Raw genomic sequence first — 72,089 nt, 5'->3', positions numbered from 1 at the left:
TGCATGATACAGTGCCCAGAGCTAAGAGTAGTCGGGGCCGGCCAGGAAATAAATAAATAAAATGAATCCACAGAGCAGGGCCAAGTGTACCTGCGGAGAGTACATTTTTCCAGTGACTGTGTAAGTAACTAGGAACATACAAGTAAAGGGCCAATCCTGGCTCCGGGGAGCCCTTGGGTCAAGCAGAGGAGACAGACCAGCACACTATGTCCAGTCCTGCCATGTGGCAAGTCTTATGGTCACAAACAAGAATGAGAAGTGGATCATTAAATACAATGCAGGGAGAAGTCCAGGAAGGTACAGAGAGGAGAGAATGTTCGATTTGAGTCCCTGGGTTGAAGAGAGGAGGAAAAAGCAGTCTAGACAAAGGGACAGGGCTGTGGACTTCCCTAGACAAAGGGACAGGGCTGTGGATGTCATGTTTTGGGGACAGGAAGACTTTCAGTACAGCTGGGGGTCCTGAGTGGTTCAAGATAAAGTTAGACACATTTATTGGGCTCCAAACATGATAAGAGTAGATGCTTTGTTTAGAAGTGTTCAATTTTAGTTACCAGGCCATGAGGTTCACCGGAAGTGGCCTCAGCTCTGGAAAGCAGGGATTTGCTTGTCAGCGTGAGTAGCCCTTGAGTGTTCTCCAGATCACGGTGGGCTCACCCCAAAGAGAAATGTTCTCAGTTGTCATGAGGGCCAGGGAGGGACACCCGTGCCCCAAAAGCCCTAACGTGGTCCACACGTTCTAAGATGACAAGGCAGCTTTCCTGATGGAGATGGTCCCTTGCAAGGCAGTTTGTAACTGCAGGGTGATGGCCAGAGCTGTAGGCCTCTGCCCTGGAGGAGGCATTTCGTACAGCTTCTGGCACCCCCAGACCCTAGGGAAGGAAGGTATACCAGGGAACCCTCTGGTGTGGCCAGGTAGGGAAAAGACTTTTCTGCAAAGCCAGTGAACATGATTTCAGGGTAAATTTCCTCCTATGATTATATTTTATTTCAGAGCCATTAGGATAATATTGCTATTCTTTCCATGTCAGTGCCATCTCTGCCTCATTTGCATTGTTCTGTGAGCGCCTCCATTTTTGTGCTGAGAAATTGCTCTGTCAGTAAAGGGCATTTTGAAAAGAATCAGCACAAAGCCATTTGCCAAAGTCAGATGTGGAACTGCCTGGCACTTTCCCATTCATCAGAGCCCTCCCTACAGGCAGGAGGCTCTTTGGGAAGCAGACCCGCCAAGTTGCTCATCCCCACTAACTTCAGATTGGTGTATTATGTACGGTCAATTTCAAATAAAAAAAAAAAAAACCACACACACACACAATTTTCTCTGTCAGGCAAAGAGATACAAAGAGGCCAGTGGCTGGTGGCAGGTGGGGGTTCGGGGGTAGTGTGCTGTACTGGCCTAGAAGAAAAGGCTCAGGTTTAGTGTCAGGTGTCAAAAATTAAAAAAATAAAAAATAAAAGAATTCAAATCTCACTAGAGGCATGAAACTCTCTAATTTTCACTTTCTTCACCTAGAGTATGGATGCTAATTTCTGTCCCCTTTGTATTGCAGAATTGTTGTAAGGATCAGTTGAGACAATGTAGAGCAGAGTAAACTGCAAATTCTGAAATACTAATTATCAAGTGATGGAATAGTGCGATGGTTTCGAGCGTAACCTTTGGAGGTAAACTGTCTGGGTTTGAATCCTGGGCCTACCACTGATTAGTTGTACAATCTTGAATGAGTTGCTAACTGCTCTGTGCCTTGGTTTTCTAACTTTTAAAATGCAGGTAAATAGTACTAGTATAAAAGACTTATAAGGAAAAATGCGTAGTATGTGTAATGACCGACTCATACTAAGTGATATGTACTTATGTGCTGTCACCCTTATTGTCTATTGTTTTTATCATCACAGCCCAGAATAGAGCAATTCCCAACAGTTTGTAGTCCCAAAGCCACCGTGGATATCGGATCCTGCCACTTTCCTTCCTAGTATGTTAGTGGCATCCCAAGATGATGGAATTAGAAGGGATAGTAGCTAGCACATATCTCTGCCAGGCTCTGTACTAGGTCTTATATATGATCGTTAATTCCCATAGCAACCCTTTGAGTTCAGGTATTATCAACTTGATTTTATAAATTATGAAACTGTGGCCAGAAGATTAAAGTGACTTTCCCAAACTGCTAGTTGGTGACAGATTTGTCTCTGTAATCATCCAGGGACCAGCGATGTGAACAACAGCACCAACAACATAAACACATATGAGTTATTTTGCCAAAGAAAAATGAGAAATTGTCTAAACAAATGATGGCTGCCTTAAAAATGAAAAATAAAGGGAAGAAGGGAGGGGGCTAGGAAGGAGAGAAAGGAGGAGAGAAGGAAGAAAGGAAAGAAAGAAGGGAGTAAGAAAAGGAGGAAAGAAAAAGGAAATGACGTGGTACAGAGGAATTGCAGAAAGCAGCTTCTATCTCTAGGTCTGGGAGTACAAAGAGAAGTTGGGGTAATTAGAAGTTTCCATCAGAACCACACCAGGCCTTAAAATAGCGTGCATTGTTTGCAATACTCTAGTGACACAGTTCAGATGTTAATTTCCCCAAAAAGCTCCCTGGTCCCAATGGACAGTACAGGACACGTGTTTAGATGGAAGGCATCACAATCTTCTCATGCTGAGTTTATTGAGCCCTTGTTTCAGATGATGTGAGCTCCTCAAGCTCAGGGTTATATCTTAAACTTAACAGATGTTAAAGTGATATTGGTTCACTTAAATAAGTTTGAAATGAAGAATCATGGGAATTAATTACTGAAAGACTCTACACATTAATCAAAGATCCTGGAAGGATTCAGCGGTCCCACAAGAAGACCTAAGGCAGCATGAAGACTGGGTGGTGAAGACAGAAGCTTCCAACACATCAAGCACTATGTTACGACTCCTGTTGGGAGGAAGGGAGACCCAGCAGACACACCAGCCAAGAGTCAATCTGCTACTATCCTAAAAGACTCTGAAATGCAGGAGAAGCTACTGATAAAGAGAGAGGTCTTCAGGATGCTAATAGGTTATTAGAGGACCCCTGTTGGAAAGCAGAAGTTGCCAGACGGTGCCACCATTAGGATAAACAACTGGTAGCTTCCTTTAACTGGTTCCTTCATGAGGTAGGTGAAATGACGGAAAGACTGTATTTACTCCCAGCCCTGCCCCCCCCTCAAGCCTACAGAAACGCTAAGGACCTTTTTCATTGAGGGCTCTGGGCAACCAAGATGAATTTTTCCTGTTTGTTTGAAGTGGAAGCCAGGGGTAGATGACTTCATAAGTGCTCTGGTTTGATTTCCACCCTTAGCAAAGTTGCAATCCTAGCACCTTCCAACAGCCAGATACTGTAGTTAAAGGCTGCTTCCTTCTATTCTTCCTGGCATAGTTAGTCTCACTGTACATACTAGTCCTGATCTTGGCCATGAATGATACCCTTTGACAATTTAAATATCTGTCCAAATTACACTTCTATAATCTAGCCTCTGCTATGTAGGACTGAAGCATCTTTTCAAATATGGTCGTCACCCTATCTTTTGGGAATGATCCTATGTCTCCTTTCCTGAGTCTCTGAATAGAGCCCTTGTCATACCTCACGCAATGAGTTCATTGTTGAATGGAGGGTCTGGGTCCAAAAAGCTATTCATTATCAACAGCGTAGCAGAAAAAGGTGGTCTACTACTGAATCCCAATGTGTGGAGAGACAGGGAACCAAAGAATGCTGTCACTCTCTAGACTGGGACCCTTTATTATGACATTCTCACCATTCCTCCTCCTTGCTCCATTACCCCCTGCAGTGCAACACCAAAAATGCACCCATACATTCTCAAAAAACCCCAGCAGAACCAAGAACCTGTGAAAAGCATCTGGAGATGAAAAGATGTGGGGAAGGATTCTTGAGGACTTGCATTAAAGATACTATGCTTGGATTTCTACAAGAAACAAGTGCAAAGAAACAGTCATCAAGTTCTGTGTACTCCAATTGCATAATAAGGGTTGAATACAGAGAGTATGTTTTGCAAAGTCTAAGGAACTGTTGCTACTGATAGGATATTTGCCACTTTAGCAGTGCACCCCAGCTTCCAAAGGGTCACTTTAGCTTAGCAGCACAGAAAATATCACTGCCATATATATATATATATATATATATATATATATATATATATATCAGAAAACTCAGGTAAAAATAATCATTACGATCATTATCAAAGTTTAGGTCAGAGTTTCATATCAGTCTAGGTCCTAGACTGCAGGCAAAATGGACACTGAACACTTACAATGAGAGCTATATACCAAAAGAAGCCAATCTTTGGCTTAAAAAAGATATATACATGCTTCATGCCAGAGACAATCCTTTGAGACGAGCATGCCGATATATATTGGTAAGAGTATCAATGAATTTCTATAACCTTTCCAAGAAACAATTAGTCATGTACATCAAAAACCATGAAGGTATTTCTATTTTGGCCCACAATTATCATATTCTTACCTTCAAGAATTATTAGAGATGCTCTTTATGATATATTTAAGTGAGATTTCATAGAAACAGCCTCAAGAAAAGGCTAAAGAGAAGTGGTTACATAAATTACACTGAAGCCACAAACCATTTAAAATGATGGTTTCTACAAATGTTTAATGATACAGGAAAAATCACTGTATAGCATTAAGTCAAAACAACAGCATTCTAACCGATAAAGCAGAGTGCTCATAACTTCCGAAGTATATACTATGTATGAAGAAAAGGCTTCATGCATACGCACCTGGATGTTAGGCATAGGTCTTTCTCAGTTGTGAGATTATATGGGGTTTATTTCCTTCATTATCCTTTCCATAATTATCAAAGCTTCTAAAGTATGCTTGCATTACTTGGAAGGAAACTTACCATAAGGCATTTCTGTGAAGGATGAAAAACTCCTGGCCCTAAGTTACGGCTTCATCCTGTTTGGAACACTTGTGATACTCACATGGTTGGCTTTGGTAGAAAGAAGTCAGGCTTCTGCATTAACTCATTCTGAACATTTTAGAAGCTTCTGACCAGTTTTGGATCTCTGTAAGTCTTCAGGTAGAGAAATCTGTCTCTGACTCCTCAACCCCACCCCATCCTAGTTCCATTCCTATGGCTTCCTCTTCCCCACACGGACTGCACTAGAGGAGTGGCTCTTTCTTTCTCTTATTCTGTCTCATTTGCTTTGTTTTATTGATCAGGCTTTCATATCCTGAGGGAAATGAAGAAAAAATTAGTTCTAGTTCAAATTATCTAGGTAACTTTTGACAAAAAAATTTTTTTTCTGGATTAATCATATATCGTCTTTCTACCACCAGTTTGCTCTTCCCTTATAAGTCTGTTTATATAAACACACCTTATATAAACCACTTGCTTACCATAGGATATACATGCAGAAATTGTAAATAATAACAAAAATTGCAAACAATATAAAATACTAAACTATACTAACTGCAAATACATTTATACAAAAAAATATATGCATGGCCACTTAAATGTTCAAACATATATTCATATCCATAAGCAAATACATTTACAAGTGTGGATATACATATTCATTTACATACCCAATTCCTCTGCTATACATCCATAATAACTTTGGCACTAAGATGTTTGGAGCAAAAGTTTTCATTTACATTGCAAGTCAGTATAGAATAGTGGCAGGGGCGCCTGGGTGGCTCAGTCGTTGAGCGTCTGCCTTCAGGTCAGGGCGTGATCCCAGGGTCCTGGGATCGAGCCCTGCATCGGGCTCCTCCGCTGGGAGCCTGCTTCTTCCTCTCCCACTCCCCCTGCTTGTGTTCCCTCTCTTGCTGGCTGTCTCTCGCTGTCGAATAAATAAATAAAATCTTTAAAAAAAAAGAATAGTGGCAAACAGTTTTAGTCTCTAGAATCAGACTATAAGGATTCAAATTTTGACTCTGTCATTTGTTACCTTGGAAATAGTATTTAAACTCCGGACTTTCAACAAAAGGCCCATTATACTATTACACTAGAGGCTTTTTATGAGGTAGAATTGAATTAATATATATATAAATCGTGTAGAATAATCTGGCACATAGTAATCACTTAATAAATGTTTTCCATATACAGTAGTCATACAAATTGAGTTTAACATGTGGCACAAGATGACATACTTATGGCTCTATTAATGGATCAGCTTGCTCTCAATTTATACACAAGGCCATACCATGATATAAAGTGAAGGTCACAGATATCCAAAGGTCTGCTCTAAACACTGGGGAAGAGATTTTGTTATTGATATTTGGCCAGTGCCCCAACTGAACTATCCTTCTCATGAAGCACTATTTCTAGGGGGTAAAATAAACACCCTAGGTTACCGGACAATGGAAGAGTGATCTCTTCTTTCCCTAAAGACCAACTAACTCAGTCACTTTCAGTTTGGGGAAGAAGAAAAGCCTTGCTTAATAGAAGGTCCTTAATGTTGGGACTCAGAAACTCAACAAGAAGCCAAGATATTCTGGAAACACTCCTATTAAGTAGACCAGAACAGATCAGAATGTCACAAAAATTTTATACTAGAAACTGATTTTATTCTAACTTATTCTAAGGAGAAGACCTAAAACCTCAGCTTACCAATTCACCTTCATTTAAGGGACATGAATCCATAGCCACAGTCATGAAGCTTGGGGAAGACATTTTGTCATCTGAGCACAATCTCTTAAACACATTGTTTAATTCTGTCTTTAAATATTCTTCTAGGGGAGGAGTTAAGATGGCGGAGGAGTAGGGGACCCCTTTTTCAGCCGGTCCCCTGAGTCGAGCTGGATAGGTACCAGACCAGCCTAAATAACCACAGAATCAGCCTGAGACGCAGGAAGATACATCTGGATCTCTACAAATGAACATCTCCAGCGCTGAGTATTGAGGTACAGCTGTAAACCGTGCACGGATATCGGAAGATAAACGGAAGGGGGAGGGAGCCGCCGCGTTTGGGCGCCGGGAAGCGGCAGCCACCTGCACGGGGGAGCGGGCGGACACACAGAGGGCACCCGCGAGAGAGCGGACTGAGACCGGTGAGCCGTGAACGTGCGCCACCAGGCATCTCCCGGAACACCGGAATCCCGGTGCGCTCACGGGATCCAGACTGAGACCGGGAACTCCCGGAGCGCGCGCGGGGCGGCTGGCGGCTGGCGGGCCACCTGCACGGGGGAGCGGGCGGACTCGCGGTCGGCACCCGCGAGAGAACAGACTGAGACCCTGAACCGGGTGCGCGCGCCACCAGGCTTCTCACGGAACTCCGGAATCGAGGTGTGCTCACCGGGCGTAGACTGAGACCGGGAGACCCGGGAGCGTGCGGGGCGGCCGGTGGCTGGCGGCATTAGAAACACAAAGGACAGAGACGCGCGGGCCGGTGGCTGGCGGCATTAGAAACACAAAGGACAGAGACGCGCTGGCCCTGGAAGTGAGGGCAGGGACGCCGGGTGTGGGGCGCACATCCCGGGACGCTGCAGGGTTGAGCAGCATCAACAGTAACGGAGTTAAAGTGGCCAGAACATCAGTGGAGAACGGGCCGCAATCCCTCTGTTCTGCGACAATGCAGCCTCTGCTGCTCTGACTCTCAGAAGAGGCATAGCCGGCCGCCAGGGAAAGCCGCCAGAGAACAAAAGCCTGGAAATACCGGCTCAGGGAGTGCCCATCCCCATCCCCCCTCGCAGGGGACACGGAGACTCTAACCAAACAGGGTGGCCTGAGTATCGGCGCGGCAGGCCCCTCCCCCAGAAGGCAGGCTGAAAAATCAAGAAGCCCACAACCCAGGCGCCTGGGTGGCACAGTCATTGAGTGCCTGTCTCCGGCTTAGGGCGTGATCCCAGCGTTCCGGAAAGGAGTCCCTCATCGGGCTCCTCCGCTGGGAGCCTGCTTCTTCCTCTTTCACTCCCCTGCTTCTGTTCCATTCTTGCTGACTGTCTGTCTCCCTCTCTCAGATAAGTAAATAAATAAAATCTTTAAAGAAGAAGCCCACATCTCTAAGATCCCTATAAAACAAGGGGCACGGCCTGGGACCCAGTCAATAATTTGGGCTCTGGACAACCCCGCAACCTCTCCTCATTAGAATGACAAGAAGGAGAAGCCCCCCCCAGCAAAGAAAAGACAGTGAGTCTGTGGCCTCTGCCACAGAAATAACGGATATGGATGTAACCAAATTATCAGAAATGGAATTCAGAGTAACAATGGTCAAGATAATGAGTAGACTTGAAAAAAGTATTAAGGAAAATGTTACCGAGAATATAGAATCCCTAAGGGCGGAAATGAGAGCGAATTTGACAGAAATTAAAAATTCTATGAGCCAAATGCAGACAAAACTAGAGGCTCTGACGGCCAGGGTCACCGAAGCAGAGGAAAGGGTTAGTGAATTGGAGGATGGGTTAATAGAGGAAAAAATAAAAATAGAAGATGGTCTTAAAAAAATCCACGCCCACGAATGTTGGCTACGGGAGATTACTGACTCAACGAAACGATCCAATGTTAGAATCATCGGCATCCCTGAGGGGGTGGAGAAAAACAGAGGTCTAGAAGAGATATTTGAACAAATTGTAGCTGAAAACTTCCCTAATCTAGCAAGGGAAACAAAAATTCGTGTCCAAGAGGCAGAGAGGACCCCTCCCAAGCTCAACCATGACAGACCTATACCACGTCACGTAATAGTGCAATTCGCAAATATTAGATCCAAGGATACAGTATTGAAAGCGGCCAGGGCAAAGAAATTTCTCACGTACCAAGGCAAAGGCATCAGAATTACGTCAGACCTGTCTACACAGACCTGGAATGAGAGAAAGGGTTGGGGGAGCATTTTTAAAGCTCTTTCAGAGAAAAACATGCAGCCAAGGATCCTTTATCCAGCAAGGCTGTCATTCAGAATTGATGGAGAAATAAAGACATTTCAGAATCGACAGTCACTAGCCAATTTCGTAACCACGAAACCAGCCCTACAGGAGGTATTACGGGGGGTTCTATAAAAGTAAAAAGGCCCCAAGAGTGATACAAAACAGAAAGTTACAGCCAATACAAACAAAGACTTTACTGACAACACGGCAGAATTAAAAGCATATCTCTCAGTACTCAGTCTGAATATTAATGGTTTAAATTCTTGCTTTAAATGCCACAGGGTTGCAGATTGGATAAAAAGAAATGACCCAACCATTTGCTGTCTACAAGAGACTCATTTCGAACCCAAAGATGCATTCAGACTGAGAGTAAGGGGATGGAGTACCATCTTTCACGCAAATGGACCTCAAAAGAAAGCTGGGGTAGCAATTCTCATATCAGATAAATTGGATTTTAAACTACAGACTATAGTTAGAGACGCAGAAGGGCACTATATTATTCTTAAAGGAAGTATTCAACAAGTGGATATGACAATTATAAATATATATGTCCCCAACAGGGGAGCAGCAAGATACACAAGCCAACTCTTAACCAGAATAAAGAGACATATAAATAAAAATACATTAATAGTAGGGGACCTCAACACTCCACTATCAGAAATAGATAGAACACCCTGGCAAAAACTAAGCAAAGAATCAAAGGCTTTGAATGCCATACTCGACGAGTTGGACCTCTTAGATATATATAGAACACTACACCCCAGAACCAAAGAATACTCATTCTATTCTAATGCCTATGGAACATTTTCAAGAATAGACCATGTTCTGGGACACAAAACAGGTCTCAGCTGATACCAAAAGATTGAAATTATCCCCTGCATATTCTCAGACCACAACGCTCTGAAATTGGAACTCAACCACAAGGAAAAGTTTGGAAGAAACTCAAACACTTGGAGACTAAAAACCATCCTGCTCAGGAATGACTCGATAAACCAGGAAATCAAAAATCAAATTAAACAATTTATGGAGACCAATGAGAATGAAAATACAACAGTCCAAAACCTATGGGATATTGCAAAGGCGGTCCTAAGGGGGAAATACATAGCCATCCAAGCCTCACTCAAAAGAATAAAAAAATCTAAAATGCAGTTTTTATATTCTCACCTCAAGAAGCTGGAACAGCAACAGAGGGACAGGCCTAATCCATGCACGAGGAAGCAGCTGACCAAAATTAGAGCTGAAATCAATCAAGCAGAAACCAGAAGTACAGTAGAGCAGATCAACAGGACTAGAAGCTTGTTCTTGGAGAGAATCAATAAAATTGACAGACCACTGGTAAGACTTATCCAAAAGAAAAGAGAAAGGACCCAGATTATTAAAATTATGAATGAAAAAGGAGAGGTCACGACGAACACCATTGAAATTGGAAGGATTATTAGAAATTTTTATCAACAGCTATATGCCAATAAACTAAGCAATCTGGAAGATATGGAATCCTTCCTGGAAACCTATAAACTACCAAGATTGAAACAGGAAGAAATTGATTTCTTAAATAGGCCAATTAATTATGAAGAAATTGAGTCAGTGATAAACAACCTTCCAAATAACAAAACTCCAGGCCCGGACGGTTTTCCTGGGGAATTCTACCAAACATTCAAAGAAGAAATAATACCTATTCTCCTAAAGCTATTTCAAAAAATAGAAACAGAAGGAAAGCTACCAAACTCATTCTATGCTAATAGAATCCAACAGTTCATTAAAAGGATTATCCACCACGATCAAGTGGGATTCATACCTGGGATGCAAGCGTGGTTCAATATTCGCAAATCAATCAGCGTGATACATCATATCAACAAGAAAAGACTCAGGAACCATATGATCCTCTCAATCGATGCCGAAAAAGCATTTGACAAAATACAGCATCCTTTCCTGATTAAAACCCTTCAGAGTGTAGGAATAGAAGGTACATTTCTCAATCTCATAAAAGCCATCTATGAAAAGCCAACTGCAAATATTATTCTCAATGGGGAAAAGCTGGAAGCCTTTCCCTTAAGATCAGGAACACGACAAGGATGCCCACTCTCGCCACTATTATTCAACATAGTACTAGAAGTCCTTGCAACAGCAATCAGACAACAAAAAGGGATCAAAGGTATTCAAATCGGCAAAGAAGAAGTCAAAATGTCTCTCTTCGCAGATGACATGATACTCTATATGGAAAACCCAAAAGAAGCCACTCCCAAACTATTAGAAGTTATAGAGCAATTCAGTAATGTGGCAGGATACAAAATCAATGCTCAGAAATCAGTTGCATTTCTGTACACGAATAACGAGAATGAAGAAAGAGAAATTAGGGAATCCATCCCATTTACAATAGCACCAAAAACCATACGTTACCTTGGAATTAACTTAACCAGAGACGTAAAGGACCTTTATTCTAGAAACTATAAATCACTCTTAAAAGACATTGAGGAAGACATAAAAAGATGGAAAGATATTCCATGCTCATGGATCGGAAGAATTAACATAGTTAAAATGTCCATGCTACCCAGAGCAATCTACACTTTCAATGCTATCCCGATCAAAATACCGAGAACGTTTTTCAAAGAACTGGAACAAATAGTCCTTAAATTTGTATGGAACCAGAAAAGACCCCGAATCTCCAAGGAACTGTTGAAAAGGAAAAACAAAGCTGGGGGCATCACAATGCCGGATTTCGAGCTGTACTACAAAGCTGTGATCACAAAGACAGCATGGTACTGGCACAAAAACAGACACATAGACCAATGGAACAGAATAGAGAGCCCAGAAATGGACCCTCATCTCTTTGGGCAACTAATATTTGATAAAGCAGGAAAAAACATCCGGTGGGAAAAAGACAGTCTCTTCAATAAATGGTGCTGGGAAAATTGGACAGCTACATGCAAAAGAATGAAACTTGACCACTATCTCACACCATACACAAAAATAAACTCCAAATGGATGAAAGACCTCGATGTGAGACAGGAATCCATCAAAATTCTAGAGGAGAACATAGGCAGCAACCTCTACGACATCGGCCAAAGCAACCTTTTTCATGATAAATCCCCAAAGGCAAGAGAAACAAAAGATAAAATGAATTTATGGGACTTCATCAAGATTAAAAGTTTCTGCACAGCCAAGGAAACAGTCAGAAAAACTAAGAGGCAGCCCACGGAATGGGAGAAGATATTTGCAAATGACACTACAGACAAAGGACTGGTATCCAAGATCTACAAAGAACTTCTCAAACTCAATACACGAGAAACAAATAAACAAATCAAAAAATGGGCAGAAGATATGAACAGACACTTTTCCAATGAAGACATACAAATGGCTAACAGAAACATGAAAAAATGTTCAAAATCATTAGCCATCAAGGAAATTCAAATCAAAACCACACTGAGATACCACCTTCCGCCAGTTAGAATGGCAAAAATAGACAAGGCAAGAAACAACAATTGCTGGAGAGGATGTGGAGAAAGGGGATCCCTCCTACATTGTTGGTGGGAATGCAAGTTGGTACAGCCACTCTGGAAAACAGTGTGGAGGTCCCTTAAAAAGTTAAAAATTGAGCTACCCTATGACCCAGCCATTGCAATACTGGGTGTTTACCCCAAAGATACAGACGTAGTAAAGAGAAGGGCCATATGCACCCCAATGTTCATAGCAGCAATGTCCACAATAGCTAAATCGTGGAAGGAGCCGAGATGCCCTGCAACAGATGACTGGATTAAGAAGTTGTGGTCCATATATACAATGGAATATTACTCAGCAATCAGAAAGAATGAGTTCTCAACATTTGCTACAACATGGACGGCACTGGAGGAGATAATGCTAAGTGAAATAAGTCAAGCAGAGAAAGACAACTATCATATGATTTCTCTCATCTATGGAACATAAGAACTAGAATGATCAGTAGGGGAAGAAAGGGATAAAGAAATGGGGGGGTAATCAGAAGGGGGAATGAAACATGAGAGACTATGGACTATGAGAAACAAACTGAGGGCTACAGAGGGGAGGGGGGTGGGGGAATGGGATAGGCCGGTGATGGGTAGTAAGGAGGGCACATATTGCATGGTGCACTGGGTGTTATACACAACTAATGAATCATCGAGCCTTACATCAAAAACCGGGGATGTACTGTATGGTGACTAACATAATATAATAAAAAATCATTATAAAAAAAAAAAAAAGAATGTCATATATGTCAACTGAAAAAAAATAAAATAAAAAAAAAATAAATATTCTTCTACACGTTCAACAAATGAGCACCCTTGAAATTCCCCAATAGATTTAGAGAATTCTGCACCTTGGGTGCCTTGTTCTATTAATAAAAAAGAAAAGTAAACAACTATCATTCAGGGCCTCTTTATGAATCTGTTAGCAATGAGCTCAAAAGACAATTAACATGTGGAGTTAACTATACTATTTATATGATTTGGAGGATTTTTCATTAGGTCAAGAGCAATCTAAAATTTTGAAGACTTAGTCCTATTTCTCATATTCATAAACAGAGGACTAAGCTAGTTACCCTCTAAAGAGCATTAAGGAAGTCTGGGGTATAATGGCAAAATCTGCTTCCACCTTTTGCTAGGTGCCTCCTACTGAGATTTAAACTTTTTCTGTGAGTCCTGAGTGAAAGAAAGGATAAATCTATATTTGACATTCTAAGTATAATTGCAACCATTTGTAGTAAGAATATATTACTGAGCATAATACTCTCTAAGAATGCCCATGTTGTCACAAATGGCAAGATTTCAATTTATTTTTTATGGCTGAGTAATATTCCGCTGTATATACATACCAAATCTTCATTATCCATTTATCTACCAATGGACACCTGGACTGCTTTAAATCTTGACTATTGTAAATCATGCTGCAATAAACATAGAGGTGCATTTATCTTTTCAAATTAGTGTCTTCATTTTCTTTGGGTAAATACCCAGTAGTGAAGTGATTAAGACAGAGAAAGACAAATATCATATGATTTTACCTCTATGTGGAATGTAAAAAAACAAAACAAACAAACTTAAATTCAGAGAACAAACTTGTGGTTGCCAGAGGGGAGGTAAGTGGGGAGATGGATGAAATAAAGAGGAATAAGAGGTACAAATTTCCAGTTATAAAATAAGTAAATCATGGAGATGAAAGCTACAGCATAAGAAATATAGTCAATAATATTGTAGTAATGTTGTATGGTAACAGATGGTAACTGCACTTATCATGGTGAGCACTGAGTAATATATAGAATTGTTAAATCACTGTGTTGTACACTTGAAACTAAGATAACATGGTATGCCAATTATTCTTCATATACCAGATATGAATATACCACTGGGTTTCATATAACACATTCCAAAAAAGAATATACCACTGGGTTTTCATATAACATATTTCAAAATATACCAGATATACTTTCAAAGTATATATGGTGCTACATGGTAAATAGATCAAAGACCTTAGAATCAGATAGATATGAATTAAAATTTTGCCTCTGGATCCCACTTCTAGACACAATGGAGTAAGATGGATTGGATTTATCCTCCTTCTTTAAAAAACTAACACAGCGGATGCAATACATAAAAGAATGACTTAAGGTATTGGAAAATAGTCAGCGTTAAACAGAGATATTGAGACAAAGAGAACCAACGGTAAGCCCTACAATTAATTCAGAATTCAGAAGAAAATTGCCACAAACGTGGGTCCAATTAGCCCTAGACCACAAGCAGTTATCATCTCACCTAACAAAGCTTAAAGGCAAGCACTGAAATGATCAAAAGTTTCCAAGTAACTTAATCATGTTCCAGAAAAAGCTCAAATATATTTAAAGAAATATAATTACACAGCACACAATAATATAAAATTCACAAAATCCAGCATTCAGTGAAGGAATACCAGCACATAAGAAAAAGGAAAATATTTTGACCAATAATGAGGAGAAAATTAGATCAATATAAAGAGACAGAAAAATCAAATATATAGGGACGCAGTATTAAAATAGTACATTAAAACAATTATAATAAATGTGCTCCATATGTTTACAAGGTAGAGTAAAGCAAAGTGATAAGGGGAGATACAGAGGGAAGATTCAAAAACACAACAGCAACACAAAAAGAACTACATATAGCACAAGATATCCACCAGATGTGATTAACAGTGTATTAATACAACAAAAGAAAAAAAAATCAGTGAACTTGAAGACAAAGCAATTGACACTGACCAAAACAAAATACAGAAAAGAAAGAATATTGAAATAAATAAACATGAGTTTGAAGATAATATCAAGTGGCCCGATACATATGCATAATTAGAGTCCAAAAGGAGAGCTATGAGATGGAGTAGGAGGAAGAGCAGGAAAAAATTTAAAGAAATAATGCTGAAATGTTTTCCAAATTCGTTGAAAACTTGTTCACAGATCCAAAAAATTCAATGAATTTAAACACACATACACACACCCCCAGACACACATGCAAAAAAACCTCCATCCAGAAAGTAGGTAAAGCAGGGATAAGGAAATAAATCTTAAAAGCAGCCATGGGGGGGAATAAAAAAGACAAATTGAATACAAAGAATCAAGATAGGAAATACATAAGACATCGTCCGAAGCAATGCAAGCCAGAAGACAGTGGGATGACATTTTCAAAGTACTGAAAGAAAAAAAAATCCATCAACTGAGGATTCCACACCCTTGAAAAACATTTTTCAAAAATGAAGGTAAAGACTTTTCCAGGCATACAGAAACTGAAAGATTTCATTACCAGGAGACTTCAGTGCAATAAATATTAAAAGAAGTTCTGTCAGAGGGAAAATGATGGCAGATGGAAATGTAGACCAACACAAGGGACTAAAGATTAAAGATTGATGTGGTTAAAATAAAACGTTTCTTATGTCTCACTTTAAAGGAAAGAGAGTTAAGATAGAAGTATATAGTCATCAAGTTCTAATGTTGTTACTGAGCTGATATAATAGTAACCGAGGATGAACTGTGATATGTTAAAAATGTATACTATGAAACCTAAAGGAACCAATAAGTTAAAAAAGTATAACTAGCTAGGGGTTCAGTAGGAAGGAAGGAGGGATGAATAGGTAGAGCCAAGGGGACTTTTAGGACAGTGAAACTAATCTGTATGATACTATAATGGTGGATACATTATACATTTGCCAAAACCCATAGAATGTATAACAAAATGAATCTTTACATAAACTATGGACTTTTGTTAGTAATAATGAGTCAATATTGGTGCATCACTTATAAAAAATATACTGCACTAATGCAAGATGTTGATTATAAGGGAAACTGCTGAGGTGGAGATGGTGGGGGGTAAATGGGAGTTCTTTGTACTTTCCACTTGATTTTTCTGCAAACCTAAAACTGCTCTAAAAATAAAATCTATTAATTAAAAAAAAAGTCTTGCACTTTGCCACCATTTAAATGGGTGTGCTCAATAAAGAACCATTTCCCCTTATCATCCAGCCCAATGAGTTATTGATTGCTAATTTGAAACTATTGTCAGGGTTAATGATCCCTCAAGTTTTTCTCAGGGGATCTCTAGACTAATATATTTTGGGCTCCTTATGGTTTTGATTTGATTCTGCTTTTATAGGATCTATTCTAACCAAGCTCTTTTTTTATTATTATTATTATTCATTACTTAATTAGTCAGTGGATAAGGAGAGCAGGTGTTCCATGTTGAAATGCCTAAAGCTGCTCTATTTCACTTAGTTGTGAACTTCCCACAGATGTGCATCCTTATGGAGCCTTGCTAGACTCAGTTGTAACTGGGAAATTTAGAGACCTACTTGACATTCAGTCACAGCAATGATGTGCTCATCAGTTGATGTTGTTAGTAAGAATCTCCCCCACCTTTATTTCTCATTCTGTTGCATCAAGCATATTGTAATTGGTTTGTTTAGTTTTTATTTTCATAAGATTCTGCTAATCATTTGGGTAGTCAATGGGACATAAACATTAAATATACCAATTAAATATCATTAGTAATTCATACAATGGCCTAGGTTCGGTTTCTCCACATGTGGCACTTGATGTATAGGTACAAAAATATAGAAGATATTAAGGAGGGCACATATTGCATGGAGCACTGGGTGTTACACGCAAATAATGAATCATGGAACACTACATCCAAAACTAAGGATGTACTGTATGGTGGCTAACATAACAATAAAAAATTATAAAAAAATAGGAATGGCCTTAATTGGATGACTTAATCCTAGAAAATATTTGTTGTTTTTTTAATCGAAGTTGCATGAAATATCAGAACTTCATTAAATCTTTTAACATGCAAAATATATATATATAGAGAGAGAAGATCATACAAGTTTCGTCTTTTGCTTTTCTTAGAACTCTGTTTGATGGCATCAGATAAGACACTGATTTGCAGAGATTGCCGAGACCCTTTGTGAAGCAAGGATAATGCACTTTGTAAACAGACACAAGAACTTTAAATGGATTCATGAAAACAATTTTGTATCATGTTAAACAGAAAGAATCCCAGAGTAGAAAAAAAAAATCTGAAAAGTAAATTAGGGGTAGGCTGCTAGCAGAGATCACTGGAAAAAACTGACAGAGTCAGAATATCCCCCCACCACACCAGTCCATTCCCCTCTCTTGCATGGGTGAGCTTCTCCAGTTTGATGGGATTCTCTGCCAGAGATCAGTACTGATTATGGCTATTTTCAGAACTGAAGGCAAATAAAAGGCATGGAATCAGTACAGATCACGCTGAAATCTAATATCAGCCAAGCAGTAAAGTAAAGAAAAATTGAGAACAAAGGAGCTCTCATTATGTTGTGGTTACAAAGCTGAAAATAATGGATTCAAGTAAAACCTCAATTATCAAGGAAAAAAAAGAAAGAAGAATTTGCTAGGATTGGAAATAACCATTCCTGGGGTAATCTTGTTTCATCTTTTTCTCGTGAGGTTTATTTATTTTATTTTATTTTTTTTCATTTCTTCCTATTGAGGTGAAGGCTGTTCTCCTCTTTGAACTTCTTCAGTTGCCATTTTCCCCTCAAATTCCTGGACATTTTAGTCCACTGTCCACGGTCAGTGCTAAAAACTTCCATAGCCCAGAGCAAGTCCCAAATATATGATTATCTTGGAAAATACAGGAAATGAGCCTTGGCACTTAGCTTTGCACATTCTTTTTTTCTGTTCCAACTAGAAAATTAGACATATATTCATTACTGAGAACAAAATTTCTATATGGTCATCAACATCATTTAAAATTTCCTTGTTATGGGTTTACATGTAGAGCTGGACCAGAAAAAGAAATGCTCTGGGAACAGAATCAAGATTTGAACTATGAATGAAGATTCATCAACATGAGAAAAAGTTGGGGTTGGGCATATTCTGCATGAGTGATGCCTCTGATTATTTCAGGTCCTTGGTAATAGTAGAATAGATGACCCTACCCAATTACATCCCACAGCCAAGAAGCTATTCAATATATCTCCTTCGCTATATGTCAAGGTACCTAAAATACATTCATTAGGCACTTTTTGCCTTTTATGGTTTCAAAATATTCTTACTCAAAGGCAAATATCCTTAAGAAAGGGTCACTTTAAAGATCGTGTTGCTAAAATTTAGACATACAGGTAATAATGATGGACTATAGAACACAACTGTGACAACCAGCCATGAGCAAGTTACTTTGGGAAGTTCAGGAGAAAGTTCGGGAGAAAAGAACATGAGCGGGAGCTCCACAGTAATTAATAAGGGATAAGAAACTAGAGACCAGTGTGGGGTGTCCCAAAGGACAAATGTCACTCTTTCACCATTTTGTTAAAGACTTACAAAGTTATTTCTCCTTCATTCATCCATCCAGCCCATGGTATGTTTACTATGTCTTTTGTGAAATAGTCTCAGGAAGAAAGACTGAATTCGAGTCTCAGAAAAGGAGGGGTAGGATCAGGAGGGACACATACAAGAAAGGAAGAGGTGTAATAGAAGAGTTATTAGCAAGGAGAGTGACAGAGCATTAAGTATCCACTATGTGAGCCTCTCCTATGACTAATGAAAAATGAGCAAAAGAATTGAAGAGACATTTCACAAAACACGATACAGGAATAGATAATATGGTTCTAAAAGAAACTCAACATTATTATTAATCAGGAAAGCGTGAATTAAAACTACAGTGAGATTGCACTTCATGCACTCAATAGAACGGCTTAACCTAAAAGACTGGCAATATCAAGTGTTGGTATGAATTTGGAGTTATTGGGTTTCTCATTCATTGATAGTGGAATGTAAAATGGTGCAACAACTTGAGAAAATAGTTTGGCAGAGTTTTATAAAATTCAACATACAATTACCATATTACTCAACCATTCCACTCCTGGGTATTTATCCAAAAGAAATGAAAACTTGTGCTAACCCAAAGAGCTGTACATGGATGGTTTTAGATACTGTATTAGTTTCCTTTGGCTGCAATAACAAATTATATAACTTTGGCATCTTAAAAAAAATACAAATTTATTTTCTTATAATTTTTGAGGAATGAAATCTAAAATCAGTTACACTGGATTAAAGTCAAAGTGTCAGCAGGACTGGTTCCTTCTGGGGGTTTTAAGGGGAGAATCTATTTTATTGCCTTTTTCAACTTCTAGTTGCCTCCTGTATTCCTTGGCTTGTGGCCCCTTCCTTCATAGTCAAATCACATCAATCCAATCTCTGCCCCATCATTACATTATCTTTCCTTCTCTGACTTTGATTCCTCCTGCTTCCCTCTTATGAGGACCATTGTGATGCCCCACCTGGAAAATCTAGGATCATCTCTCCACTTCAAGATCCTTAAGTTGATTACATTTACAATACCCCTTTTGTCATATAGGGTAGCATTCACAGATTCCAGAGATTAAGAAATGGACTTCCTTGGGTGGAACGGTGGCATTATTCAGTCTACCACATAGGCTTTATTCATAATGTCTCAAATGTCCATCAACAATGAACAGATAAACGAAATGTGTATTCTTACAATGGAATGATACTCATCAACAAAAAGAATTAGTATCTGATACATACAAAATATACATGAATCTCACTAACATTATAGTAGGTGACAGAAACCAAATACGAAAGAATTCATACCCTGTGATTTCATTTATGTGAAATTATAATAGCCCAAACTAATATGTAGTGAGAGAAATCATATAATTGATTATATAGAGTAGAAGGTGTTGGGTGTTTTTCCACACAGGGCATGGAAGAGAAATTTCTGTGAGAAAGGAATTTAATTTTTAACTGGATGAGTTTGTATACATTTGTCAAAAAATAACTGAACACACATATAGTATAAATTATACGTAAGTTATAGTTCAATTGCATTGATTAAAAAATAAAAGTAATTGGCTTGTCCAATTCTTCCCCATGCATTTTGTGCCTCTCACTAGTGGACTGATCAGAGGAAGCAAAGTCTTCTAGCTGAGTGAATGAAATTCAGTGAGTCAAAAATGTCTCTGTCCCTTGGAGGGCTACCTTATTCTGAATTCTTGGGTACACCCACAAGCAGTTCTAATTATCTGGTTCTGATCAAGGGCTACTTCTTCCTGAGAATATCTGAGGATGGTTCAAGCCATCAGGGGACGTGGTAGAATATTGTTTGGTAAACAGGCCAAACTTAAGCTCACACACCAGAATGAAGTGCCACAAAACCCTTCTTTATCTTATCAAATGTTTTGTTTTTCTTTCTTTTAATTGTAGGAGATGAACCACAAAGGATACTGAACAGACTTGGAGCATCTCTCAGAAGGTGAATGTTCTCAGCTTTGGAGCAGACTGAGAAGGGCGATGAATAAAAGAAAAAGATTCTTTTTATTCTGTCTGGTTTCTTCCGACATTCTGATGTTCAGACTGCTGTTCTTCCTTAGTTAGAAAACGGTGTTAAGACTGGATAACTTGAAGGCATTCCCTACTCACCACTTTGGTGATGGTCACTGCTTTCTGGATTGTTTGGTGAACTCACCGGTCTAGTCCCATTAATATACAATTTGGGGAACAATCGTTTTTACTCTACTGCTCAAGACAGTCAAGTGTTCATCATGGTGAGATAACCTAAGATTTTAATGGCTTTTTCTGGATGGAGTGAGAAAGAGGCTTGTGAATTCTAGTGATTGGAGAAGTTGGGAAATATGATTCATGGCTACATACCCTGAGAACCATTAGTCAGCCGGAGAAGGTGATTTACTCTAGTTACAGCCAAGGTTATTTTGAACTCAACGTTTTGTCTTTCTAATTTTGCTCCTCACAGCCATTCCACATTCACCTAATCATAAACTTTGCAACTAAAAATTATCACAACCAGCTTTAAGAGACCAGCTGAGTTGTCCTTCCCAGTCCAGGAAAATGTTTTCTTATTCTGAGCACTTATGGATAGGAGATCACTATCCTGAGGGTTTCAGATTTTCAAAGAGAAGAAGATAGAATGGATATATCTGGGGGATGATGCAGCTATAAGGATTCAAAAATGGAAACCTGTAAGAAGGTTCTAAAAATATTTTATCCATTCAGAGATCCTCTTTACAGTTTGGGAGATGAGAAGAAGAAAGGAGTAAAACAGTTGTTTCTCCATTTACAGAATTTTCTACTCCTTGTCCATGCATAAAGTTCCCCACGGCAGATCTATGTGGCCAGGGTGGGAGGAAGGATCCCTGGTCATTCATTACAACTTGGCAGCCAACATCACTGCAGGTCAGCTTCCATGGACTCTGCACTCCTTCCCTTTCTTCTCTGTGTCCTGTCCATGACTTTGTCTTCTACTTCTTCTCCTTAAGCAACTTGAACTGGTGCATCTATAGTTCCTTTAATACATATGGGACAGCATAAGGATGAGATTCACTGAACTTTAGCCAATTCCAAGTTTTTCTGCCTCTGCCAAAAGAGGCACATCCAGTGCTGGGATTTTGGAAGCTAAACTGAGTCACTATGGGGATCTCCAGCTCCTAGAAGCTTCCATCAACTGTGTATCCCATTCCCAAGCACTTGGGGATGTGGGGAAAGGGCAGCATCAAAGAGGGTTGTAATACTATGTCAAAGAAGCACATGACAGATTATTTTCTATTATTAAAGATTTTGATAAATGAAGTAATAAAAATATATAAAAACAATCCTCCATGGGAACACCACTATAGAACATACAACGATAAATATAATAAGGGAAGATAACAAACAACTCTAGACACATATATTGAAAAATTACACGAAACAGAACAGCTCCTCCCAAAGCACAACCTTACCTAATATAAAAAAATAATATGAAGAAAACCTGTAATTGCTTATGAAATGCGATTCATAATTTAATACTCCCCCAAAAGAAATCTCCAGGCCCAAATTAATTCAGTGATGAATTCTACCAAACATTTAAAGAAGAACGATACTTTTATATAATCTCTTCCATAAAATAGAAAAGGAGGAACTTTGTGATTCATTGTATAAGACCAACATTACCCAGATACCAAAATCAGATAAAAGATAGTACAAAAATACTTTAGCAAGGCGAAAGAATAAAAAAATCACATAATCCTAGCAAGCGCTCGTCAAAATTCAGCACTAATTCAATTCATGAAAAAAACTTCTCGGGAAGCTAAGAATAGAGAGGAACTTCCTCAACTTAATAAAGATCATCTACAAAATAGTCACAGAGAACATTACACTTAATGATGAAAGGCTGTGCTTTCTCCGTATCATCAGGAACAAGGCAAGGACGTCTATTCGCATCTCTGTTATTCAACATAGTGCTGGAACTTCTAGTCATCGCAATAAGTTAAGGAAAGGAAATAGAGTCGTATGGATCAGAAAGGAAGAAATAAAACTCTGCTTTTGTGAAAACAAAAATTTATAACATAATACCATTTACAATCACCAAAAACCATGAAATACTCAGATGTAAATCTAACAGAACATGTACAGGAATTGTGTGCTAAACATGACAAAATGCTGATGAAAGAAATAAAAAAAAAATCTAATTCCTGGATTGTAAGACTCCACATAGTAAAGGTGTCATTTCTCCCCAAATTCATCTACAGGTTTAACACTATTTTTATCAAAATCTCGGTGATTTGTGTGTGGGTATAGACAAGATTAATCTAAAATTTACATGGAAATTCAAAGATACTAGAATAGCTAAAATACTTTGGAAACATAAAAAGAAACTGGGAGGAATCATTCTATCTGATATTAAGGCCTACTATATCCCTACAGTAATCAAAACATTGTTATATGGCAGAGGGATAGACACTCAGATCAACGAAACACAACAAAGATCCCGGAAATAGAACCACACAAATGCGGCCAACTTATTTTTAGTAAAGTTGCAAAATCAGTGCAATGGAGGAGGGGTAGTCTTTTCAACAAACAATTCTTGAACAATTGAACATCATTAGGCAAAAGCTGCACCTCAATCTAAAGCTCACACATTAACTGAAAATGGATATTAGATCTACTTGTAAAATAGAAAACTATGAAAAATTTAGGAGGACACAAGGAAAATTTTTAGGGCCTAGGGTTGGGTAAAAAATTCTTAAATATGGCACCAAAATTACTATTGATGAAAGAAAAATGACAAATTGGGCTTCCACAACATTTAAAACATTTGCTCTGAAAAAAAAATGTATCAAGAAAAATAAACTATAGACTAGGATAAAACATTCGTAAGCCGGGTAATTGAACTAGTGGACAAAAAAAATATGAAGAGGAACTTTTACCAAAGAACTACAGAGGGAACCTAGGCACATTAAGAGATGTTCGTCATAACTAGCCATCAGAAAAATACAAATTAAGACCAGGATGAGAGCACTACATACTCATATCAGAAGAGTTAAAATAAAAGATAGTGATGATACCAAATGCTGGCGAGGAGAGAAGAAATCAAATCTCTCATAAATTTCTGATGGGAATGTAACATGATGCAGTCATTCTGGAAGACAGTTTGGGAATTTATCTTAAAAACTAACATATACTTACAATGTAGCATAGCAATTGCTTTCCTGGGCATTTACTCCAGAGAACTCTGTACATAATTGTTACTATTTCATTTATTTGTAATGACCAAACACTAAAGACAACCAAACTACCCTGCAATAAGTGAATAGTTTGACAAACTGTGATGGTCCCTACCATGAAATCCTACTAAGGAATAAAAAGGAACAAATTATTGATATACACAATTATTTGGATGGCTCTCAATGGCACTAGTCTGAGTGAATAAAAGCTAATCTCAAAAGGCTCCACACTGTTGGACTCCATTTAGATAACACTCTTGAAATGACAAAAATACAGACCTAGAAGACAAATTAATGGTTGACAAGGATTAGAGATGGAGGGGCGGGGCTGGATGGGACTGTAAAGGGATAACAGAAGAGAGGTATTTGTAATAATGAAACAGTTCTGCATCTTGATTACAGTGGTGATTACACAAATCTACACATGTGCTAAATTGATAGAGAACCATACACACATTGCAACTCTAATTTCCTGGCTTAGATATTGTGTATCATTGTATAAAATGTAACCTTTTGGGAAACTGAGTACATGCAACCTCTCTGTGCTATCTTTGCTATTTCCTGTGAATCTATAATTATTTCGATTTTTAAACAATGTTAAAGAGAATCCTGTATGAATTATATTATTCCATGAGTCCACTGGATACTAACAATGGCACAAAAATTGGTTCTAGTGTTTAACATACCTTGGTATCCTCAATACCTTAACAAAGGCTCATAGAAGGGCATATTAAGCCAGTATAAGTAATAGATTCCCAGGCACTGATGCCATTAAAGCATCCTTTAGTGAGGAACAATATATTCTAGACACAAGATAAGTAAGTATAATACACATTGGTCATGGACCTTGAGAGGAATGTAATACAGCACAACTGCCAAACATGGAAGGAGCCATGTCATGTAACAAGCAGGCTGGAGTTTGTGGAGTTGGGAGCTGCCCTGTATCCTTATGCTTGGCGTGATCTAAAGGTCTTATTTGTAAGGTACTTTATAACCCAGTGCCATACAGAAATGGACACTTTGTTCAAATTGAAAATACGAATGAGCACCAGGGTCTGAGAAAATCTTTTCATCAGAAGGAAAGGATTTTCTTTGGTCTGTGGGAGCTAAGAAGGAGGGGAAACATGAGAAGGAAAGATAGTTTCCCCTAGACCTGGATTTCACAGTGTATTTATAGATTGCTAATAAATTCATTAAGTTTCATGAGTATACTGATAATGAATTTTTCAATCTCACATATGCTGTAATTGATTTTATTTGCTTCGATGAAATGTTTGGGAGCGCGCAAATCACTTGCGCTTGCTACCTGCTTCACCTCCTACATATCCCCCATCACGTCCACCTCCTCTCTTATCCTTTTCTTTCTCATCCTTACGTCTTCTCTCTCTCTACCTCGTTCCTTCCCTCGTGCTGCATTCTCTTTCTTCTCTCTCTCTCTCTTTCTCTCTTGTTCCTCCTCTCTTCTTCCTTCTCTTTCTTTATCCTCATTTTCTGGCTTGTCCCTACTCTTGTGCTCATACTTTTTTCGCCTTCTTCTCCCTGATCATGTGGTAAAGATGGCCTTGCTGTTCATGTATCTCTCTCATATTACAGCTCTGTACTTGAAGCCAATGAGAACTGGGAAACTTTAAAATGCTTCAAGGGTGTGAGAAGGTTAGGGGAAATAAAATAAAATAAAATGAGAGGTTGCTTCTATCAAGACCTGAGATACTCCAGCCTGGCAGATTCATTACTGTAAGAAATGATAACTGATTGGTATCTGAAGTGGCAAAGAAAGGACATTTAGATCATGTCCGTTACCTGTCAGCAGACACTATCTCAGGCAGCTTCGGGAATGTGGCAATGCAACTGGTGCCACTAGTGCTTTCCAGTTTGCCACTTCGGTGTATATCCTCATTTAGGAAACCAAAAAGTGTTTATGGGCTAACTTCTAATTTTCCTGTTTTTTTCATGACTGCTGCTGCTGTTTGACTATCTGTGCCCATGAACCTTGCTCAGATCCACGGAACTCCCACAGATAAAGCCCAGCTTCCTTCATATCTGCAACTTCTCCTTTAGGGGTCTGCAGCCCTATACCCTGAGACAATGGTGGATCAGCTCTTGGATTGCCCTGAAATTAGTACAACCCACTCTCATGAAAATCGTGAAGAAGAGTTCCCTCAGTCTGTCACTTCAAGGCTCTGCGGCCTACTTGCAGAATCCACATCCTCTAGTTTTTGGACTCAAAAGACTCACAACCAGCATTAACTATGCTCTCTTCTCTCCTACTCGCTGCTCAACAGTCCAAGTGTTCACAAACACCCAGGAGCAATTTTAGATGGTCGCTCCAGACTCTGAAATTAGATTTGGATAGATCTTATAATTAAAATTTTAATCTATGAAGTTCCTAGACTAACAAAGTTAACCAATGAGGCACCACAAGGGGTTCTTGTATACATAATTGGTGCCTTGTATACATAAGAATGTTCCAGAACTTGCAATGTTTTTTATTACTATGAAATTCAGAACCATACAAATAGTGCATTTTGATTCTCATATGCAAGGAAGAGTCATATAGGTCCAGAGAGGCACAAATATTTACCCAAAGATAGGTGAAGTAGTGGCTCCTTTAGGCTCAAATCTCCTAAAATTTGGTCAAAGCTTCTTTCTACCATGCTGTGGTAGGCACTTTTCTCTTTAAAAGTGATGGTGCATATTCATTCACTTAAGAAATAGAAAACCAGTGAAAAAATCAAAGTTATAATTTGTGGGAGGTGATATAAAGAACAAAATCTGAGAGCTGTAGGAGAGAACAAATAGACTTGGGTGGCTAGGGATGGCAGCTTGACGAGGTCACCTGTCATATGAGTTCTGAAAAAGGAGAATGAAAAGCAAGAGGAAGAGAGAAATAAAAGGCGTATATGTCAAAAGGAATGGTATGTTTCAAGGCCCTAAGTCAGGATAGGACTGTCTCTTAAAGAAAGCAAGAGAAGGTCACTGTGGCTGGAGGACAGGTAGAAGAAAAGAGAAGGACACATGATGGGGTGGCTGAGGCAGAAGGTGACAATACCATGTGAAGACACTAAGTTGGGTCAGGAATCTGGGAATTTACATGAAGTGCAGCAGGAAACTACTGACAAGTCTTAAGGAGAAAAGTAAATGCATCTCCCTGATGATTAGTAACATTGAGCATCTTCTCATGTGTCTTCTGACCATTTTTATTTCTTCTTTGAAAAAATGTCTATTCAGGTTCTCTGCCCATTTTTAAAAAGAAAGATTCATTTATTTATTTTAGAGAGAGCAAGAGCACGAGCGGGAAAGGTGGCGGGAAAAGGAGAGAGAATCTCAAGCAGATTCTGTGAGCTGAGCACAGAGCCTGTTGCAGGGCTCGATCTCACAACCCTGAGATCACAACCCTGAGATTATGACCTGAGCCAAAATAAGAGTCAGACACTTAGCCATCTGTGCCACCTAAGGGTCCCTCTCCACCCATTTTTAACTGGATTATTTGTTCTTTTGGAATTGAGTTGTATAAGTTCTCTATATATTTTGGATATTAACCCCTTATGGATGGTATAATGCTAAGTGAGATAAGTCAGACGGAGAAAAACAAATACCATATGATTTCACTCGTATGTGGAATTTAAGAAACAAAACAAATGAACAGAGGGAAAAAGAGACAAATGAAAGAACAGGTTCTTTTTTTAAATTTTTTTATTTAAGTAATCTCTCAACCCAACATGGGGCTTGAACTTATGACTCTGAGATCAAGACTTGTACACTCCTCCCACTGAGACAGCCAGATGCCCTAAGAACAGGTTCTTAAACACAGAGAACAAATTGGTGGTTACCGGACAGGAGGTTGGTGGGGGTATAGGTGAAAGAGATAAAGGAGATTTAGAGTATACTTATCATGAGTGTTGAGTAATGTACAGAATTGTTGAATCATTATATTGTACACCTGAAACCAATATCACTGTATGCTTACTTCAGTAAAATGAAACAAAATAAAATATATTTATTATAAATGAAAAAAACCAAAATGGCATCTAATATATATTTGTAAAGGTCTCTTTGAATTTTATGTCAAGAGTGAATTAGAGGGAGGCAAGAGTGAAATCAAGCAGAGTAAGAGGCTATTGTAATATGCAGGTGAGCAATGAGTGTGATTCTCACAGTGGCTGTGAAGGAGGTATGGAGAGATTAGAGATATATTTTGGAGTTAGAAATGGTAGGAATTACTTACAGATTGGAAGCGAGAAATAAGGAAAAGGTAGTGTCAAAATGTTATATTTATGGCTTAGCAATTTCTTTTTTTGTTATGGTTTAGCAATTTCTGGCTTGAGATCTTACATTTCTGGCTTGGTATTATTTTCTGAGATAATAAAAACTGAAGTAAGAACAGAGTGGTAAGAAAAGGAAGACACAGATCAAGGTTTATATTTGCGTAATTTAAGTTTGGGACACTATTCCAGGGAAGCTGCAGGTCAGAATAGAAGTCTGGGTTGAAGCAGTCGATCTGGGCACCACTGGCACATGGCTGGTCTAGAAGACACAATAGGGGTGAGCTCACCTAGGGAGAGATGCGGTGTGGGTCATAGCTACTGCGTCGTTCTATCTTCCTGAAAATGCTCTGCAGAGCCCAAGCTGTTCCTTTGTCCAGCCGATTTCCCCTCTGACCCTCAAAACAATTATTTATGGGTTAGTATTTGTCTCAGGTCTCCTTATAAAGTAGGAGCCTGCTGACCTGTCTTAACCTTTCAAGAGAATAAAGAGTCAGGAAACAGGGAAGGAGATGATTACTTAGTAATGCTAATGACCTACACCTGGCTGCAACAATCATTTTCTTGGGGAAAAAAAAAGAAAACTCACTTTTCAGAGCTGCTTGGTGCATGGATGCTTTAATCACATTTGCATATGGTGCTCTATTTCAGATGACTTGAATGTGATAACTCAGAGCAATCCATATTTATGATTTGAAAATTGCTGACTGAATAATTACACATTAAGTAACTTCTGTTTCCTTGTATATTATTGTTTCTAATTAGCAATGAGGGAAAATAAAGTCATCATTATTTATGGATACAGTTTAGGCTTGGCGTTTATACTGTGCTTGCTATCTTCACATGAGTTCACTGTCACTGCTCAGTTGCTCCCTGTGGCCTCAGCAGGTTGGTCAGCCCTGGGGACAGGAAGGTCCCATCCTCCTACCTTTTCTAGCACTCCTCTGCTTTCTTCCCCACCTGTTTCTTCAGACTTTCCCTCAAGTCTCTACCGCACAGACTCCCCACCAAACACTGCCTTTATATCCTTTATGTAGTCTCATCACTATAAAGGGGGAAAAGTCTTAATTCTGAAATCAATATGCTGAAATTTTGTTACATGAAATTCATACTTTCCATAATAGATAATTCAATGTTTGGACTTTTTTCCCCAATGTTTGGACTTTTCTCTGTTTTTTTTTTTTTTTTTTTTTTTTTATGAACAAACATTACTGGGGACATTTCTTTAAATAGATCTAGTACACAATGAGCATCTATTAACATACAGAACGGATTTATTTAATTGCAAAAAAAAAAAGGGGGGGGGGGAATCAGCCCCATAGATATTGCCCAAACATAACTGAACAAATCTTGTGCTAAAACAATTCTTCTTGTTACTTCCACTTTTTTTTCTATAATTGCCTCTGGTGATAGGTCCTCTCCTACAGGCTAAACAAACTCTGTGGTATCTGAATAAAAGATTATATTAACATGAGAGACTATGGACTCTGAGAAACAAACTGAGGGCTTCAGAGGGGAGGGGGGTGGGGGAATGGGATAGACCAGTGATGGGTAGTAAGAAGGGTGCGTATTGCATGGTGCACTGGGTGTTATACGCAACTAATGCATCATGGAACTTTACATCAAAAACGAGGGATGTACTGTATGGTGACTAACATAATATAATAAAAAATATTATTATAAAAAATATTATATTAATAAAATTAAAAACCTTTGTTTCTCTCAAAAGCCAATATATTTACAACATAACAACTTATGTAATATACCAAAATTCACGGGATGCACCAAAAGCAGTTCTAAGAGGGAGTTCACCGTGATAAACGCCTACTTCAAGAAACAAGAAAACTCTTAAAAGGACAACCTAACTTTACATCTCAAGGAACTAGACAAAGAGGAAATGAATACCAGAGCTAGTAAAAGGAAGGGAAAACAAAGACTAGAAAAGAAAAAAGTGAAACAGAGACTAAAAAGATAATAGAAAAGGTCAATGAAACTAAGAGCTGACTTTTGAAAAGATAAGCAGAATTCACATACCTTTAGCTGGACATACCAAGAAGACTCAATTGTATAAAATCAGAAATGAAAGAGGAGATGTTGCAACTGATACCACAGAAATACAAAGGCTCATGAGACCATTCCAAATAATTATATGCCAATAAGTTTGATGAGCTAGAAGAAATGGATAAATTCCTAGAAACATAAAAACCTACTGCGTTTAAATCACAATGAAATAGAAAATCTAAATAGACCAGTTAGCAGGGAGATCAGCAGGAGAAGGAAGGGAAGAATGAAGGGGGAGGTAAACAGAAGGGGGAATGAACCACGAGAGACTATGGACTCTGGGAAACAAACCTAGGGCTGCAGAGGGGAGGGGGGTGGAGCAATTGGGATAGGCCAGTGATGGGTATTAAGGAGGGCACGTATTGCATGGAGCACTGGGTATTATACGCAAACAATGAATCATGGAACACTACATCAAAAACTAAGGATGTACTGTATGGTGACTAACATAACACAATAATAAATTTTAAAAAATAAAATAAAAAATAAAATAAATAGACCAATTACTAGAAAGGTAATTAGTCAGTAATCAAAAACCTCCCAACAAAAGAAGTCCAGAACCAGGCAGGTTCACTGATGAATTCTATCAAACATTCAAAGAAGACTTAATACCAATCATTTTTAAACGCTTCCAAGAAAGAAAGAAAGAAAGAAAGAAAGAAAGAAAGAAAGAAAGAAAGAAAAGAAAGGACTTTTTCCAAGCTCATTTTGTTAAGCCAGCATTACCCTGATACCCAAACAAGACAAGGATGTTCCAAGAAAAGAAAATTATAGACCAATATCCATGATGAACATAGAGGCAAAAATTCGTGGTAGAGTATTAGCAAACAAAATTCAACAACGCATTAAAAGGATCATACAATGTATTCAAGTGGGATTCATTCCAAGGTTCAACATCCACAGATCAGTCAGTGTGATACCCCACACTAACAAAATGAAGGATAAAAATCATATGTCATCTCATAGATGCAGAAAAATCATAGATGCAGAAAAAGCATTTAATTAAATTAAAAATTCATTTATTATAAAAACTTCCAACAAAGCAGGTATAGAGGGAACATACCTCTACATAATATAGGCCATCTTGATAGGTTCAAAGCTAACATCATGCTCAATGGTGAAAAGCTGAAGGTTTTTTCTCTAAGATCAGGAACAAAAGAGTTATTCCCACTTTTATTCAATATACAATTGAAAAGAAGAAGTAAAACTGTCAGTATTTGCAGATGATATGATATTATCAAGTTGCCACTTGAGCAACATAGGAGTTAGAGCCATCAACCCCTTGTACAGTCAAAAATCCACATATAACTTTTGACTCCCCCAAAACTTAACTATTAATGACCTACTGCTGCCAGGAAGCCTTACTTAGCATTACACAGTTAACATGTATTTTGTATGTTATCTATATGATATTCTGTATTTTTAAAATACAGTAAGCTAGAGAAAGGTAATAAAAAATCACAAGGAAAATACATTTTATAATACTGTACTATATTGATTTTTTTTTAATCTGTGTATAAGTGGACCCACACAGTTCAAACCTATGTTGTCCAAGGGTCAACTATTACATAGAAAACTCTAAAGGCTCCACTAAAAAATTGTTAGTACTAATAAATGAATTTGGTTAAGTTTCAGGATACAAAATCAACACACAAAAATATTTGCATTTCTCTACACTGATAACAAACTATCACAAAGAGAAATTAAGAAAATGATCCCATTTACAATAGCATCAAAGAGAATTAAATACTGAGGAATAAATTTAACCAGGAGGTGAAAGACCTGTATGTTGAAAACTGCAGGATATTAAGGAAAGAAAATGAAGACACAAATAAATGGAAAGAGATTCCATGCTCATGGATTGGAAGGATAGATATTGTTAAAATGTCCATATTATCCAAAGCAATCTATAGATTCAATGCAATCCCTATCAAAATCCCAATTGCATTTCTCACAAAAATAGAACAAGCAATCATAAAACTTGTAAGGAACCACAAAAGACCCTGAATAGCCAAAAAATTCTTGAGAAAGGAGAACAAATTCAGAAGTGTCACAGTCTCTGATTTCAAACCCTATATCAAAGCAATAGCAATTAAAACAGTATGGTATTGGCATAAAGACAGATATATAGATCAATGGAACATAAGAGAGCCCAATATAAAGTCACACATATATGGCCAATTAATTTACAACAAAGAAGCCAAGAATCAATAGTGGGAACAGGACAGGCTCTTCAATAAATGGTGTTGGGAAAACTGGACATCCACATGCAAAAAAAAAAAAAAAATGAAACTGAACCACTATCACATATTATACACAAAAATTAACCCAAAATGAATTAAACACTTGAACATGAAACCTGGAACCATAAAAGTTCAGAAGAAAACATAGGCAGTAAGCATCTTGACAAAGGTCTTGGCAATGTTTTTTGGAGCCTGACACCAAAGGAAAAGCAACAGAAGCCAAAACAAACAAGTGAGACTCCAGCTACTGAAAAGCTTCTACTCACCAAAGAAAACCATCAAGGAAATGAATAGGCACCCTGAGGAATGGGAGAAGATATGTGCAAATCAAATACAAGCAAAAGTGCCTGCAAAAGTTATGTTTACACTCTACTGGAGTCTATTAAGTGCTCAATAGCATTATGCCTAAAAAACAATGTACACACTTTATTAAAAATACTTGATTGTTAACAAATGCTAACCGTATCTGAGCTCTCAGCAAGTTGTGATCACTGATTACAGATCCCATAACAAACATAATAACAGAGAAAAAGGTTGAAATATTGTGAGAATTACCAAACGTGACACAGAGACATGAAGTGAGCAAATGCTCTGGGAAAATGGTGCCAATAGACTTGCTTGACACAAGGTTGCCACAAACCCTCAATTTGTAAAAAAGCCTACAATATTTGCAAACCATAATAGAGGGAAGTGCAATAAAACAAGGTCTGTCTGTATCTGATAAGGCGCTAATAATCAACATATATAAAGAACTCATGCAACTCAATAGAAAAAAAACCAGACAATAAGATTAAAAAATAGGTAGACATAACATAATAAAAAAATATTATTAAAAAAAAAAGGCAGATGATCTGAGTGGGCATTTTTCCAAAGACATGCAGATGGCCAACAGGTACCCAATAAGATGCTCAACATAACTAAATATCAGGGAAATGTGAGTCAAAACCACAATGAGATCCCCTCACACCAGTCGGAATTGTTCAAATCAAAAAGACAAGAAATAAGAAGGGTTGGCAAGAATGGGGAAAAGGGGAACACTGGTGCACTACTGGTGGAATTAAAAATTGGTGCAGTCACTATGGAAAAAACTATAAGGATTCCTCAAAAAATTAAAAATAGAACTGTTATTTGACCCAGTAATTCCACTTCTTGGTATTTATCTGAAGAAAAGTGAAGCACTAACTTGGAAAGATATCTGTACCCCCATGTCAACACAGCATTATTCATAATAGCCACGACATGGAAACAACCAAAGTGTCCATCACCAGGTGAATATATATATATATACACACACACATATATATATCTCGTATATATGATATATTATAATAAATGTAATAAATAATATATAAATATATAATAATATATAATATTAAATATTTTATATATGTACGATGGCATATTATTCTTTCAGAAAAAAGAATGAAATTTTGCTTTCTGCAACAACATGGATGGATCTCGAGGGAATTATGCTAAATAAGTCAGACAGAGAAACACAAATACCATATCATCTCTCCTATATGTGGAATCTAAATTAAAAACGGAAAAAAACCCAAGCTCATAGATACAGAGAATAGATTGGTGGTCATCAGTGGTGGTGGGTGTGGCATGGGAGAAATGGGTAAACTGTTTCTATTTTTAGCTTAAAAAAATATATAAAACTGCCTCTCTCACAAATAACCAATGTTATTAGATTAAAATGTTATTGTGTAATACATTTTATGCAATGCATTTTACTCCTCTAAATCTCAGATTTTACTTAAATAAAGATTTTGGCCTAAATTAATGGGTCGTAACCTGGGAGTTGCACCACATTCACCTATCAAAATTTTGAGGAACATAAGTGTATGGCCCCACTACCAGAAATTGAGATTTCTTTTCTTTTTTTTTTAAGATTTTATTTATTTATTTGACAGAGAGACAGCCAGCGAGAGAGGGAACACAAGCAGGGGGGAGTGGGAGAGGAAGAAGCAGGCTCATAGCGGAGGAGCCTGATGTGGGGCTTGATCCCATAACGCCGGGATCACGCCCTGAGCCGAAGGCAGACGCTTAACCGCTGTGCCACCCAGGCGCCCCAGAAATTGAGATTTCTTGTACCTGAAGTGAGTCCTGGACAGCAGAATAGCTAAAAAAAATTTATGGGTGATTCTGGTGCCCACTAGCTTTGAGAAATAAATGTTGGTAGTCTAGAAGATTAAAAAAAGTCAACAGGGGCCAGGCTCTGCCTCAGACAAGTTAAACAGAACTTCTGAATATAGAATCAGGCATTACGGGTTTGTTTCGTTTTTGTTTTTTGAAGCTTCCCTGGTGGTTCTATGTGCAGCCAATGTTTAGAGCTACTGATCCACTCTGAAAGACGTCCGAAATCAGAGACAATTCACCTCTTATTCTGGGAGTACAATCAAGACTGATTTAAAATAAGGGGGGGGGGGGTCTCAAATCACAAGTACACAAAGGGTGAATCTGTTTGGTGGCAAGATCAGAGATTCTGGTGTTGACTTAAGAAACAGAAGGCTATGCAGTTTGGCTCTAGTCCCAGTTCACCAGCCTTGATAAAAAGAATCCCTTATGAATCCATCCTGCGCTTTTGAATTGGGGCTTGCAAACAAAATTGTAATAATAAAATGTCACTTTAATTTCTCTTGCCACTGTTAGCCTGTGGATGTATTTCCTTTAAAGAACTCGTACAGAGGAGCGGTGGGTAAAACAAGAAGGGATTTGTATATTCCCACATCCCCTGCCCAAAATACCATCATATAATATCAATAGAGAAAAAAAATCAGTAGAAAAGATATGTAAGGCTGAAGGGCTTCCTACTGGTTGCTGAATCCAATCCCATAGTCCCATGTAGGGGCTTGTCCCTGAACTTACACATCTCCTGATGGAGACAGGGAGAAACAGATCCAGAGCCACCCAGTTAGAAGCCCTAAGATAACCCGATGAATCAGCAGGACAGAACCTCCAAGATGTAGCTACTAGGCATATACACAGGACTTACAAGGGAAGAAAATAAATACATAATATTCAGACAAACAGGCTGTGCTTTTCCTATTCTATTCAGAAGATAATAATTCTCCTCTAAAACGTGCCCAGACAATAGGAGGGATATTAATGTCATGAAGAAAAGAGGCAGCTGTAAATTGTGTGGGGTGATAATCAAATGACCAAGCTGGACACCAGGGAGGGCAGCAAGGTAATGGAGGGCCTGGATTTCCTCCTGGGAGCATGAGGAGATGCAAGTAGGACAAGGACAGATGGGCTGACAGCCAGTGCCCTCCATCCATCACCTGGGTCTGTCAAGTTCAGCATTTGGAGGGGCTGACAGTCCCTCCAACCCTGTCCCTCTGGAAGTGGCTACAGTCTTCAAGGGACAGAGATATGTGATGGGTTATCCTGTAGACGTCAGGTGCCCTTTACACTAGCCTGTGTCGTCTGTCAGCTCCCTGGGCACATGGAACAGTCAGAGGAGAAAAGGGACCAGCAATGCCTGAACCTGAGCCTCCAGAGGCATAGGTGGTATGAAGAAACAAGGATTTATGCTCAGGGATTGGTTCCCCTACCCAGCCAGAGAGCTGTTATGACCCAGAATATGGCTTCTCCCCTGCCAATGATACATTTCTCAAAAGCAAGCCACCGTTAGTACTTACTTAAATAAAACCCAACAAGGACAATACGTTTCTGAAAAGAATGTACATCACTAACACACAGTTATAGTAATTTTTTTTCATTGAAAATATCCTGTTTTATCTTTTACACCAGGAGAAAATGTACAAGAGACCTAAACGTTGCATATAAGCTGGAGCAAACTCCGGTCCTCAGAAGGATACCCACAGCTGAAATCAGGGCGAAAGTGTGAATTACTGGTATTCCTGTTATTTAAGTAGCGATCTGGAATCCTGTCAGCCTTGGTTAGGATTTTTTCCCCTTTGTTCTCAGGTTAAGTTAATTTATCACACCACCTTCACGTTAGATTTCCTTATTGAAAACTCAACGGCAATCTCTGATGACTGGGTGGGTGTTCGACAGCAGCACAGTCAGATCAGCCTTGGAAAGAAGGACCTCTTGGGCTTGGCAGAGCCCTCCTGGACCATTGCACAAACACCTGCTGAAAACAGAGGCCAAGGGACATCTACGGGATAATCCTCAACATGGGTGGTCAGGCGGCTCACTTATAGTGGAGGCTCCACCGGATAGGAAACTTGCACGCTCTACCCATTCCCATAAGTCCAGGCGCATGCCACCTCCCCAAACCTCTTCATCTCCCACATTCAATGAGTTATTGTGTTACTTAATTATTGAAATATTTTTCTACTAAAATAATCATTCATTCTGATGAACTGGCTGCAAGCAGCCCATCAGGGTAATGGCCCATGAAAGATTTGAGGGAGGGCTGAAGGGAGAGCCAGAATGCACCAGCCCTGCCTCCTCTGAGATACAGAGAGGGGCTCCCATCTGTTGCAGCTGCAGGTCTCATCTGGCAGGAAAGGTAATTGACTTGTGCTCTGGAAAATGAATTAACTTGTCCCCCCGGAAAGACTGATGGCAAAGAGACAACTTTAGGCCAGATTTGTAATGTTTTATTCTGTGTCGACTCTACCCTGAATTGAAACTCAGAAACACCGTGATGAGCAGAGGGTAATTTCAGGGAGTGATGAGCCAATTACAGCTATTGTTATTAGCAGTTGGGAAGGCGAGAACTGGATTCTGTAAGTCAAGGATTCTGAAAAACCCAGCTTTCCATGTTTATGGCAGAAATAAAACAACTTCAGGGGTAATAAAACTTGTCAGTACAGGGAGTCCACCCAGCACAGGACGGATAAGAGACTCAGAGGCTAAGAACCTGACACACCAGGCTGCACACCTTCTCCTTTAGAATCTGGGTATGCAACCTCCCATCCTTGCCCCCACTCCCTGCAGTTTACAGCCCCAATTCAGCCAGACCTCGCACAGGGTCCAGATGATCTTGCTACTCAGGAAGCATCCATAGCACGGAACTGAATTGGCTGAAAGGAAAAGATCCAGAGCTCATTTCCTGTGCAATCGGTTACATATATGCAGATTAAAATATACTTCTCTAAGATGGAATGTGAAATAGATGCCAGGCCATGAGTAGAACTTCCCACCAGAAAGGATTGGACACCTGCCCAGGTTGCCCTGAGGCCAGTCCTCAAACTATACCCCACCCCTGTCACTTGCACACACACAAGAAATATAGTAACTTGCATGAGAATAAAATCCAATTTTATACCAGGAAGAAGCCTTAGAGACGTCCAATCCAACCTCCTCATTTGATGAATGAGTAAAGTTATAACCCAGAGAAGGTAAACGACTACACCCTAACCCCCACTAGGGGTGGAAGTGACCTTAAGAATCATTCAGTCCAAGCTCCTCCTTTTGTGTATGAGCAGAGTGTTCAGGGCTGTCTTGGCTACAAACATCTGAGAAGAATAAAAAGAGAAGGAGCACAGTAAGATAGTAGAAATAAAGAAGACCAGGAAGGAAAAGGTACCAAAAGAAAAGGAGGAAAAAGAGATGACACGTGTGGGGTTGGAAAATGTGCTGTACAAAGTGTGTATGAAGGGAAGGGGGCCTTGTCTCTGCTGGCAGCTGGAGAGGTGAGGTTGAGGGATTTCAGGGATCCGAGTAGGAAGATCTCTCTGAGTTCAGAGACAGGACCTCCCCAGACACGCTAGAGCAAGCAGCCAGAAAACAGTTTCACAACTGCTGATGAAAGTTACTTGCAGGGAACAAAATGTCAAGTTACTTATACACACCTCAAATTTCACAGACAGTGGCTTAGCTCTCCACATCTTGCTGCAAAGACCATTTCTCAGCAGCATGAGATGTTGACACGGGAGAATGTGGGTGATCTCCTTGCACCCACACTTCCATTACAAAAGAACCCTGCCCTTGGGGCACCTGGGTGGCTCAGTCAGTTAAGTGTCTAACTTTTGATTTCAGCTCAGGTCATGATCTCAGGGTTGTGAGACTGAGCCCCATGTGAGCTCTGTGCTCAGGGAAGAGTCTGTTTGAGATTCTCTCCTCCTCCTTCTGCCCCTCCCCTTGCTCTCATTTGAGTTCTCTCTCAAATAAATAAATAAATAAATAAAATCTTAAAAATGAAAGAGGGGCGCCTGGGTGGCTCAGTCATTTAAGCCTGGGACTTTTGACTTCGGCTCAGGTCGTGATCTCATGGGTTGTGAGATCGAACCCCAAGTTGGTGGGGAGTCGCTTGAGACTCTTTCTCTCGCTCTTCCTTTGTCACCCCCCCACTCTCTCTCCCTCTCTCTCTCTCTCAATAAATAAATCTTAAAAAAAAAAAAAAAAGAAAAAGGAAAGAAAAAAGCCCCACCTATCTGAGCATATCTCAGCAGCCCCCAGTCCCTGAAGGGGGTGGCATTTCCAGGCATTAGCCATGGAGACGCTAGCTGGTGATGCAGGAAACATCTATGCCCTTGGTTTTGGTTCTCTTGCACCTGTATCTTTGAGAGCTTGGACTTGCTGAGGTCTTACCCAGGGTTCAGCAAGTTCTTACCTCACCGGGAAGTACCTCAGGGGGAATATAAGGGAATCCTATTCGTGAGACAGATCCCTCCATGGTTTTGACTCCCTGTTCATTTCCGTTTTAATTTCCCTTCGTCTTTTGCAAGTTTTTTTAAAAACGTCCCAATGGATTCTTACTGGTCAGAGTTAATCAATGGAGGACAACATTCCCTGAGGCCAGAATGGGGCAACAGCAACAATTACTGGGAAATCTTTAAAAGAAAATGAATGAAGAGGAGAGAAAAACGTCTTCCACGGCCTACCTTGGAAGATTTATGTTCGGTCTTATTAAGGTATGTTCCGGCATCTCCCAAAGCATATTGCAGGGAACAAGAGTTTCAGGACCTCTGGAGCCAAATGAATTGGGGATATAAGGTGAAATAGGTTTTTTTCACTGCAGGGCTCCCCCAAATCCTTATTATATAGGGCTTGACAAATTTATTTGATTGCAACATAAGCCTTTTATCCCTAGGGCATCGCGAGAAAAGTTCACAAGCAAGATTTTCTCTGGGGTGGGGAGGATTATGGGTGATTTATATTTCCTTCTGTGCGCTTATCTGTATCTCATTCATTTTCTACAAGGAGTATATATTGCTTGTGTACTGAAAGGTTAAAAAAATAACAAAATTCAGGGGCACCTGGGTGGCGCAGTCGTTAAGCGTCTGCCTTCGGCTCAGGGCGTGATCCCAGCGTTCTGGGATCAAGCCCCACGTCAGGTTCATCCGCTGGGAGCCTGCTTCTTCCTTTCCCACTCCCCCTGCTTGTGTTCCCTTTCTCGCTGGCTGTCTCTATCTCTATCGAATAAATAAATAAAATCTTTAAAAAAAAAAAATTCAAACTCCTCTCCCTTAGGTCAGACTTGAACAGGATATGAAAGGTGGGAAGTATGGATGTGAAGGAGAGGACCACAGTCACCATGTGAATGCTGGGAAAGTGAGAGCATGCAGAGGCTTGAATTGGCAGGGCCTGATGCCTGACCTCAAGTGTTTGGGGCTCTCGACTCAGAAAATAAAGTTATAGTAAGGCTGTTTGGCCTCAGCTCCTCAACCCAGACTATTCTGATATCTTTCCAGCTGTGAGCAGTGATGACTGAGGAACAATGCAGTGACTCTGTCACTCACCACCCCTTCTCACCAAGAGTCTTTCTTGAGCTTAGGAACCAGGCTTCTCAGAACAGCCAGGGAGTTGACAATGACATTAATAATTTAAACCCATCTTGGTAATGGGCTATTTCCTTGGTTTCCTCAACCTGGTCCCCTTTGACATGATATTTACATCCCATAGCCTTGTCATTCTCAACCAAATATTTTGTGGTTTTAAAGATTCTCTTAAAATGTGGCAGCCACCTGAAATTGTAAATATGAGGGGAAAAAAAAACCAAACATTTTCTTTTAATTTCTTTAAAGCACATATGACTGCTAATAGCTAAATTGAAAACATTGTACCGTATAGTTTATAAGTATTTAGATACAAAACATTAGACTACTACAGCAGAATAAGAAAGCGTCCCTCTCATGATACTTTACAACACTTGGCCCAGGAGAACCAGCTAGGAATTGTTTCCCCAAAAAACCAGTGTTGAATAATTCTGAAAAATAATACAGAAATAAAACAACACAGAAATAAATGACATACGATGATGCTTTTAAAAAATCATGAAACAATTTGACTTAAGAAATCACAGCGGCCCAGGATCCATCAGGGTGAATTAAAACCATGCCATCTAAGTCACGGTGAAGTCCCTGTGAGTTGCTGGCATGAGTGCCTGGTAATGGCCCATAGATAAAATTGTTACCCTAAGAGTATTAGTAAGAAATAAAATCTAAGGTCAATTCAAAATTAGCTTTCATGATTTATCTAGTCAGAATGTACCTCTCAAATATTCATAATGTGAAGATTCCACATTAAAAATACAATAGTAATTTTTATCAGGTATCATTAAAACATGTTCTCATCTGATAGTACTTTTTCAGAAGACTGAGGCAATTTGCTCATGTCACCTGTGAAGATTGGCATAGACCAAAACTTGATGTAGGAGTCAGAAAATACAGAAACCTGGTCCAACAGTTCCCCACTGTGCTATCTTCAGAAAAAAACAGCTGTTGCAACAGGAGTAACTGGCAGCATTGCTCCTTGTTATCGCCTTTGTTATCAATGGTATTGTTATTAATTATTATACACTGCAACCAAGCGCTGTGTTAGGTGTATGGGAAAGGCTCAGTGCCAAATCACAGAAGGTTTGCCACAGTGAATAGTAAAAGCAGGCAGGTGCAGTTCGGAGGTGCAGGAATTTGACAACTCCCAGGGCAACCGTCCAGGGAGAGGAGAGGCAGCCAGTGGATAAATGTGCCTGTCTCCTATCGTTCCGATAAAAAATGCTTCTCAGAGGTCCCTGCAAAGATAATCCCTATCATCTATGGCAGCCATCATCGTTACATGCCCTGTATTGGCTTTTTTAAACCTGCTTTATTGAGTAACAAATTAAAATAAATATACCCATTTTAAATGTATAATTTGATGCACTTTGATGTATCTACGTGCCTGTGTAATAAGCATCACCGGGTATGTAACCACACTAAATGTCTCCCCATCCCCCCTTGTCCTTTGCAGTCCATGTCTCAACACCCGCTACCCTCAATCCAGGTAACCACAGATTTGTTTTCTTCTCATTATAGATTGATTTTTCAAATTCTAGAATTTCACAAAAATAAATCACATAGTTTGAACTACTTAGCCCAATATGGTTTTGAAATTCATCTATGTTGTTTTGCACATTGATTTGTTCTTTTTTATTGCCAGATAGTATTTTATTGTACGAATATATCATTTTTAGTCTATTTACCTGGTAATGTGTATTTGAGTTATTTTTGAGTTTGGCTATTATGACTAAAGCTGCTGTGAATATTTACATGCTTATGTGGTCACATGTTTTCTTTTCTCTCGATGAAATACCTAAATGTGGAGTCTTTTCCTGCCTTACTTTCTCTGTCCCCTCACTTCTGTTTCCTAGAGTTACCTCCCAAACAACTGTCCGAAACCAAGCCTTCACCTCAGGTTCTGATTTTGGAAACATCCAAATTAAAATGCTACAGCCTCACTATATGCTGCTCGCTCTATTTTCACTGATGCTGGGCAAGCTCTCCAGAAATCTTCCTTACCTTGCCCTTTACGCCAGGAACCAACTGCCTATCACCACGAGACCCCAGTGCTTCTAATTCCGTCCCTTCAAGATGTCCTGGAACTGTTTCTCACATGTGGGTCTCCTCGATCTGATTATAAACTTTCAGTGGACAAAAATTTTCAGCCTTGTTATGTTATATTCGCTCACAGCAAGTAGAACATTCCTGAGACCTTAATTATCTTACTGTGACCTTGATTAAATTTGTTGACCTCTCCGAACTTCAGATTTTTCATTGACTAAAAATAATAATAATAATACAATAAGTAGAGTAAATATATTTCAGGGTCACTGTAAAGATTAAATAAAATTGTCTACTCCACATATCCAGATTCTGGGCTACAAATGTATTTTTCCCACTAAAAGAATCTAGAAACACTTCAAGAGTGTCTGATTCCAGGTATGGGGCAGAAAGGAGCTGTTGAAGATAAGTCTGAAAACTTTCATTGTGCCACAAAGGAGTGCCATAAATAAAAAAAAATATTGCAGAGTCCTGTCCAAAAGTCACAGGCACATGCTGGACATTTTTCAAAATAAAATGAGAACAAAAGACACACCTGTTTGCTGAAGAAACTATTGCACACTGAAGATGTAACAATTTGGATAAAACAAATAATGTTTGGAACAGAATGAAACACACCAAGTTATCAAATATATGTAAATCTATCGATTCTAATGGTTTAAAAATGTTCAATAGAACAGGTTGTTATGACATCAACACATAATATAGAATTTGAAAGCTAAATGGAAACAACCAAACTTTATTATGCCTTATCTCTACAAGTTGATATTTCATGGTAGCCAGAATTCATAAGGAAAATTCCCCATTCTGAAGAATACCAGCTTATGAATACAGAAGGAAAGGTAGCATTAGAAAAACCAACATTTTGAAACTTCAAATGAAATTATGGATCTAGACAGTGGTCTTTGATGGATGTGAAAAATGTTCGTGGGGAAAAACTGGTGGGGGATTTTATTATGAAGGAATCAGACAGACCCCAAGTGAGCACAGTAATAAAGCTTGTTTTTCTTTTTCTTATATTTAAAGGATCAAGCCTTGGGTCACTCACTGAATGTGAGGACAGCAGACATTGTATGGTTCGTGGTGTGATGAGATAGGAAGTTTCCAACACCACCATGGTGGCAGACTTCCCTCAGAAGTAGGAACTGAGTCAAATCAACTAGCTCTAATTGTCCATTTGAAAAGGACGACAGGGGCTGGAGCAATGAGTGGAAAGCCTGCACAAAAAAGGAAATCCAGAATGTTTGATTTTTTATAGAGAAAATGACTGAGTTTTTCCCAGAAAACAATGGCATAGAAAAAAAAATAGAGAAGGGGGTAGGGGACCCTTACAGAGGAAGAGAGACGTAAGAGGCATAACTATAAAATGGCATCTGCAGGCTTTACATCTGACTCTAATTAACCTACTTCAGAAAGACATTTCTGAGACAGTCAGGGAAATCTGAATATGGACCAGGCGTTAGGTGTTGTATCTAAATAGTTAGTAAATTTTTAAGTGTTGTAGTGATATGGAATTTATGGGAAATATCTTTATGAGTTAGAGATAAATTATGACATATTTACCAAAAAAATTACGTGACATTGGGGGATTTCCTTTCAGATATTTCAGAAAAAGAGCAGTGGAGTTTTTAATTACGCAGGATTGGCAAATATATTGATAACTGCTGGAGTTAGGTAATAGATACAGAGGAATTCATTATTCTGTTCTCTCCCTTTGTGTTTATTTTTGAAATATTGTATAATGCAGAGTTTAAGATACGGTAAATTCCTGGAATGAATGCAGCTAACAGAGCATGGGACAGCGTTTATGTGATTAGATAGGAGAATGGGGACCTTCTGCCTTTGACAATTGCCCTTTAGAGAGCCAGATGAGTGGGCCTCATTCTAGAGGAATTTCATCAGTACTTCTTCCACATCCTGCCAGAGCCCTCCGTAAATGCATGGCTCTGGGCTGGGACTGAGGAACTCTGAAGGGCAAACTTGCTCCTATGTACCTGCCCAAACAGGAGCACCTGTGAGAACCTGATATGCAACATGAATGGAGGTGAGGGGTGGGCTCTGCTGGAGTGTCTCCAGAGATGAGAACTCTGGATTGGTCTGCAGTAGACTCTGTCTATCTGAAGGAAGGGCAGAGCACCTGACTGGCTCCATCAGTACAGCATGTGGCTCTTGATCTTGGGGTTGTCCGTTTGAGCCCCATGTTGGGTGTGGAACCTCCTTTAAACAAATAAATAAAATATTTAAAAAATAAAATAAAGGAAGGACAGCTGTGGCCCTTCTGCTCTGAAATGGAATCTGCCTCTCCTAGAGCCTAGATTCCTGGTGATGTGCTGGGTACCTGGGGTCCCTTGTGCGCCCTGCTAATGGCTTCTGTATCCCTCTCACCTCCTCAAACCCACAAGTCCCTGTGTGCTGCGGAGGACAGAGTGGGGAAGCTAGCACACAATATAAAGTCTTACTGCCTTAATGTTTTATTATGGAAAATTCTACACATATACACAAGTAGAGAGAATAGTATAATAAACTCCAATGTTCCATAGACCCTGCTTCAATAATTATCAGTTCATGGCTCATCTTGTTTCAGCTACATACTCACACTTTCCTAGATCATTTTGAAACAAATCACGTAATTTATTTAATCATATTTTATTATGTATCTGTACAAGATATGAATACTTACTCTCAATTATTATTAAAAAATTAAAACATTCACATACATATAATTATTTTTTTGAACCGTATGAAAGTAAGTTACACACATGAGGACAATTCACACCTACATATTTGAACGTCTTATTACCTAAAACAAAAGCGTTTTCCCTATATAACCATACTTCAGTGGTCCCATTTAAGATACTTGACACAGATATAAACATACTATCCATATCCAGTTTTCCCCCATTCTTCCAAAAATGTCAACAAGGACTCATGTTATGAACATAATTACAATACCATCACCACACCTAAAATTGTTAACAATAGTTCCTTACAATCATCAAATATCTAGTCAGTTTTATATTTTCCATAACCTTCTATCTCTTCTCAAACCCTCTTAATATTTCTCTCTCTCTCTCTCATAGAAGAAACCAGGAAATTTGTCTGGTAGAGTTTCCCAAAGTATAGATTTCGTTGACTGTATTCCTGGGGCCTGTTTTAAAAGTGTATCTCTCCGTATCTGAATTTTGAATATATTGCTACATATCCCTAGAGGCTTGATAGAAATCATCTGTGATTTTTCAGTAATGCTACTTCTCAGGCAATGTTAAGTACCTCAGTCAGGTGGCATTTAATGTCTGATTGTGCAACGGGGGTTTTACCAGTTGTTACCTAGACCCATTTATTTATTACGAGTTTCAAAACAGTAGTATTCTACATACATCATTTCTTTTAAATCTATTACCTGTAAAATGGTTAGACAGTTTGTAGAACTCATTATCTATCAAGTTATACTTTGGTATAACTATCATGTACTATGTATAACTATCATATATCATAGTTTATGAAGGAAAGGTAGAATAAATGCTTGATTCTTTCCAGTGTTCAGAATAATGGTTTTGTTCATGAGTGTCCTCCATCAGTGACCAATTAGTTTTCTTAATATTTTTAACATTTCATCATGAAATTATAGATTTAGTTATCATAGATTTAAATATATTTGATTTAAATGTATTTTATTTAGTATCTTATTAAACTCATTGAGGCTCAAATTGTCCCATCTTCAGTTAGTGGGACCTCTTAATGTAGCCAGCTGAGAATTTTTGACATTATCTTACTATTCTGTGATTACTTCCTTGCTTTCTAGTAGAACAAAATGTTCCAGGCTCAAATTGTTCATGTCCAGCCACAGACCTATAATCAGCTATTTTTCTAAGGAGCCTCGGCTCCTTTCAGAAAGAAATGATATTTAATAACAACAATCTGGGTGCTATAGGTTTTCATTGCTACTGAATTTTCCATTGTTTCTAAGACTTTCAATAGATAGAGGTAGATAATTTGTATTTATAAATCACAGGGTTTTTATGTAATCCCATCAATCTTACATCTGTCTCTTCTTTATCTGATGCTGAAAATTCTGGTTCTCACTGATATCACTTCAAGTATTTTTTTTTATCGTACTCTGAACAGTCACATACAAATCTAAATCAACATTACTAGCATTAGGAAAAAATATGATTACTGACTATGAATGAGAATTTGTTTGCAGTTCTTTTCTTCCTGTGTTATATCCTATTAGAGTTACATAGTAAAAATGCTAGATCCGAAGACCATGTGGAATAATCCCTCTTTCATTTATGCTGCTATTTCATTATATACATGCATGCTTACCTTCCCACCAGCAAACGCTAGGTTGGTTAAGGGAACTGCATAGAGGAGAGCATCTATATATGTTTCCCATTGAAAATTACAATAGGAAAAGTGACCGTCTGTTTCCTGGGACAGCAACAATGCTGAGCTCATGGGACCAAGAGTTGCTGGTTGGCTTTAAACCATCAGAGATCCCAGTTCTAGATGGGTGGCAGGCTCACACTGGTCCGAGAACCTGACCTTCAGTGGCTTTGTCTCTGAGCTTCACTGAACACAGTGAACACACTAAAATGGGTACAGTAGGTGTTCCATACATTTCTTAGTTAATATAATTGGAGATTTTTTTTCAGAAAAGTAACATGAGAAATAGGAACACTACTTTGGAAGAGGCTCATGGTAGATGCAGGAGGTAAAAAATGGGGATATTTGCTTTTTTCCAAGGGGTGAGGACCAGATTCATATCTTTGGCCAAGTTGAATTAGATTTAATGACCCCTTCTGAAACCTTAGGTTTATGGTCTGCATATCATGTTCTTTGGACCTTCTGGTAAAAGGCATTTTTCCCTTTTAGTCCCTGAAAGCTGAAGATCCAAGGGGAGGAGCACAGGAAAAGCCTTCGACCACAGGGATTATCCAGAGAACAGAGAGGGTGGCAGAAGAAATGACCAGAGACAAACATGAAGGAACTGTGCACAGGATGACCTGGGCAATTTCCTGGCATGGTGAGGAGGAGTGGAGTAGGAAAGAAAAAAGGGGAGAGTGTATGATTCATGTTCTGACCTGGTGGAGCTAGGAAAGAAGACCTACAAGCAACCTTCTTGCAGCCTGGAAACTTTTGATGGCTAAAGTTAGACTTGAGAACTTTTCAAAAGTTGACGGAAGGGAAGAGCTGGTAGGATGTAGGGGAGCTGGGTGAACTACCAGAACAAGAATGTGGTAGGGTGAGGTGCGGGAGGAAGACATGACTTGCAAGGGGTTCTGAAAGACCCACTTCCAAAGAGAATTCCTGCATGATATGGGATTCCCCCAACATCAAGGTGAAGTCAGCTATCTCTATCTCAGGAAAAGATGCCCTTTTCCTCATGGCTATCACAGATCCCTAGCACTGAGTTGAGGCAGAGCTTAATTTCTCCTCATTTGTTATTGGAAAGTGCCAGGATGAAAACTTTAAGCAAGCCCTGCCTCAAAGAGCCTGTTTCAATCCTGAGGAATCCAAGCTTGCTAGCAATGATCCTAGGGGTTAATTAAGAAGCTGGCTTGCCCTGCCACAGGCTCCCTGTCAAGAAACATGGGCTCACCTCTTCCTCTAAGTTCAAAGGTCAGAGCCTCCAGCCTAAGGAGGCTGCCCTGCCTCCAAGCAGGACTAACTCAGACATATAAGCAAGGGAAAGTGTGGTGGTGGGGTCAGAGTGTTCCCTCTTTCTCAAACTCTGCCTCAGCCACTTAGTTTTGCAGTTGTCATCCCCATAAATAGACTGAAAACGATAACAGTAATGCAAACCACTAGTTTGAAGTCTGAAGACCAGATCCAAGTCCTGGCTTTTCCTTTCTGTAGTCTGACCTGTTGTTCAAATCCTGGCTCTGCCACTCTTACAGCTATGGTCTTGAGCAATGAGTTAATCTCTCTAGGCCTGATTACCTACATATCTAAAATGGGTACAAATATAATACCTACCTCAGTAGGTCATTTTAGGGTTAAATGTCAATAGCTATAAAGTGCTTAGTCAACATCCTATGCACAATAAAAGCACAAGGACTTGTAGCTCTTGTTATAATCACTGGGTCCTGGATACCAGACATGAGAAGGTTAGCAATCAACACTGTCCCTCCCCCTAGGAGCCTTCAGCTTATTGCTTTGTAAAAGGCGTGAGATGGTGCTCAGATTAGGCCTTTAACAAATGTGATCCTTAATTACAGCTTCAGTATAATAGACCAGGACCGGGGTACAGGTCCTCAAACACCCCCATGAGACAGCAGAGACAGACACCGGCTGTGAGAACTGGATTCTGGGTTTCTAAAAATCTTTCCAGGAGGAAATATTTCCCTGCACAGTAAACCTCACAATGGAGTTCAAATTCCATTTCAGCTATAAGGGATAGAATCCTTAAAGAAAGCACACTCACTCTCTTCTACTCTGAGATTAATTTTGAGCCGGGAAAGTTCTAATCCCTTGGAAATGGAAAATTCACTTTCAAACAATCAATAAAAAGATTATAAAGTTCTATTCTATTTAGAGAATTCACTGGAGTTGCTTAGAAGAAGTTAAAATGAATGTTCAAGAGATTTTCTTAGACTTGCAAGAATATTAAGACAGTGTAAACATCAATGGGAAAATTAGTAAGTGAGAGAACATGTTGAATACATTTGCATTTTGTGAATGGAAAATGTGTCCCGAAATTACCATATGACTTGAAATACTAAGCAAAATAAACATGTAGTCAAACCGAAGTTGTGTGAAGGCAGAGACAGGGAAGCAGTGGGAGAAAGAAGGGCTGTAACTGTCCTTAGCACATATTTGTACCCTCTTATCTAATAGTGTCAGAAGTCAGATGTGGGTGGGTCTGGACAAGGCCGGCCTAAGTTGGCAATATGTGAGAAAGTGAGCTAATAAGATAGAAATAAAGAACTCTCCCTTGTTCCCTGAGACTTGATTTTATCACATGGCTGTGGGGAAAAAGAGAAGCGATGTGTTTCTGAAGTTCCCTCTTTTGTTCCATACCTGTAATTGTCTAAAGCCCATGTCAACTGCCATTCTTCTCTCTCATCTTGTAAAGACCCTCATCTTCAAACTCCTGCCCTCCAACCACCCAGGGGACCATGCCTTCTCTCTCTTCTGTTTTGTCACCCACTGCCATTCCCACGCCTTCTGCTGTTTTATCAAAGACTTTGGAACCTGCCTACTGTCTCCTCTCCACCCCAAATCCCGTCATCGTTCCCTGGACTCCACCTTTCACACGATGCATCAGCTCCCTGATCCTCATGACTTAACCTCCCATCTACAGGGATCTTTTCTTCCATTCCACAGGGTCCATCCACTCCTAGTGTCATAGCCGAGATATTTGATCCCAAAATGAAGTCATATAGCCTACTTGAACCACTCGGACCACAACCACTCTGGCTCACTTCCTCATGTATCCTGATTGTAGTAATTCTTCACCCTCGTCAAAATTTCCAATCCATTGAGCCCACAACTTTTTTCTATGGAGCCTAATCCTCTAGTATTTATTTTTTTCCGTTATCTTCCTTTAATCTGTTATCAGCATTACAATTGCCTCCTTATAATTATAATCAACTATCAATGCTAATTATAATCAACTTTCTCATTGCAGTAACTTTGCTAAACCACAAATCCCGGAAGAGGCCATGATAGAGAGCCAGCCATCTACCTTCCTCATGACTACATTGTTATAACTGAGAGCTGTCAGACAAATAAAACCTGGGGAAACAACCTCAAAGCACAGTAAACTCCTGGTCTCCTATCTCAAAATGGCCTAGGAATCCTACTACGTGTCTCACCAAAGCTCATCCTGCCATGACTCTTCATAACTAAACCATTCATTCTCCATTTCTTTCCAATTTCTCATCTTTTCACCAGTCCTCCTCTCCCAGTATTAGCTGACATTGTTGGGCCAAAATTCTTGAGAAAATACAACTCCATTAGGAATTCCCTTAGTGTCTAAAAGGGGGAAATATCTATAAACCATTAAATGTGTTTTAATCCTAATAAAAGATGTACAATTCCTTCTATTAAAGGTGGCTAGTGTTTCTTGTGACTCTACTGTATGCCAGGCTTGATCTCAGTGCTTGATTTATTTAGCTCATGAATTCACCACAATAAGTAGATACTTTATTTTTATTATTTATTTATTTATTTATTTATTTATTTATTTACCCTGCCAGGAAACTATGGCAGAGTGTTTCAATAGTTTTCCCAAACCAAAAACACTTTAAAATTGAATTAAAAGATGTACATTTAAAATTGGTTGTGTATCTACTTTACCCCAGGTTTGGTAAATAAACAGTTCTTTTTTAAAAACAAACAAACAAAAATAGTTTTCCCAAACCAAACATTAGCAGTGCTCTTGGCTGAAAGAACAAAGAAGTAACATGACACTACCCTAATTTCAGGATCTCTTATTCATGTCCTGAACCAGAGGAAGGGGATGTATACATATCTTCTATTCATTACTTCCAGATAATAAATTTTACTCCAGGAAGTTGCTTCATTTTGTCATAAAGTAGACTATGGAACAAGATGGGAATGATGCAGCTCAAACCCATCCCCACTGCAATAAGCAATTCTCAAAGAGCATGTCCTACTCAGGGGCAAGGCTCCCTTTGAGCACGTGAGCTCTCGTTGACCCCGGGGAGTGGATATGGAGAAAATAAGAAGCATATATTTTGTTACACCATATTTATGCAGAGAAAAAAAATTTTTAAAATTCTTATTCTAATATGATTTCTGAGGATCTCAGAAAACTCTCAAAGCCTAAAATAATCCAGAGTTCCAGAATAGGAATTGTCTCCCATGGAGAGAGGGGTGAGAATTTTTAACATTCACTGAAAAACACAGGACTGATTGCAAACCTTAGGTACCTCCTTTTACTCACTAAGCTTAGGACCGGAGCTTCTCACAGAGCCCCAAATGGGAGAAATTGTACCCTCATTTCTTGTGCCCAAAACACTCTGATCTTGATAATGATTTTTTAAAAAAAATAAGTAAACTAAAGGAGGATAGGAGACCTTGAAAATTAGAAGCTGGGAAGATTGGCAAAATAGAATCATGGCCTGGTAGACTAGAGGTCATTCAGTTTACCCTCATCATTTTATCAGCAAGGAAACTGGCATCCAGACAGAACATGCCTGTCCAAGGTTCCAGGACACCAGGTTCATTAGCCCAGTCCTTATTTCCCGCACTTCTCTACCTCCTACTTCAGGCTTCCTTTAACGACCCTGCTGTGCACAACTTTCTTACTCTCTTGTACTGTATGGAAACTGGACTCCTTACATCAAAGGAGGATGCTAGGGAAAACAATTGGATACATTTACTCTTGATTTTGTTGTTCTTGGTGGTTTTCCCCTGGGAAATTAACCACCTAGAAACAAAAGTGGCTGCCCATAACTGCATACAAGGCCAAGCATTGGAGCAATAATGTCTCACCCACCACGAATATGGTATTTTTAAAGAAATATTTGGCAAGAAGATCTGTCTTTCGAAGCACCCTGGAATACATTCTCCACGAAGGCAAGGGAATTTCCTTCTCTGAGATCTAGTCTTGAGAATGAAACTATTCTGACCCCTACCAGGGCAGCTCAGGGTATTGGAACTGAAGTAATCAATTTCACAAAATCTGAGGCTAAAGCCACCCTCTTGGCAGCAAAGCCTTCCCGTAGGGTGTGCTACAAGTCTAGCTGGCCCTGGTTTAGATGCAAGCAGTGACGGGTGTCCCCTCTCTCTGCAGCTCTGCACACCCTCTCCCTCCTTCCCCTCTGTTGTCTACCCCCAGCCCCTGCCAATTAATCACTCTGCCATGGCCCAGGAGAGAAGGATCCCCAACAAGAGCTTTATATTATCATTGAACTGGCTGCCCCTTAGGTCACTTATGTTATTTCTCTGTCCGTGTGGCAGGGGCCTCTAATGATTCTCACCCTTTCCTCTCTTCCCTGGAGTCAGGCCACAAATCTCTACATGCTCCTTAAAGTGTCAGTGCATTGAGGAGCACCTTCATAAATGGGATTAATTGTCAGCTATATCTCCCTCCTGCCTTCCTCCTTGCATGGTGGCTCCTACCCACAGAGAAGCTGTTACCCCACAGCCTCGTTAGTCCCATCCTCAGCGAACAGATTGGTCAGGGTTTTGGCTGGCTTAGCAAACTGAGAAGATAGAGGAAAGAGAAGGACCCAAAGCTGACTGCATACTTCCCCAGATATCTGGGGTCCCTGTGTCTCTGCACTGACCTGGGCTGTCCCTTAGAGTCCCAGCTGCTGTGTTATCAGCCCTGGCGTTAGCATACCCTGCTACTACAGGCTGCGTTTGCTCTGTATAGACTTCCTGCCCCCATTTCCTGGCACAGCCATTGATTCTGATTATTTCTCTGAGCAAAAGAGAAAACTTCTATGCCCTGGGATTTTGTATTCACAGAAAGGACAACACTTCCGCCTGGGTAGGCTACATTCCTACCATGACCTCCAGCACATTTGGCCCTCAGGTTACTCTACAGTCATGGGGATGATAGCCTTCCCCTACTTGCTTTGTAAGCCGGATGTGAGGAATAAGTAAAACATGTATAAGCAAAGATTTGGAAAATTCATTAATATTTTCCATTCTGAACATAAGAAACATTAATGAGAAAAAGTCTTTCCCGAGGCAATTTTTATCATTGTCATTTCCATTTTTCTTTGATTTGTCAGTGTGGGAATGGAACGAATCAGTACAAAGATTAATGAAACTAGAATGACAGGCCAAAGTAGCCAGCCAGAAACCCACAGCACTGCAGGGCTCCTCAACTTCAAATATAATTTAAAGTACCTGGAGATCTTGGTAAAAGGTCTGATTCAGCAGTTCTGGGGCGGGGTCTAATTTTCTGCATTTTTGGCAAGTTCATAGACATTAATGATGCTGCCGACCCAGGAACCGGCTCACAATGATCAATGAGGATATAGAAATACGGTTTGGGGAATATCTTAAACTTATCTCCTATGCACAGGAAATCCCCCAAGGAAGGAGGAGGAGGGAAAAGGGGGAGGGGGAGAAGGGGGAGGGGAGGAGAAGGGGAAGGAGGAGCTACCATCTATTAAGTGCATACCGTGTGTCCAGGCAAGGTTCTAAATACTTTCCTTGCAATATCTCATTTAATGTCAAACAAACCCTGAGTTTGAACTATTATTATTCCCATTTTACAAATGAGGTCTCGGAAGCTTGGAAAGAAAACAGACCAACTTCTGCCAGCTAATAAGAAGAAGAATCAGGATTTGTGTTCAGGCAGTTGGAACCCTGAATCTGGGCTATCGCCCATTTCATTATATTTCTAAAAAGGAAACATTTGAAAATAATATAAGACAAAGGGAAAGTAAAGAACAGTTTGTGATTTGTTCCAAATATGAAAAATATATTTTCCAAAGAAAATTCTGCTAGATAATTTTTTGACCTGCTATTTTTCAGTTATGAACAAAGTAGGAATCATTCATAAGCCTGGTTGCTTCAAAGATTTTCTAGTCATGCGTTGCCCCAAATATCTTCATCTACATATTGTCCTCATCCTCCATCTGCTGCCATCCCTTCCTCTTACTTTAAAAAACAAACCAAACAAGCCACAGGCCTCTTCTATTCCCATATGTTCTTCACCAAGTGCTTAATTCATCTACTTTCCTTTTCTGAAATCCTTTTATCTTCTGGGAGCATGGACACTGCTTCTTTACCTCTTCCTCCATACTAAAATATCTGTTCTCCTATACTCAATTTCCTACACCAAAACAGCACTGAGCCACATCTTACTCTCCTTGAAATATTAGTCTTTGTTCATTGTCTCTTCTACAGTCTGACTGCTATAAGTACCATACCACTGGCCGACATCATAAATCTATTTGTGTTTGCCAAATATTTACACATTTTACTCAAAATATCTCAGGCACTTTAGACAATTGACTATACTCTCTTTGAAAGTTTGTCTCCCTCTTTTCTCTTAGCTTTCATAGTATTCTTTTCAAGATTTCCTCCTTGCCTGTTGTGAATTTTTCCCAGTATGTATTTTTATTGTGATAAAATTTACATAGCATTAAATTTACCATTTTAACCATCTGAAGTGTTTGATTCTGTGGCATTAAGTATACCCACAATGTTGTACAGCCATCACCACTGTCTTCAGAACTTTTTCATCATCCCAAACAGAAACTCCATACCCATTAAACGATCCCTCTCTAGTCTCCCATTTCCCCACCCTCTTACAATCTCTATTCTACTCGTATCTCTACGAATTTCATTATTCTGGGTAACTCATACAAATAGAATCACACAGTATCTGTCTTTTTGTGTTTGGCCCATTTCACTCAGTAGGTTTCCAAGTTTCACCCATGTTGTAGCATGTACCAGAATTTCATTGTTTTTTAAGGCTAAATAATACCCCATTAGATGTATATACATTTTGTTTATTCATTCATCTGTATATGGACATTGGATTATTTCCACCTTTGGGCTATTTTGAACAGTGTATCTAAGACTCTGCTTTCAAATCTCTTGGATATATACATAAGGTTGAAATTGCGGGATAATATGGTAATTCTATGTTTAATTTTTTGAGGAATTACCAAGCGTTCCCAAACCAGCTGCATCATTCTCAATTCCTACCAGGAATAGACAAGGGTTCTAGTTTCTCCACATCATCACCAACAACTTATTTTTTCCCTCTCCCTCTCCCTCTCTTTTTCCCCTCTGTCTCTCCCTATCACTTTCTTTCTCTTCTTCTTCTGATAATAATAATCACACTGATAATAATAGCAATCCTAATGGATGTGAAGTGATACCTCATCATGGCTCTGATTTGCATTTTCAGCAATGCTGAGAATCTTCATGTGCTTATTGGTCATTTGAATGTTTTCTTTTCTTTTCTTTTTTTTTTTTTTTTTTTTGAGAAATATCTATTTAAGTCCTTTGCACATTTTTTGAATCGGGGTATTTGTTTTTGTTGTTGAGTTGAATTTTTTTTATATGTTCTGGGTATTAATCCCTTATCAGATATATGACTTACAAATGTTTTCTATTATATTGTGAGTTGTCTTTCACTCTGCTTATAGTGTTATTTAACGCACAAAGTTTTGAATTTGGAAGAAGTCCAATTTATCTATTTTATCTTTTGTTGCCTGTGTTTTTGGTGTCACATCCAAGACATCACTGCCAAATCCAATGTCATGAAGATATTCTCCTCTATTTTCTTCCAAGAGTTTTCGCTATTATGCTTAGGTCTTTAATCAATTTTAGTTAATTCATGTATATGAAACAAGGTGAAGGTTCAGCTTCATTTTTTCATGTGGCTATCCAGTTTGTTTTACACAATTGATTTAAAAACACATCTCGCCCCATTGAATGGCCCTGGCACCCTACTTAAAATTAATTGACTATATATGGAAGGGCTTATTTCTCATTTCTATTCTATTCCTTGGGTTTATACGTCTGTGCTTAGGCCAGTAGCACACTGTTGTGATTACTGTAGCTTTGCAGTAAGTTTTAAAATCAGGATGTACGAGTCCTCCAACTTTTTCTTTTTCAAGATTTTTTTTGACTATTCAGGGTCCCTTGAGATGCCATAGGAATTTTAGGATTTTTTTTTTTTTTAATTCTGAAAAAAAAAAAGAAGAAGAAGAAGCAGCCATTGAGATGTAATGGGGATGGCACTGACTTTGTACATTACTTTGGGTAGTATGTCATCTTAACAATATTCTCATTTAATCTATAAACATGGAATGTTCTTCCAATTATTTATGTCTCTTTAATTTCTTTTAGTCATGTTTTATAGTTTTCAGTAACCAAGTCTTTTACTAACTTGGTTAACTTTATCCCTAAATATTTCATCCTTTCTCTCCTATTGTAGATGAATTTGTTTTCTTGATCTCCTTTCCAGATTATTCATTGCAGTGTCCAGAAATACAACTTATTTTTGCATGTTGATTTGTACCCTGAAACTTTGTTGAACTGTTATTATCTCCAGAAGCCTTTCGGGTTTTTGTTTTGTTTTGTTTTGTTTTTGGTGGAATCATTAGGGTTTTCTACATACATGATTATGTTATCTGCTCACAATGGTAATTTTACTTCTTTCTTTCCAATTTGGACGTCCCAACTTGGTTAGTCTAAATATGATGGTACCTCTGTGCTGGAAGGACCCTCCATCTAGATCCTATTAGTGAGATGTGAATGAAGTGGATGGATGTCAAAGTCTTCTTCAGAGGTTGGAATGTTAAACTTGGTCCCACACAGTAGTTCATAAGAACTACCCAGGGATGGACAGGAACAGGGGCTGCTTTACCTTGTGACTCCATCAAGCGCACAAGTCCTAACCTTTCTTCCTTGCTTCCTCCATGTTTTTCCTCACCATTCTCTCACTTCTCAGCTTTCTTATCCATTATCTGTGCATCAGGTTCCTATTGTTGCTATTTAAAAATTGTCGTAAATTGGGGCACCTGGGTAGTGCAGTCTTTAAGTGTCTGCCTTCGGCTCAGGGCATGATCCCGGCGTTCCGGGATCGAGTCCCACGTCGGGCTCCTCCGCTGGGAGCCTGCTTCTTCCTCTCCCACTCCCCCTGTTGTGTTCCCTCTCTCGCTGGCTGTCTCTCTGTCACATAAATAAATAAAATCTTAAAAAAATTGTCATAAATTTCATGGTTTAATATAACTGAAAAGTATTATCTTCAGTGTATGAGGTCAGAAGTATAAAATGGATCAGCAAAGCTGTGCTCTTGCTGAGGGCTCTAAAAGGAGAATCCATTTCCTTGACTTTTCCAGTTTCTGGAAGCCTTTGACACTGGCTTCTTTCACCTAGAATTGTGCTTATTTAAGGTTATTCCACATCTTTTTATGAGTTGATAGTTTATTGGTCTCTATTACTAAATAACTTCTTTTGCCATACTTGGTTTATCCGTACAGCTATTGAAGAACATCTTGGTTGCTTCCAAGTATGGGCGACTATGAATAAGGCTGCTATAAACATTTGTGTCAGATATTTGTGTGTGGACGAAAGTTTTCAACTCATTGTGGTAAATACCAGAGTGTGATTGCTAGATCGTACAGTAAGCATATGTTTAGTTTTGAAAGAAACTGCCAAACTACCTTCCAAAGTGGCTGTACCATTTGGTATTCCCACCAGCAATGAGCGAATTCTCCTATTGCTTCACATCCTCACCAGCATTTGGTGCTGTCAGTGTTTTGGATTTTAGTCAGTGTAATAGTTGTAATTGTTGTTTTAGTTTGAAATTCTCTCACCACATATGATGCTGTGTACCCTTTCATATGCTTATTTGACAACCGGGTATCTTCTTTGGTGAAGTCTGATCAGAATTTTTCCTATTTTTAATTGGGTTGCTTGTTTTCTTATTGTTAGATTTTAAACATACTTTGTGTATTCTGTATGCCAGTTTTTTGGGATTTGTTTTTGTTTTTGTTTTAATTTTTTTTACTACCGATGTGTTTTGCAAAGCTTTTTCTCCCAGACTGTGGTTTGTTTCATGTGCTTTTTTGATAACTACTATATTTCGTCTGGGAAGCGTCTGTTTATGTTTTGCCGACTTTCTACTAGGTTCATTGTATTATTGACTTGTAGGAGTTCTTTAGATATCCTGGCCACTAGTCCTTTATTAGATACATATTTTATGAATATTTTCTTTTTCTAGCATTTGTCTATACATTTTCTTAATAGTTTATCTTGAGGGACAAAAAATTAAATTTAATAAGGTCAAATTTAGTATTTAAATGTATATGGCCTTCTTTAACGTTTCTTTAAAAATTTTTAACTACCATCAAGTCTCAAAAATAATTTCCTGTGTTTTCTCTGAAGGCTTTATGATTTAGCTTTCAGGTTTAGGTCAATGGTCTACTTTGATTTAATTTTGTGTACAGTGTATATAGTATAGTAAGAGAGCAGAAGTATAAAATCATAAAATACTCAGAGAGACTGAGATTGTAAGCAAGGTGTGTGTAGGGTCCAGTGAGGGATGATTTCATAAAGGTGACTCCAGAGCGGAGTCTTCAAGAATGAAAAAGATGGGAGGGGCAGATCAGAGGAAAAGGGCATTTTCGGAGAAGAAGTCACCAGATGCAAAGGCATGGAGAAATAAAGTATCATGGCACAGTCAAGGAGCTTCAATAGTTTAGTGAACCACAAATTGTGTTCTTGGTGGGGGCAGGGGAGGGCTGGCAGTGTCTGAGAGAGTATTTGACAGGTGTCTGAAGAGGTGGAATCTCAGAGTTTGTCATCCCCCTTTTACTAAGCTGCCACATCCCTACCATGTGAATTGTTTACCTCTAGCACCCCCTCCATGAGGGATTTGCCCATGTCAGCTCACGCTTAGCCAGAATGGCCCAGTCTACATCAGTTTCCTCTTTTACTGGGGATTTCACTGTAATGTCTGTCCTCCTTCCCATTCTGAGACTCCCAGCAAAGGAGAGTAATTCTCACAGAGGTTCTAGGCTTCTCTGCTTGGCTCCAGAGACCAAGGAAACAGAAATTTCACCCCCTCATTTCAGAATCATTGTGAGCTGGTAGTGAAATAAATGAAATACATGTAGAGTCGTTAATGCAATGTCTTCGCCTATCAACTGGCTGCCGAAACAATATTGTGTGTTCTTTCATTTATGGTGAGACACAGTGGAGGTGAAGAAAATTGTGCGTAACTAAAAGACAAAGTATTCTATTGTCCCTTAATTTTCCAGGCTTTAAAAAAACATGCACAAAGATGTTTGCTGCATGCTGCTAACAGATTTAGTATTCGTTCTGAATGGTTTGTATGAAATTCAAGGCTCTGCTGTAAATTTTTCATAATTTATTTAATTAAATAGCTTTTTACTTGCATTAAAGGCATTTATATCAAGCGCAATGATATTAGCAGAGAACCAGCTTTGTAATACATGAGGAAGATTTCTTTTGTAGAATTCTAATAACATTTCAAGACACAGAGCAGCAAAAGATAGAGAAGGAAACAAAAATTGGGAGAGGAGAGGAAGGGAAGAGGAAGATATGGGAAAGCAGAGAGACTGGTCCTCACTGGTCCAAAGGAAAAGAAGGTGCAGTAATTTGCAGAAAGATAGCGAGCTTTCTAAAACTGGGGCAAGCTTGTTTTTTGTGTGTTTGCTCTGCAGAGTACTTAGTACTGTGTAAGGCACAGTTTTCAAGTGAAATAAATATTTGGTGGACTCCAAAGGTTGGAACAGAGGAAGAGGGAAGGAAAGCTGGAGCCAGGGAATAGAGTGGGGCCACAGTGGAGAGTGAAATGGAGTGAGGAACAGGGAAGCACACAACTAAAGTGGGAAGGCAAGCAAGAGACAGAAGAGGGGAGGAGAGAAGGGGTTAAAATAAGGAAGGAGAAAGCAAACAGAGACAAACAGAGGGAAAGGGGAAGAAGAAAAGAGGCCAGGGGTTTGGTGACATTCGCATAGACTAGGCCGTCCTCACAGGACACCTCACGAGGACATGGGAACCTCACTGTCCCCCGAAGCCTGGGACTCGCACTCATACCCTTAGCTTAGAGGTACTATGCTTGTGCAAGCCAACCTGTACCTAGTGAATCTCCGCGTGCACTTGGAAATATGACAGAGAGAGACACCTGCTCTAAGAGGACCCCAGACCAGACTGTGAGGGGCTGAAGCTGGTGTTGAGGGCCAGGCGCAGTCACTTCTGCTCTGGGAAAGCAAGACAGCCAACTTGTAGGGATGGCACCCCCACCTCCAACTCCACTCTGCCCAAACCAACATGTACAAATCGAGGACCCCGCTGGATGCATCAAGGAAGCAAGAAGAGTGTCAGCACAGCAGGCACCCCTTTTCTTCTACGGTCTAGTGTGTAGAGGGAGGGGGGTAAGAAATTGTTGGACATCTCTCATACACCAGACTCTGTGCTAAGTGCTTCGTAATATCATGTAACCAACAGAACTACGTAAAACAAGTAATATTATCCCTATTTTTACAGGTAAGTAGACTAAGGTTCAGAGATTCTGCATACCTCACCCAAACCATAAGTGATAGAGTGGGGATTAAGACAAGTGTGTAAAGAATATAACATAGGATAAAGCTCTACTCATAGTTCCTTGTAATCTAAAGTACAGTATAGGGTCTGTGAAATTATAAGATTCTCAGTACATATTTATTGAATGAATGAATGAATGAATGAATGAATGAATGAATAAGGCAAGCTAAGTGCCTAAAGAACTCTAAGGTGAAAGAATATTATATTTGGCTCTGGAGAACTAAGGAGACATCGTGGAATTAGTGAAATAGAGGGTGGTCTTTTAGAGATATATAGATTGTGATGAGCAGGGATGCTGTGGGGGCAGAGAGAAAAAAAATCTAGGTACAGAAGGACCCAAATTTATCTGTACAAGTCCCTGTTGCCAACCCTCTAGTTTGGTCAGGTCACACTCATTTGTTTTCCCAAACTACATGGCAGATGACATTTATCAGCCCTGTTCTGCACAATGTATTTTAGACAGATATGAACAGGATGAATACAGAGAGTGCACAATTATTTAATTGTGGATGACATAGCCGGTTACGGGTCACTAATAGATTGGATCACAAAATAAGGATTCAAAAATAATTTTTAAAAGATGGGCTAAAGCCAATGAAGCTGACATTTACAGAGATAAATGTAGAGTCATTTATCCAATAAACATTATGGAGGGCACCTGGGTTTCAGGACCCTTGTAGTTCCTGGGGATGGAGGGGGGCTGATATCTGAGCTGTGTTGTCATGAAACAAAGAGAGCAGATGGGATAGAGCACTCCAGGAACAAAGAATGACATCAGCAAAGTTGTGGAGGCACAGAAAGGACGATGTTTCCAGGGAAGCGTGAGTGGTTTATTTATTTATTCTATAAATGGGTACTGAATATCGCCCACATGCCAGGCAAGGACTGGATGCTGGGAACAGAGTGCTGAGAAAGACCTGACGTTTTTTGGATGGACCTGTGCTAGTTTCTATAAAGGAAAGTAACAGAACAACAAGATGAGTGTGAGAGATTAGCAGTGTGGGGGTGCTTCCATTATACAAAGATAGAGGGATCAAGGAGGGTGACCAGCATTCCAGGGTGCCAGGCTGTTCCCATGTCAATAGTGAAAGTACAGCATCCCAGGCCATGAGTCCAGGCACACAGGATGGTTAGTCATGCTAGCAGGGAAGGCTTCTCGGAGAAAGTGGCAGCTAAACTGAGACCTCATGGATTCCAATGGGTCAGCTTTTCAAAGACCTGGGGACAGCCTTACCGATGAGGGGTCAATGCGAGCATAGTCTTTCTGGACACTTTCCACAGCAATCCTTACAAAGTTTTCCTCTCTCCTAAGCCCCCAGCTTTACCCAGTAGAACCAGGACGTCTGTCAGCAGACCCCCTGGCTGACCTCCGAGGGATGGTTGTAGGACTAGAGGAGCTGAGATGTGTGTAGTAGGCATCGCCCTGAGGAGGCCCACAGCCTCTCCAAGGCAGTGTGTCAGAAAGCTAATTCTCTTGCCCACGCTCTTCCCCCCCCCCTCTCTCTCTCCCCTGCCCCCAGGTTCCCACTCGCAGTGACGCACCCCTGTCTAATCTTTGGCTCCACACTTGGCTCTTTCTCTGCAGCGAGTGGTGGTGGAGTTCTGTGGGTGGCACTCCCCGCAGGCTGGCACTCTCGCTCCTTCACCTTGATGGCAGACCTGCTCCCCTGTCTCTCACTTTTCTCCCCCTTCTCCCTCCAACACATTCTCTACACTGCAGACAGCTGGGTCCTAAAAGGCCCAGCCTAGGGCCTGGCAAAATTCGGCAACTTTTGGTTGTTACCACCATTAAAAGGAAAACCAGGCTTAAACCTCACTTAAGCTCCTTTTCAAGCTCTCTACCGCCCTCATGGCGAAACCCACAATTCCATTCACCACCTGTGCTTCTAACTCCTTTTACTGCTCTCTGTCCGAGGTCTTCCCTCTCTGCCGGAGCTCCTAGTGGTATCCCCTCCCCTTCCATATCCTGCAGCTTCATTATCCTGATCAGTATCTACCAGGACTCAGCAGAGAGGTGTCCTCCTCAGTGAGGTCCTCCCTGCCCCTCCCAGTCTATGCTGTTCCATGGATACAGCCTGCGGTTTCCAGACGTCCTGCCCTGTCTCCCCAGTCCAGAGTGCTCTCCGGGTCTTACTGACATTTGCAACACTAGCACGCCGCACAGCTCAATGCACAGAGTAGATGCTCAGGAAATGTGGGCCAAATTAGTGAAGCCTTTCTTCCCCAGCCAAGCGGCTCTTTTCCACCCCATTGTCCTCCTTTAGAGAGGTTTTCTTCTACATTCATAGTTCAAGCTGTCTTTCACAAAGTTTTCCTAACCCTGCTCCCCAGCCCAGGAGGAATCTTTCAGCCTCCTTTCCCGGCCTCCTAGCTCCTGCTTCTTTCTTTCTGCTGCTGCAGCACTTACCCCCTTGTTTACTTGCAAATTGCTTGCATTTTTGTCTCCAGGCCGCACTGCGAGCTCTTCCAGGGAAGGGAGGGAGGATCTCCTTCATCTTTGCAGGCTCAGCACTTTGCATAGAGCCTGGCAAGGAATGGGCACTCAGTGCAAATTTGCTAAAGGATTGATTGAATGAATGGAGAGAATTTGTGCGAGGAGCCAAAGTGCCACCCACTTCAAGTGTCAATTAGAGGAACAATCCTTCCTTTGCTCTGAATGAAGGCAGCACACCCAAGCATCTGTTTGTACAGCTTTGGGAACTGGGTATGGATATTCTGGAAACTTAAGGAAATTCACTAATGATCCCAACTCTCAGATTTCCTGTCGTTATAAAGCACAATTAGTGCATGAATTTCTAGATGACAAAGAACTTACAGAGGATGCCGAGGGAGGAACATAAACTACATTGCAGTACAGTCACTTCCCGGCTGGAGGTAAGGCCAGAAGGAACACAGAAAGTGTGACCCTAATTAGAGATTTTCTATGAACAATATTGCATGCACTAGAAGAAATAGCTGTACATGTCACTATGTCCGCTTGTTCAAGATGCACGGAGGCGGCTGAGGACCCCATCGCCACGGTCTTAGCACTTGATTCCTCTCCTGGCCCCGGGTCTCCCAGTGGTTAATTCGCCTGAACCACGCAGTAGCGGATGAACACATTAGTGCTACGTCGGGGTTTGGCTTCCACATTTCCAGAGAGAAGGATATATCAGGAGAGATGCCCCTCACTGCAATTTCCTTTCTTTAGGTCACTTTCCAAATCCCTAATGTACGGCTATACCAGAAAGTCCTAGTGGTTCTCCAGATTCTTCATGTGCATGCGACGTCAGGGTTCCAGGCCAGCACGCTCTGGGACCCTGCTCTCTCCCCTGGAGAGAACTTCATACACAGGGGCGGTCTCCACTGAGTTCTCCTCTGGCTTCTTACTGTCCAAGCTTCACCCCTATGGGAAGAGTAAGCACCCCAAGCCATGAGGAAAATAGGCTCTGGGGAGGAAGGAGAAGTGTGGTGCAAAGACCAGAGCATCCTGGGGCGGTGAGGCTGGGTTCTACCCCGTATGTGGGCTGCCTGCAGGGCCCTGGCTCTAGGACCTTAGTCTCCTCAACTACAAACACCGAGGGATTACTCTGGTACTTGGAAAGGCCTCTCCCAGAGCAGGGTTCCTGGGCTCAGGACAACCTTAGGGAGAAACAGAGCCCCAGCGAAGGGAATGCAAGGTCCAGGCAATGTGAGTGAGGCGGCATTGAAACATTACTGAATGTCAGGCGCTAGGCTAAGCAATTTAATGTGATTTAAACCTCAGAACAATCCAAAGAAGTCGGTGCATAAGCTCATTTTACATATGAAGAAACTGGAGCTTGGCGAAGCTAGGCAGCTCGCTTGGAGTTATACAGCTCTAAGCGATGGCTGGAGTGCGATTTGCATTCCAGCTCTGCCTGACTGATACCCCTGCTACTACCTGCCATTCACACATCACCTGCAGGGGACAAGGACTCTTGACAGCACCTGGCCTTACTGGGGCTCTTTTATTCAGTGCTTGGGAAGGCATGACACCTGCAGAGGGCACACACTGGGCTTCCAGCCCTTCTGACATGTTGGTGGCACATAGAACATCCAGACTGCTTTTTAATTCCTCATTACGAAACTTCCCCAGCCTCCTTCAGCTACACCCTGGCATACTGGGTACAACCTCACCTGGCTCCCCAGGGCAGAAGTTCTTTCACATCCTGGATGTGTCTTACACCAAGTGAAATCTGGTTTCCCACTGAGCCATTCATCCACTCAACAAGTGTTTATTGATCATCTACTAGGTCCTGGGACAGAGGTTTCCAGGAGCAGCATCTAAGTGATATAAACACATTAATTCGGAGCTGGGGAGAGCAGGAGCCCCTTAATTAGCACATCGCTCTGTCATAGCACAGATTCTCTTGTCAGGTCAGTGTGATCGTACATCTGGCAGAAGCTGGAGACTTTTAAATGAACTGTCTAGAATAAGCACCAATTAAAGCATTAGACAAATTCAGCTTTGACATCTTCCTACTTGCTTGTTCCTAGCATGAGTATTAAGTGAGGCGTTGCTACTGAAATGCCACACCAAGGGCCTGCTAGGCCACGTGTGCACCCAAGAGCAGAGAATAGGACCCAGGGACTCATAGTAAGGCAGGTCTAGAGGCTGGTCTAAAAGGGCAGTTGGTCTCAAGAGGAGAAAGTGACTGTAATGCTTTTCAATCTCACTATCCAAATGTGGGAACTATATTTCTTAGTTCCTGAGTATTTTGTTTACATTGGCTTACCTGCTTAATCAAACAGCTCTAACACATCAGTGGTGTAAAATAATACAAGTATTAATCATGCACTGGTTTCCTATTGCTGCTGTAACGAAATGTCACAAACTTAGCTTAAAACACAAATTATCACAGTTACAGAGGATGGAAGTCTAACCTAGGCCTCACTGGGCTCAAATCTAGGTGTCCTGAGGGCTGCATTTCTCCGGAACATGTGGGGAAAATCCATTTCCTGGCCTTGTCCAGCTTCTAGATGCTGCCTACATTCATTGGCTCATGGCCCCTTCCTCCACTTTCAAAGCCAGTCACTGCCTCACTCCACCTCTGCCTCGTCACTCACAGCTCCTCCTCTGACTCTGAGCCTCCTGCATCCCTCTTTCCTTTGGAAGGATCCTTACAATTATAGTGGGCCATTGGATAGTCCAGAATATTCTTCCTATCTCAAGATCTTTAACTTAATCACATCAGCAAAATCCCTTTTGCCAGAAGGTTACATGTTCACAGGTGCTGGGGATTAGGATGTGAATATCTCTAGGGAGTTATTATTATTATTTTTTTTTTTTGCCAATAACACTCTCAAAATATCCAATTGGGTGTTTCTGGATCATGGGATGTCTTCTTTGTGGTCCTTTCTGGACCCAGGCTCCTTACTTCCTATGACACCTCTGAGGCCTCATGGTCTCCTTTCAGCTGGCAGAAGAGGGAAAGGTCAAAGAAGCCTGTCTGTAAATGCACACTTTCTTAGTTTAAGTCCAGGAATCAGGGGATAAAAATGGGACTGGCACTACTCACTATTACCACTAGTGACCCACCTGCAAAATTTTGCTTCCTGTCCCCATGACCTTATTTTCTATTGGCCGAGGGGTCTTAGTTCCAAAGGGAGGAATATTTCCACCAAAAGACACAATGATGATTCAATTGAACTGGAAGTTAAGACTGTCATCTGGCCACTCTGGACTCCTCATGCCTCTGAATCAACAGACAAAGAAGGGACTTATGCTCTTGGTTAGAGTGACTGATCCTGACTACCAAGGGAAATTTGGACTGCTACTTCAGGTAAGGAAGTATGCCTGGAATATGGGGGATACTTTAGGGCATCTCTTAGGATCACCATGCCCTGTGATTAAGGTCAGTTAACTACAGCTTGACTCAGGTAGGACTGCTAATGGTCCAGACTCTTTAAGAATGTCAGTGTGGGTTATCCCATCACGTGAAGATCCACAACCTGCTGAAGTGCTTGCTGAAGACAAAGGGGATATGGAATGGGTAGTGGAAGATAGTTATAAATACCAACTACAACTAGGTGACCAGTTATAGAAGCAAAGACTGTAATTGTCATGAGTATTTCGTCCTTCATTTGTAATAAATATGTGTGTGTATGTGTATAATATCTCTGTTTTCTTCTTTCTTATCTCTTTATCATGCAACATAAGATATATTGACCTGTATTTAAGTATTGTTAATTTTATATTGTGCTATTAGTTATGGAATATCAAGGAGAAGAGTGAAAATCACCCAAAGACTTTGCATTCTTCTGGGGACAAGGCTAGTGCTTTTGCTTGTACACACAGTTTTATCATTTTAGGCAGAGTTATTACTTTGTTATTGTTTTTATCTGGAGATCGAGTTTAGTTTAAAGATATGTATATGTGCCAAGTTGATAAGCAATGGATTTGTGATGGCTAATTTTATGTGTTAACTTGGGTGGGCCACAGTGCCAGATATTTGGTCAGACATTACTCTGGATGTTTCTGTGAAGGTGGTTTTTGGATGAGATTAAAATTTAAATCAATGGACTTAGAGTAAAGCAGATTATCAGCCATAATGTGGGTGGGCCTCATCTGATCAGTTGATGGCATGAATAGAGCAAACACCAACTGCCTTCAAGCAAGAGGGAATTCTGCAGCAGAGGCTTTTGGACTTGAGCTGCCACATTAGCTCTTTCCTGAGTTTCTAGTGTGCCAGCCTCTCCTATTAGATTTTGGACTCACCAAGCCTCCACAATTATGCAAGCCAATTCCTTTTCTGCTCGTATTCTACTAGCCAAGACTCTGCCACATCTCCATAAGTGAGTGCAAAGGAGGATGGGAATATAGTTTTGCTTTCTGTCTGAAAAGATGAGGAATCACTTTGGTGAACAGGTAGTCAATCTCTGCCACACCAAGAACTTGGAGGTACATTTACAAAACAACTGGTCCACCCTCCTATGATACTGGGTTCCCAAAGTCCTTAGAGGGAATTTGCTGTGTGGTTTGTTCATCTTGGAGAAAGCTCTGCTTTCTGCACCAATGCATGCACCTTACTGACAAATGCTTGGTTTGCTGTAGTTTTGGACACCTCTCTAGAATTAAATACATGAGATCCACACTGATTGTGTGCTTAGTTGGTGCCAAGAACCAGGCCTGGTTCTGAAAACAGAAAAGTGAGTAAGTCACCATCACTGTCCCTAAGGAATTCATGGTCTAACTGAAGAGACGGAAATACATACAAGTGACTTTAATGCAGTTAGATTGCCCTGACTGCTAGAAAGGAGACCACAGGAAATTCCAATGAAGAAGCCACAAGGGGCCAGTAAAAATTGACCAGGGGTCCTGGCAACAGGGGAGAGGGAAGGAAAGAAAGTAGAGGTGACAAGGCACCCAAACAGGTGTAATCATATTGTGTAATCCTGCCTCCCCACCTGCCCAAGGGAAGACAGTGGGCATCCCTCCCAGTGGGTCCAGCAGTCCAAGCCTGAGGCTTGTGAAACAGAGAAGAAATTCTTTGAGATAAAGAGAAAAACAACATTACAGATACAAAAGCAGTTTTATAGCTGAAAATATCTTTAGAATTAAAAAAATCATGACAAATTACCAATTTTAAAAAACTGACCAAGAATCTCCACAAAAATCTAAAAAAGTATCATATTAGTCAAATGTCTGACACTCTTCTGTAATTCTTTTATTGCTACGTTTTTCTTTTTCTTTCTTTCTTTCTTTCTTACTATTTTTTTTTTTTTGGGTGTTTGATACGTCACAATGATTTCATGACATAATTTTCTCTGACAAGGACAGAAAGATTATCCAGTCCTTGCTCTGGCATGGTTGATTTATTTATTTATTTTTAAAGTTCAATAAACTCAATCTTACTAACATTATGTACATTTTTAGGATTGTTATCACATTAGGGGAAGCCTCTCTCCGCTTTTCTGCCCCGCGTGAGCCCCACCAGTAGTCCTGCACGCTGACTGGTCTTCAGTGCACACTAGCCAGTTGGCCTCCGTGTCTTCCTCAGCAATGTATATCTTTTGTTCTCTTTTGTTATCAGTGTGTCTTCTGTGAGATATTTAGTTTTTCTCCAATGTGTCCATATGTTCCCCTACTCTTTACTAATTAACACACAATCCAAGGGTTTACTTACCATTTGTATTGACATATATTTCTCAACTGCACACGTAAATGGCAGAGAACCATGTAAATATACACCACTGAGCCCAAAATGAAGGGACCCCATGCAGAATTCCTACAGCCTCCAAGATGCCCATGGCTTCACCACTGCCTCAGAAAGTGAGGGAAGGGGTGGAGATGGAGGGGAAGAAGGAGGCAGAGTCAAGCTTGGAGGGCCCCATACCGAAGTTAGTTCCTGCCACCACGACTACTGTGTGACCCTACGTAAGTTGCTTACATGTGTGCACCCCAGTGTTCTCTTCTCAAACATGCGTGTAAGGTTCATGTTCACAGTATGCTGTGAGAGCCAAATGGGATCCACACATGTAAAAGGCCCGCAGTTGATTCTGGCATACAGTAGGTACTCAATAAAGAGTAGCTAGGTCCGCCTCAACAAGCTGTTGAAGTGACTAAATCAGAGCTTCCAGACAAGTGTATAATTATTCCTGGGCTGGCTACCCCCAGGGAATCCCTCTGGAAACAGGAATTTGTTCTGCTGCTGTGGGAGTGAGGCCTGGCCTTCTGTCTCTCGTGAGCCCCTGATGACCCAGCTGTCTCAGAGCTTTGCTTGAAGAGCTGTCCAGATACCACAACCTTAACAGAACACACTCTGGCATCCAGGGGAATTGATGGGCTGGGCTTTGGAGAGGAGCTCCTGCTGAGTCTAAAGAGCATGGGCTGCCCATGCTGTGAAATGATTCAAGGCTCTGAGCACACTCTGGCCTTCACACTGCAGCTTGGCGGCCTCTGGGCATGTGAAAGTGACTGGTGCTCTGTGAGAAGAGAGCTCACCATCTTGTCTCCAGCAAGGGCTGAGGGGTGGGCGCAGAGCAGAATGTAGCAAGTGTTTGAAATGATTTATCAGCAAATCTTTGCTTTTCATGGCCATTTCTAGCTTAAGACACTTTTCTGTGAAGTTATCTCATAATAACTCACAAGAAGCCCATGAACTGGCCAAGCAGGTACTTTACAGAAGTAGAAAGAAGAAGCTCCAGGAAGGCAAAGGAGTAGATGGAAGGCATAGAGCTGCTATTGGAAGAGACAGCAGGGCTGGAATTTAAACCCCCCACCTGCCCACCTCTCCCACCGTACCTCTCTCTCCTCATCAGAACCCCTTCCCCTGCCACACTGACTGACTCTCTGGACCCGGCCCATGGAAACACAGTGGTTTCTGCAATTTTCCTGGTGGTCCCCAAACCAGCAGTGCCTGCATTAACTGGACATTGGTAGGAATGCAAACTCTCAGGACCCACCTCAGACCCACTGAATCAGGACCTTGACAACAAGCTCTCCAGGTGACTCTGACACAGGCTCCAGTTTGAGAAGTATGGCTAGAATTAAAGCAAAGCCTCATAATCTCCAGTGTGTGACATGAGGAGAGTATCAGAAACACTGGGTTAAGTTAATGTTCAGTGTCCATCCCTCTTCAGGTCCCCCTCATCCTGGAATTCTGCCCTGTTGATTCCTACATCCACCAGCCTGTCAAGCCCCCAAGAGTATGCTAATCACCGTTAGTTTGGGGGACTCAGGTGTAAACAGATCCTCCTGCTTTGGCTTGGCCTGTTCTCACACTTCCTCCATACCACATCATCACTAGATTATCACAGAAAGTAGATTAGACATGGAGAATGTGTTACTATAGGGAAAAAAGCATTTATGCTTTATTTATACTTTTACTAAAGAGGAAATCTCTCTTCTCTGGGCAGGATACGTTGAAATTCTTCTTCCCATAAAATGAAGGCTGGACACGTGACCTCCAGTGTTTCTCTGCCTCATGATACTCTGACAGACATGGTGATGGAATCTGCCCAAACTCTGGTTTTGTCTAGACTGACCATCAGCAGAGAACTAACACAGAGAAGGGCGTCATCACAAATGTCATGGATCCTCTGCTACCCTAGAACACTGCTGTTGCCCTTCCCCTGTGTTTACCAAATTTCCTCATGATATTTTTTGCACAGAGCTCATAAAAATGTATTTATATTTGAAAGAAAACAGTGTAGGTAAATTTCACACCTATGTTCTATTGTCTTTCCTTCCCTGACAAAGGATTTCAATGTTCTGACTTGTAACCAACTTAGTCTCCCATGTTGATCTCTTAGGGTTCCAGAAGTTGATCATCCCAATGCTTTACCAAACCTTGGCCTGGTAATTAACTAGTAGGACTCTTAGCTTGAAGATCACCCACAGCTATCAAATATTGCCTCATGCTCCCACTACACACACAGCCTAACCCTCCTTCCCTGTCCTTTCCTGGGCATCCTTCCCCTACGTAGGCAGGTTTCCCTGTCTCCAAACCCATCTGATTTACTCATGCACTGATACGTGGAGACCAAATCACCTGGTTCTGACCAGATCACTTCCCTTCAAAATTCTTTTATGATTGATTCCCTGTTGCCTGTAAGTTCCATTATTCAGGGTCTTCCATGATATTCCCCTGTCTACATGCAGTCTGGGGCAAGGGGTGAGGATGTAGGCTCTGAAACAATACTGCCCCGGGCTGAATCCCAGCTCTACATTTACTAGCCATCCATCCTGAGAAGATTTCTTAACTTTTCTGTGCCCTAAGTTTCCATCTATGAAACAGGACCTATCATAGACTGCACCTCATGAAGTTGTTAGAATTGCAAGAAGCATTACATATGAAGCACCTTGGTTAGTGCTAGAGTAGAGTAAATGCAAAGTAAACATTATCTATAATTATATGTTATTATTATCTCTTCTCCTCAACTAACATCCTGCTACAACCTTCTCATGCTGTTCATTACGGGTCAGTAACATCACTGGGTCTCCCCATAGTCAACCAATCACACCTGGGAGCACAACTTTGCCCACATTGTGTTTCCACCTGGAATGCCTCTTGGATGCATATTCACATTTAACTGAAAAGGAAAAAACAACAACAACAACAACAAAAACCAAGCAAACAAACAAAAAACAAAACAAAAACCCTTAGTTTTATTCTAGGCTCCGACCCCAAGTGATTAGTGGGTATTGTCTAGAGGCAGGAGTGGAGTGAGATTCAGTGGCTCTGTCATGAGTTGGAAAACATGGCTGTGACGGGTGTGGAGGGCCACTGGGGGTCCTGGGTGGATGTGGCAATGTAAGTGCCATGCACCTGCCAAGCTTGACCATGTACTCACTGTTGAAGTGAGGAAAAACTTAATCCACCCACCTCTGAGCAGAAGTCTCATCCCCCCAGTGGCAGCTGAATTCTCCCAACTGAGCCAGCCTTAGAACTGAAGCTCTCTCACTCTTGGGACACATGGCATTTCTACTTTGTGGTTAGATTTCATTAAGTTCTTCCCATCTGGGCTGAGGCTCCTTGGGGTTGGCTTTTCACAAGAGGAGTTGTTATTTATGGAGTGCCCAATATGTGCCATATACCATATTAAATTTTTTTAACAGGTCATGTCTGAGCTTCCTAAAATTATCCACATTTTATGGGTGTAAATAATCAGAAGAAAAGGTAATTTTCCCTTGTTCTCATAGGTGGTGAATTTTGAGTCTGATATCTAAATCCGGGTCTGTCTAACCTCAAATTCTCTATTGTTTCCACCACTGTTCACTGCCTTCAATGTAGATTTTTTTTCCTCCATAGTGTCACATAGGCAATAATAATAAAGATTTAAATAGGGCTCACTCTGTTCCACATGCTCTTCCCAACCATCTACATACATTAAATCCACTGACTCTCACAATGGTCTCCCTATAGAT

This window comes from Ursus arctos, unplaced genomic scaffold (genome assembly GCF_023065955.2).
Source record: "Ursus arctos isolate Adak ecotype North America unplaced genomic scaffold, UrsArc2.0 scaffold_22, whole genome shotgun sequence".
NCBI lineage: Eukaryota > Metazoa > Chordata > Mammalia > Carnivora > Ursidae > Ursus > Ursus arctos.
Note: the sequence above shows the minus strand (reverse complement) of the source record.